This window comes from Zootoca vivipara, chromosome 3 (assembly GCF_965207765.1).
Source record: "Zootoca vivipara chromosome 3, rZooViv2.hap1.1, whole genome shotgun sequence".
NCBI lineage: Eukaryota > Metazoa > Chordata > Lepidosauria > Squamata > Lacertidae > Zootoca > Zootoca vivipara.
Window position 1 is genome coordinate 118,978,474 of NC_142586.1, and position 68,500 is coordinate 119,046,973.

The window sequence follows — 68,500 nt, forward strand, 5'->3', positions numbered from 1 at the left end:
ACTGATATATCCTAACTTTTATCCCATACAGGGGAGGGGGGGCTGCCCTCCCACCTCTCACCTGGGAGCAGCCCTTTCTTCCCCCAGCCTCCCCCCCCTTGGGAAATCTCCCCTTCCCTGCCTCTCATACGGGGTCTTTCACCAGCTTTCCATCATCTCCGCCTGTATGCAATTCTTACCAAAATACATTGATAGCATTAAAAAGAAGTAATAAAATAACAGGAAGAAATGGAAAATGAAAGTGATAGATACCGTGTTTCCCACATTTTAAGACACCGTCTTATATTTATTTTACTCAAGAAAATAAACCTATGGCTTATTTTCGGGGGGGTGTCTTTTTTTTTTACTACTGTAAGTACCTCCAACCCAAAGCCAAACAATGGCAACAACACGAGGTCTTGGGCGCTTTATCCGGCACCAGCAGAGAGGAAAGAGACGCAGCGATTTCCCCTCTTGCCTGGGTCAGCACTTACCCTTATTATTTATCTGTGCAGACCTAACCTTAAGACCCAAAGGGCGGAGTGCCGGGGGGGGGGGGAGAGAGAGAGAGACCTGCTCTTCCTTGGTCTCTGTTCCGCCTTGGTCTCTTCAGCAAAGCGATTCACATATACACCCGCCACCATCATGACACGTACGTTAGCTCACCCCCACCCATTCTTCCTTTCACCGGAGAGAGACCAGGGAGGGGCTGCGAGCAGAACTCAGGGAGACCTGGAACCCCCCCGCCAACACCCAACAGCACCGATAAAACAGCGCTCCGCTCCGCCGCAGCATCGCGTTCACACGCCCCAGACGACTCGCCTCCCGCGAGCGCTCCGCTTCCCCCGCTGCCCGAGTTCTGGCGGAGACGGCGGGGCTTAGCAAAGAGGAAAGGCTTTTCTCCCGCCCTGCTTTCTCCCTCCTTGGCTCCCCTCCTTCCCTTTCAGGCGCGCCGACCCAGACACGAGAAACCCACTCACACGAGCCGCCCGCAGCAATGAGCTGAGCCAGGCGGCGAGCGGAGCAGCACCCGCCTCCTCCTCCTGGCGCCGTTAACGCCGCCACTGCCACCGTTGCCGCTGCCATTTTCCTGACGGGAAGGGGTCTATGGGAACCAGGCCAGGGCAAACCAACACGCAAGTGTCGAGCTCTTTTGCCCGGCTCTGCCCTTTACTTCCCGCTGCCTCCCACCGCCGCTCTGCCTTGGGTCATGCGGCCCCAGAACGTTTCGGCGGCGCAGCTTCTGCCGCCGCTTGTCACCCGCCGCTGCTCTGCTTCGGGCCATGCGGCCCCACAACATTCCGGCGGCGCGGAAGGGGCCAGCAGGGTTCCCGACGCAGAGGGGTTTCCCCGTCCGGGCGCTCTGCCCGAGTGGAAAAAAGTTCTGGGAAGAGTGGGGAGGCTCCCAGCGCGGCTCGCCTGGCGACGTGCTCAATTCATGCACCCCCTCCCACCTGGCTTCAAGCCTCTCGAGGCTCTAAAGGAAAGCAAGAAGGTACATCTTATTTTCGGGGAATGTCTTATATTTCGCGAATGCATAAAAACCCTGCCATGGCTTACTTTATGACTACATGTTATTGTTGTTGTTTAGTCGTTTAGTCGTGTCCGACTCTTCGTGACCCCATGGACCATAGCACACCAGGCACTCCTGTCTTGCACTGCCTCCCGCAGTTTGGTCAAACTCATGTTCGTAGCTTCGAGAACACTGTCCAACCATCTTGTCCTCTGTCGTCCCCTTCTCCTAGTGCCCTCAATCTTTCCCAACATCAGGGTCTTTTCCAAGGATTCTCCTCTTCTCATGAGGTGGCCAAAGTATTGGAGCCTCAGCTTCAGGATCTGTCCTTCCAGTGAGCACCCAGGGCTGATTTCCTTAAGAATGGATAGGTTTGATCTTCTTGCAGTCCATGGGACTCTCAAGAGTCTCCTCCAGCACCAGAATTCAAAAGCATCAATTCTTCGGCGATCAGCCTTCTTTATGGTCCAGCTCTCACTTCCGTACATCACTACTGGGAAAACCATAGCTTTAACTATACGGACTACGTATTAAAAAAGGGGAAACACGGTAAGAGCAAAGGAATAAGAACAATAGCAGAATAAAGCAAGAGAGAGAGATGAATAAAAGTGACTTCCAACTCTCCGCCTGTCAGTTGTAAGTGATAATCCCGAGGGGCATCCACTTCTTCTTCTCACTGCTAGCTGAGTTTCCCCAATGTTCGATCCAGGCATCTCAATGACCATTCCTTATCCTTTTCACCCAAGAGCTCCAAGAGTGCTTCTCCCAACTTCAGTGGGTGGGGGCAGCCTTTGGGGAAGCCACTCCGTGCCATGTGGCATCTGGCCACAGCTCCGCAAAGGCTGGCCCTGCTTCAGGTCCCAGAGCAGGGGCTTCTGCGCACAGGAACCATGAAGGCCACCTCCCTCCCTCCCCCCACCCCACCCCACCCATTTTCTATGTGGCTTGGAGATAAAACGGCTGACCCAACTTGGAGGCAGGGCGGTTCACCGAGGCGCAAGAAGTTCTTGTAGGCAAAAAGTACACCAAACTGGATTACAGGAATTCAAAAGGACTCTTCCTTGGGTCTCAAACTGAATTACAACCTTAGCCTTTTACAAGCACCAAGTTAGAGAAGTGGGATGACTGTCTCTATGTTAGAGTAAACTAGAACAGTGTTTCTCAACCAGTGTGCCTCCAGATGTTTTGGGACTACAACTCCCATCATTCCTGACCACTGGTCTTGCTAGCTAGGGATGATGGGAGTTGTAGTCCCAAAACATATGGAGGCACACTGGTTGAGAAACACTGGACTAGAAGCACTGGGCAGGGGGGGGGGGCTTTCAAGGGGAAGACCAGCTGTGCTGCCCTGGTACCTTAAGAATCAACACACACTTGCCGTTTGTGTCAATGCACACCCCTCTTGGTATTCTTGGCTTGAGTTCCATGCAGGTTTTCAAGCAGATCACAGAGAGGGTCTCTCTTCCTCCTTCCTGGTCCTTTCCCACCTGACTTGCTTCTTAGAAGCTCCCAAAGCAGTGGTCCAAGAGCCTCGTCTGGGTGGTCTGTCTGCAAAAATACAATTAAAAACCATACAGCACCTAGCACAACACATTGCAATGGGTACAACAGGCAGAAGAATTAACTCTGGCTCACCAAGGCTGTTGGCCCACCCTCAGCTCCGTGTGGTGTCCAGCCTGTTGCTCAGGCATAGTAGGTTCTGCCACTGCTGTGTGAGTTGGGACGGTGATCAAGTGGATCAGGCATGGTCCAGATGTAGAAATGGGACCGGGGGGGGGGAGGGTTCCTTCCACACAACAGATATTTAATGTATTTTGCAAAAGAAAAAAACTATACCGCCAATTGATAGAGAAAATACCAAAATGATTATTGGTACCCCGGTTCAGTTGCCTGGGACGGCCAATCAATCCGGATGCCCGTCAGATCAATTAAATGGTGTTCATTAGCATTGCGGTGCCAGCAACACAACGTAGCTAATGGCCTCCAATGCTTACAAAGCATTTCTCTGCTTCTACTGGCTTGGCCGACTTCCTCGGTGCACAGCTAGCTCTCTCAAGATCATAGAATCCTAGAGTTGGAAGAGACCACAAGGGCCATCCAGTCCAACCCCCTGCCAAGCAGGAAACACCATCAAAGCATTCTTGACAAATGCCTGTCAAGCCTCTGCTTAAAGACCTCCAAAGAAGGAGACTCCACCACACTCCTTGGTAGCAAATTCCACTGTCAAACAGCTCTTACTGTCAGGAAGTTCTTCCTAATGTTTAGGTGGAATGTTCTTTCTTGAAGTTTGAATCCATTGCTCCGTGTCCGCTTCTCTTCTCGATATACTTTGGCCATTTGGTTTTTTCCCATAACAGAACACTTAAGAAAGTATAGCACAGCATAAAATCAATAAAATTCATAAAACCTCTACAAAATACACCACAAATCACTAGATCAGCACAAGATGAAGAGAGGTAGATCACCCTTCAGGGAAAGGCTGGCTGGAGCTAAGGCCAGAAGCCTGTGGGGCTGGGTAGAGAGCTTGGTTTTAAATGAGAGCCAAGAACGGGCACCCCCAAACTGTGGCCCTCCAGATGTTTTGGCCTACAACTCCCATGATCCCTAGCTAACAGGACCAGTGGTCAGGGATGATGGGAATTGTAGTCCAAAACATCTGGAGGGCCGAAGTTTGGGGATGCCTGGCCAAGAGAGACAGAGGTCACAAGGGATACCTGGTGAAATGGAGCGGACACGGAAAGCTGACTTGGGCTCACCTACACTTTATCAATATTGCCTTCACTGGCTGGCAGGGGCCTCTCCCAGGCCACCTTCAGGTGTGACCCTTCCGTAAACCAGAGGGAAATGGTTATCTCTTGAGACAAGGAAGGACAGGGAAGGGGCAGGCTGGAGTCCATCAAGCTATAAATCCCCAAAGGGGTGGAATCAAGGTGGGTGGTGAGAACTGTTCCACCTCTACCGTCAAAGGCAGCAATCATTCTGAATACCGGTACCAGTTGCTGGAAGCCACAGCTTTGTAGCAGGAGACCATCTAGGGAGGCGTTTGGTGTTAAAGGAGGATAAGGAGATTGCGAAGGAATGGAATGAATGAATAGAATCAAAGAATTGAAGAGTTGGAAGGGATCCCGAGGGTCATCTAGTCCAGCCCCCTGCCATCCAACCTCTGCTTTGAAACCTCCAAGGAAGGAAAGCACACCACCTCCCGAGGAAGTCCATTGCAATGTCACACACCTCTTACTGCCAGAAAATTCTTCCTGGCGTTTAGCTGGAATCTCTTGGTTTGAGTCCTACCCTCCAGAGCAGGAGAAAACAAGCTTGTTCCCTCTTCCATGTGACAGCCTTTGGACATATTTGAAGATGGCTCTCATATCTCCTCTTTTCCAGGTTAAACATAACCCAGTTCCATCAACCGTTCCTCATACGGCTTGGTTTCCAGACCCTTGATCATCTTGGTCACCCTCCTCTGCACCCCTTCCAGCTTGCCAACCTCTTCCTTAAATTGTGGTGCCCAGAGATGGACACAAGACTCCAGTGGCCTGACCAAGGCAGAATAGAGTGGGACTATTCCGTCCCTTGATCTGGACACTAGACTTCGGTGGATGCAGCTTAGAATAGCATTAGGGTTTTTTGTGCTGCTGCATCACACTCTGGACTCATATCCAGCTTGCGGTTCACCAAGACCCCTCTATCCTTTTCACCTGTACTACTAGTAAGCCTGGTGTCCCCCCCAAACTATATTTGTGCATCTGGTTCTTCCTGCCTAAGTGCAGAATGTGACATTTGTCCCTGTTTAAAATCATATTTTTTTTCCTTTGGGCCCAGTTCATTCTGTTAAGATCATTTTGAATTCTGATTCTGTCTTCTGTGGCATCAGCTGCCCCTCCCAGTTTTGAGTCACCTGCACATTTGAGGAGGGTCTCCTCGATTCCTTCATCCAAGGAACTGCCTTTCTCAACAGGAAGAGAGTCCGAGGGGGAGAAAGTGACCAAGGGGCCCAGAACTCTCAGTGTGCAGCACCAGCTTTGGTGTGTCGGACCAGGGCCTGGTCGAGACCCAGGTTCAAGTCCTGCGGAAACTCGCCTGTTTTCCATTTCTTTTTTATTAAGTTTTGTATGTATACATCCATATAGATTTTCCATCCATAATTCAGACTAAGTCTAAGAATAAACGAATACATAAGAGAAAACAAAATTACATAGCCACTAAATATCTTTCCAACCACCCATACCCCACACTTAATCTGTTTAATTATCAAACCTTTAAAATTATAATCTTTTGATTTGACTGCCGTCTACCACCTCAATTTGAGTCATTTTTTCCTTCCTTTAACTGCTTTCTTTAATTGTTTTCCATTTCTTGCTACAGTATTAACTTGTTTGGTTAGAATAACTGTTTGCCTTTTGCAAAACTTAAACAAAGCATAATAAAGGTTTTATTTGAGAACGATTTTTCTAGGTAATTTTTATAACACTCCCATTCCTTAGTGAACTTTCGGCTTGTTCTATTCCTAATTGTTCCTGTCCTTTTAGCCAGCTCAATGTATTCAAATAACTTTACTTGCCATTCCTCCTTTTGCCACTTCCATTTTCTAGCAATGAGCATTCTTGTCAGATGGGCGGGGTATAAATAATAAATTATGATTGTTGTTATTATTATTGTTGCTATTGCTGTTGTTATTATTGCTGCTGTAGTGGCATATAAGAATATTCTCCTTTTATTGCTCGGAATTTTGTTGTTTAGTCGTTTAGTCGTGTCCGACTCTTCGTGACCCCATGGACCAGAGCACGCCAGGCACTCCTGTCTTCCACTGCCTCCCGCAGTTTGGTCAAACTCATGTTCGTAGCTTCGAGAACACTGTCCAACCATCTCATCCTCTGCCGTCCCCTTCTCCTTGTGCCCTCCATCTTTCCCAACATCAGGGTCTTTTCCAAGGATTCTTCTCTTCTCATGAGGTGGCCAACGTATTGGAGCCTCAGCTTCACGATCTGTCCTTCCAGGGAGCACTCAGGGCTGATTTCCTTCAGGATGGATAGGTTTGATCTTCTTGCAGTCCATGGGACTCTCAAGAGTCTCCTCCAGCACCATAATTCAAAAGCATCAATTCTTCGGCGATCAGCCTTCTTGATGGTCCAGCTCTCACTTCCATACATCACTACTGGGAAAACCATAGCTTTAACTATACGGACCTTTGTCGGCAAGGTGATGTCTCTGCTTTTTAAGATGCTGTCTAGGTTTGTCATTGCTTTTCTCCCAAGAAGCAGGCGTCTTTTAATTTCGTGACTGCTGTCACCATCTAGAGTGATCATGGAACCCAAGAAAGTAAAATCTCTCACTGCCTCCATTTCTTCCCCTTCTATTTGCCAGGAGGTGATGGGACCAGTGGCCATGATCTTGGTTTTTTTGATGTTGAGCTTCAGACCACATTTTGCGCTCTCCTCTTTCACCCTCATTAAAAGGTTCTTAATTATCGCTCGGAATACCTGCTGCTAATAAAGGAAACTCACTTGGCCCGCTCACGGTGTCTCAGCCTTAGCCTACCTCGCAGGGTTGCTGCGGAGATCCGATGGAGAGGAGGAGAAGCAGGGCGCCCCCTGGCGGGGAGAAAAGCTGCGACATGGAGGCAAGGAAACGGAAAAGAGACGCGGGCAGAGCGCCCCTAGCGGCGAAGGACATAACCCCGCGGCCGGGCCAGGAGGCCTGCGGTGTCACGTGGGCGCAGGAGGCGGGCTCGGCAGGGGACGTGGCAGAGCGTGCGGGCGCGAGGCGGGCGCCTCCGCGGCCAATCGGCGCCTCGGGGAGCCGCGCGGCCCCTCCTCCTCGCGCCTGCGCGCCGGCCGCTGCTCCCGCGGGCCGCTCGGTGTGAGGCGGCTGAGGTGGTTGGGCGGGATGGCGGCGGCGGCGGCGGCGCTGGGGCGCTGGGAGGTGGTGGGGAAGCCCGGCCGGAGGGGCGCCGCGGGAGGCGGCGGCGGCGGCAGAGGGGGCCCTTCGGGGCGGAAGGCGCTGGGGGCCGCGGCGGCCGGTGAGTAGTCGTCGAGCCTCCCTGGCCCGCGGCAGTCTACCCCGGGGCGGGGGGCGGGGCGGGGCGGCTGCGCGTTCGGCCTGTGACGGCTTTCTCTGCTCTGGGCCCGCAGCTCCCTCGACCGCGCCGGAGACCCTCCTGGTCCTGGAGAAGGCGGCGGCGGCGGCGGTTGGGCGGCGGCGGCAGCAGCAGAGCAAGGATGAGGTTCCGCCTCCTCCGCTGTCCAGGAAGGCCCCAGGCGGCGGCAAGAGCGCTAAGAAGGCTCCGGCCGGCGGGGACCCGGCGCCCAAGCAGGGCCGCTTCCGCAGCCTGGAGGACGCGCTCAAGGCGGTGAGTGGCTCGCGGGAACGGGGGGATCTGCGGGCGCTGCTGCCTGCCTGCCCGGGATGACAGCTGCGGAGAAGCCCCGGGGGACCCGAGGGGGGGGCAGGACAAGCTGCACCGGGTGGGCGATGGGCACCCAGCCCCCTTCCTGAACCTCTTCTCTGCCCAAGGCGAGGTCTGCCCAGGGCAGCCATAGGCAAACTCGGCCCTCCAAATGTTTTGGGACTACAACTCCCATCATCCCTAGCTAGCAGGACCAGTGGTCAGGGATGATGGGAATTGTAGTCCCAAAACAGCTGGAGGGCCGAGTTTGCCTATGCCTGGACTAGGGCGAGGCAGGCGGAGATGCTCCCGTCCTCCTCCGCCTCAGAGCTCTCCGCTCCATCCAGCCGGGCCAGCGGGGCTGTCCTGTGCCAGGGCTTCTTGATTTGTGTCAGCTAAAAGTATCCAGAATTGCTATACAGTACTGCCCGTGGGTTTGCCCCCTGAGGTGAATATTTCACCTAGCTAGAGAAAGGAACTTTAGAAGAGACCACAAGTTGTCAATACGTGCATAAAAGTCTCCTCCCCGTCCCATGTATCTAGGACTGTTCTTTGAACCGTTTCCATGAAGGGTCTGTGCCTTTTGCCAGCCTTTGCATTGATGCTGGTGTCTCTCTAATGCACAGCCTTTAGCTTCAGAATAAAGAGTAATACAGTGGTACCTCGGTTTACAAACAGTCCCGTTTACGAACGCTGCAGACCCGGAAGTGTTTACATCCGGGTTCCGCGGCGTCGGATGCACAGACGCAATCTGCGCAGCGTGCGCAGAACTGCTCTATCGGCGCTTCGTGCACACACAAAAGCGTGCCTTCGGGGAGCGAATGCCTCCATTTACGAACACCTCCATGGAATGGATTGCGTTCGTCTAAAAAGGCAACTCCTGTATTTTTTTATTTTGGAGGCGGGCGTCCTAAACTTTGCCTTCCTTAATATATGAGACTGATATGAAATAAGCAGCACAAAGACGGCACGCAAAAAGCTACCACACTATTCCACATTCTAAATCTAATGTTAATGATCCAAAGATAGAGAGAAAAATGTACAAATACTCTTACAGAAGCCACAAACAGGCAACACATACAAATTTTGTCCAAAAGGAAATTTCAGTCTTTAAGCCAGGCTCCTGTAGATATCAACGATATGCTTAAGCCAAGAAAGAACTTGAGGTTGAATGTATATATACTAAAACTTTAAGGGAGAATTTTCTGAAGAAAGAAATTTAACGTATCTTAAGCCAAGACGAGATGTAACATGTGAATTTGTATGTGTACAAATATATCAAAACCCTGAGAGAGAATTTACTGATGAAGCCCGAAACTCTTCATGAGCGAAACAGGTGACAAACGCCGGCACCCTGTCTAACTCTTGTGCGCAATACCGTTGACACGTCGTTTGATCAACTTTACCTTCGTTGATATCTTCAGGAGCCTGGCTTAAGGAATTCTAAAGACTGACATTTCCTTTTGGACAAAATTTGTATGCATTGCCTGTTTGTGGCTTCTGTAACAGTTTTTGTACATTTTTCTCTCTATTTTTGGATCATTAACATTAGATTTAGAACGTGAAATAGTGTGGTAGCTTTTTGTGTGCCATCTTTGTGCTGCTTATTTCATATCGGTCTCTTACGAGAATTGGCAGCATAGGTTCATTTTCTCATTCCTTAGTATATGAGCTGGAAATGTGTTGCCTTCTTTCTGTGTCTTTTCCTAGAATTTGGAAGGTGAAGTACAGAAAATGCATCTTTTGTTCATGTAGACTAGGGACCAGCTTTAAGCTGCAGAAGGAAGGAAGGAAGGAAGCTGTGCTCTAGGGACTCAGAGTCCTTCTGAACATTTAATAGGCTCTCCACTTGGCACATGGATGGGATGCTGGAGAAAGAGCCTTTGGCTGATCAGTCGTGACCTCTAAAGGAGAGGCAGGGTCCAGTCATTTGACTGACCCATGAAGGAACCATGGGTCTCCTGCATGCTGAAAGTTTAATCCTTGACACCTCAGGCTAAATGATCAGGTGCTCTGTGATGTCAAACATCTTTCTCTGCCCAAGACCCTGGAGAGCGTCTGCCAAAGAGGGTGGGTAGTCCTGGGCCAGATGGACAGACAGGATAAGACAGTTTCCTCTTTCCCTTGGGGGCCAGTGGAGTTAAGGTGGGACTCCTTGGCTGAGGGGCTGTGATGGATCCCCCACCTCACTGCTTTAACCTCAGAGGCTCTCCCTGTGCTTCTCCACAAACAGGAGGAAAAAAAAAAAACCTCCAGAGTCCAAATTGGACTTGTCTCCAGAGTACCTCAGGCTCTGCGTTCGAAACCTATGGCCACCAGTGGGGTCTCCCTCCCTGGGATCCCTACTGCTACAGTGTGCCTCTCCCTTAGGCAACTATGTGGCTCCTTCGGCTTCGCTAACCAGCCCTTTGTATGACAGGAGAAACAGCAAACAGTTTCCTCTTCCCCAGGAAAGCTTTGCTCTCCCCTCTTTGTCACACCTCTGTAGGTACTGAGACACTGCCGAGTCAGTGAACGTTTAAGCACATTTAACTTTATTATCTAACTTATAAACATGAGTTTCTTTGGTTCTTAAAAGCACATATCTTCTTTTTATTTAACACAGTTTTCTTCATACAGCTCCTGCATCCCACTTTAACACTCTACTCTCTACCAACTCCCTAACTCCCAACTGCCAACTGCCTATCCACCTCTCCCTCGCTCGCACACCCCTCTCTCTCAAATTAACTCCCTCCCATTCCTTTTAAAACCCTGGCAGTCCCGCCTCTCAGGAATGGAATGTGTCATTTATCCAGGAGGTTGGGGTTTAACTCTCTGCACCCTGGAGTTCTTTTGCCCACCAGGCCAATCCGTCACAGGCAGCCACTTCCGTTTGCGGAATAGGTTCACTTAGAGGGCGGTTCCAGAAACAGCCCAAATGCGCCCTGCTAAAGTGGGGAGTGGCGGATCGTCCCTTTGCAGCAGCTCAGCTAACTCTTCCCCTCCCCCAGCTGGATTTGTCAGAACTCCAGAAGGAGCTGGACAAAAGCTTGAGCATGTTCCCAGAGAATCCGTCTGTGTGGGTCAAAGACCTGGCTGGGTATCTGAACTACAAGCTGCAAGCCCCAAAGAGCGACCCCACCCTCAGCCAGCACCCTCACGGTAAGTGTGGCCTTGGAAAGGGCCTTTCTATCAGTTGAGAGAGAGAGAGAGAGAGGCCATCTTGCTCGCTTGAACACTCAGAGCACCTGTCCTGCTGGGGGCTTGATTTGGGGCCTTGGCAGCTGCTTGCACAACATTCAGACTTTCTAGATCAGTGATCACAAGAGAAACGTGAGTGAGCTCCTGTCGGCAAGATTTTGAATTCTGCAATTAGAAAACTTCAAGCTTGTAAATTGGGTGGGAAATTGCCGCCATTTGAATGCTGCGTTGATTTGTATGGTTTTGCTAGGAATCTTGTTCTTCAGAATTTGGAAAGTTGTTCTCTGTTTTTGGAGGACTGCAGAAACACAAGTAATACCTGACATTTTTGTGCAGCTGTGACACCAGCGGCAGAGTTTTCTGAGCCAAGGAGAGGGTTGTATGGGTTGTAAACCCTGGAATTCTAAACCAGAGTCTCAATTCTTCATATACCTGAAAAGACACTGGTGGTTTCTTTCTTACTCCTTTTAAAAGAAGATAAAATTCTCAGGGTTGCTGATGATGTCTCCTGCACTCTGTCACACAGAGGAATGTGGGCTTGGCTGCCTGGTTTGGCCTGGGCAGAGAGAGGCGAGGTCTCCTCCCAGCCATTCCCTCTGAGCTTGTGCTTAGAGAAGCAAGTCTCATAACCACGGCATGATCAGTTTCTGCTCGAAATGCCTTTCTGAACCTTTTCTGACCCAAGGGAGGGTGAGAAGCAGCTCCTCTCTTTCCTGCCAGTATGCCAAGGAGCTGGAACCCAAGCAAGGGTGTTATGGGCAGAGCCTGCTGCTTTTGCTTGGGAAGGGTGTCAGGTGCCGAATGCTCCCGGTGTGGCTTCACAATGCTGCCTTTGTCTTCAGCGTTTCCCAGTGACGTTTGGCAGCAGGGCAGAGGCCACAAGATCCAGATGCTCTTTCCAACTCCACAGGGACGTGGATGTTGGGAGTTAATGAGAAGAGGCTGGCTTTGGCAGTTGGGCAGCATCCTGGGCTGGGGTCTGGCAGACTTTGGTGGTTGCTTATTTCCTTTTCTTATACTCGTCCTCCTGATCAGAATGCATCTCTGCTCCAAAACCCAGGAGCCCTTGGCAGACTCATCAATATTTGAATTGGGGTCAGCTTTAGAGCTCTGGCAGGTTGGCTTCAGCATTGCCTCCCACCTTCGCTTCTGGCATTGCGCTGGTGAAGAAGCAGCTGTGCCTTGTTTGGTTCTCGCAGGGCAGGCCAGTCACCTCTGCACATTTCCCTCCACGTTCTCCTTGTGTTGCCAAGGTAGAATTCTGAACTGGGGCTCCCCAAGAGTCTGCTGAAGCTGCAGTTTTGGACTCCTCTGCTGTTTAGGGATGTGGCTTCCCACCTGTGCTTTACCCATGGGAAAGTTGTTGCAGCAGTGAGGGCTAACGAACTCTAGCCCTTCCTTCACACTGCCCCCTTACTTTTGGCTGCAGACTATCCCTACTGCCTTGTGAACAAAGAGCTGAGGAGCACCATCAAGTCCTTGCTGTCGAAATCGGCGGGTGTCCTGGAGCTTTTCTTTGACCACTGTATTTACACAATGTTGCAAGAGCTGGACAAGACTCCTGGTGAGTGTGAAGTGCAGCCCAGTAAACCAGCCGTTGGGTCAAAGGTTCTGCCACATATGCTCCCTTGAGGACAGAGAGCAGTTGAGCCAAAGTACGGTCATACCTCTTGTTGCGTTGGCTTCACATTGCAGCTTTTCGGGTTGCGAACGCGGCAAACCCGGAAGTGTATACTTCCAGGTTTTGCCGCATGCGCAGAAGTGTTCTTCTGCACGCTTCACACATGCACATAAACGTTCTGTGTGCAGAGGCACAGCTCTAGTTGCGGACTTTTCGGGGTGCGAACGGCACCCCGGAACGGATTGTGTCCGCAACTAGAGGTAGTACTGCACTTGTACGCAGGGCCCTGGTGGGTGCTGCATGTAGCTCAAGGCAGTTTATGTGCTGGAAGTGGCGCTAAAAGTGACCAGGGCTGCCCACTGAGGTTGTGAACAAACCCGATTTCACACCCACCTAATACTTAATGCTGTTATCCTAAAGGGTGCAGCAAGGAGGTGAAAAGCCTCTGGTGAAGCTGTGACTTAGTGCAAGTAGATAAATAGGGACCGCTCCGGCGGGAAGGTAAACGGAGTTTCCGTGCGCTGCTCTGGTTCCCCAGAAGCAGCTTTGTCATGCTGGCCACATGACCCGGAAGCTGTCTGCGGACAAACGCCGGCTCCCTTGGCCTATAGAGCGAGATGAGCGTCGCAACCCCAGAGTCGGACACGACTGGACCTGATGGTCAGGGGCCCCTTTACCTATTAAAAGATGGGGAGCGGCAGGGCAGGGGCGTGTGGGGTGGAGACCTGAGGGGACCCCAAGGGGGAAAGAGGTTCCAGCTGCGATACCTACATTGTAGGGGGTTGGACAAGATGACTTGTGGGGTCCCAGCCCTGCAGTTCCGTGGGCCAGCGAGAGCAGCCAGAGGTTGGGTGAGAGAGGCAGCAAATTAAAGTCAGAGCAAGGGGAAAGGGAGGACAAGGGGGGGGGGGACCAGTGAAGGAACAAAGGTTTGGCTGCATTAGTGAACAAGCATGGTGCTGGCTGTGTTCTTATGGGGGACTTCAAGAGGGGATTGGGCCATTTCTTGGAAGAGGATTGGGGGCCACAGCAAGGACTGTTGGCTCTAAAGCTGTTGCTTCTGCCACTCTGTATTGTATTGAGTAAAGTGGGACACCAGGGGGACACGCATGTTCCTCTCCTCCCGCTCTGATCCCACAGCAGCCGCATAGATTTGCCAGGAGCCCAGTGTGTGATGGGGCCTGCGGCGCGCAAGGGCTCTGGGCCCCAGCTGAAACGCCCTGCCTGAAGGGCCCTCACAGTCTTCCTCGCCATCCTTGTCTTTCAGGGGACTCCCTGCATGGCTACAGGATTTGCATTCAGGCCATGCTGATGGACAGGCCTAAAGTCGCCACCATGGACTTGTGTAAGGTGGGTAGCTGCAGTTGCCCCGTCCAACCTGGAGAGGCAGCCCTCTGTCCCTCTCCAAGGTACCAGTGTTTCCCAAAGTCCCTGGTATAATTTTACTGAGACAGGTAGTAAAAGTGAAGGCTATCACCTGCGGAATAGGAAAGCATACTTTGGCCCTGCATGCACATGAAACAGGGCCCCTCCCTCCCCCCCAACCCCCCTTTCCCTGTGCTGGGAGTCCCAGCTTCAGTCCCTCACATCTCACATCCCAGAGAAGTCAGGAGCTGATGTTCTGTGCTAGAGGGCTCCAGCTGCTTGCAAAGGAGCATTGCCGCTTTGGCACCCTTTCCCACTGGGCTCTGTGCCGAGGGTTGCGCTTTAATCCTGCAGTCTTTCCCTTTCCCACTTCAGTATCTTGAGCTGCTGAGCTCCCATCAAAGCCGTCCGGCCAAATGTCTCACCATCATGTGGGCCTTGGGTCAAGCTGGACTTGCTGATCTTAAAGAAGGACTTAAAGGTGAGGACGGCAGCAACTTCGTTTTTTGTTTGAAAAAGTGTATATGACGATAAACACTTTTCAATATTTTTGGGAGATTTAATAAAAACGATATGGGGGGGAAAGGGCTGATCAGGAGCTAGAAGGAGCTGCTCCAGCCCGCTGAACGGTGATGCCCTTTTCTCACCCTGCTCTAGGCCCTCTGGCGGTGTGGCTCAAGCGCATGTTGCATGGCCTGAAGGCACATGGAGCAGCTGCCTTTCTGAAGCTCAGCGGCCCCTTGTGTGCTGCCCTGAGCGCTATCCTAGAACGAAGGCAAGGGCAGAAATGTAATGGTGTTGCTCTTCCAACTCTTTTCTCCACAGTGTGGCTCGGCATTATGTTCCCTGTTCTGGGAATCAAATCTCTCTCCCCGTATGCCATTGCCTACCTGGATCGGCTGCTGATGTGAGTTGCAATGTCCTTGTTTGTTTGTTTGTTTGTTTACTCAGCAGGGTTCCAAGTTGTCCCCCATGCTATTCGACATCTCTCTGAAGCCTCTGGGAGCTGTCGTCAGGAGATTTGGAGCAAAGTGTCCTCAATATGCAGATAACACTCAGCTCTATCTCTCGGTTCCATCAGAATCAGGAGAGGCAGTTAAGGAGTCAGACCAATGCTTGGAGGTTCAGATAGGTTGGGTGTGGGCCAATAAACTGAAGCTGAATCCAAAAAGGCAGCGGTGTTGCATGCCCTGGGTTCTCATGTTTGCACTCCTCTGGAAGGAGCAGCCTGCGGTGCTCCTGGGTTCAACAGCAAGAGGACGTCAGCCAGGGATGGTGGGCACAACCAGGGCAGGTTTGGTTTTCCTGCAGTATAGCCCTTCGAGGTAGGCCTGTAGAGGCCCTTGTTCCAGCATGGGGAGCGGAGGTGGAGTTTGTAATGAAGTGGGAGTGGCTTTCCCCCCCAGCTGACAGGCGTTGCTTTTTCTTTGGCAGGATGCATCCCAACTTGACCAAAGGCTTTGGTATGATAGGACCCAAAGACTTCTTCCCTCTCATGGACTTTGCCTTCATGCCCAACAACTCTCTATCCCCCAGGTATGGCACCTAAAGGGAGACTGGCACACAGTGCATGTATGGGAAGAGTTAGAGCCCCGTCCCATTACTGGGGAGACTGAGGGGGGTGTTGGGCCTACTTTGGAGTGTCTAGGCCCCCTCCCCCAGCAGAAGGGCATCTTCCTTCCTTCCTTCCTGGGCATGCATTTATTTATTTTTACTTGAAATTGCTTTGAGATGTTTCCTAGGAAGCAATTCTTACATGAAGTAAATAACATGGAGATAAAGAAAAGCCTTTCTGTAGACTGCCTCACATCTGAGCAAGTTTCCTTTCCTCACCTTGGTAGTTTAGGCAGCATTTTAAAAACCTCGCTGTTAGCATAGAATTCAACTGGTGTTATGGTTAGAGTTCAATTCTGATATTTTAATAGCTTTCAAATCGACACTTCTAGTTTACACAACAGGTTACCGAACTGTTTCAAGCCAAATCTAAAATAAAATGTTGGGCTCAGGCCCCCAACAGTAACTGTGCAAGCTGTGCATGTCTTCCAGAGGATGCAAATGTATTCCCTGTATAGTTTAGGACAGTATTAACAGATACAACCATTTATATAAAATCCAGGCAAGACTATGTGTGCACATGTAAAAAATACAGCAGTTCATATGCAGCAAGCATTCTTTCTCCCCAGCCTGCAGGAGCAGCTGCGCCAGTTGTATCCCCGCCTGAAAGTCCTGGCCTTTGGGGCTAAGCCTGAGACCACCCTGCACACCTACTTCCCTTCCTTCCTCTCCAGAGCCCTGCCCAGCTGCCCCCTTGATATGCAGAAAGAGGTGAGGAGGGGGGCAGAAGGGGGGGGGCTTCCTCGAGCATCTAGTGGGGCTGCCACCTTTAGACAACAACTGAGCTAGACTGAGCAGTTTAAAACCTCTGGATCAAAAGGTGCCCCCGGTTTGTTGAGTCAGAGGATCTATTTTGTGTCTCAATTTCCTCCAGTGCAGTTCTTCTGATAAACTGGGCATGTCTCTCTCCCTCTCTATGAAATAGAAGGGGATGTCTGCTGGACCCTCCTTGGGAGGCTCAGCCCCAGGTCTTTCCTGGCTCGTCTCTCTTCCATTTCCCTTTCTCTCCCCCTTGCAAAAGAACGGGATGGAAGGAGGGAGTGTGGGTCGGAATCCGGGTAGACTGCAAAGGTGCAGGACCCTCCCTCAGCCCCCGAGAGACTAGAATGCAAGCAAACTAGTTCTGTTTGCAACTAATGTGGCAACCTTGAATTTCCAATCTCTTCTGGAGGAATTAAATGCCCTATTAAGGATCTAAAAACAAGGAAAACCTGTTTTAGCTTCGGAACCATGGCTATTGTTTAGGTGCCAATTTTTGCAAATATAATTCATCCATGCGGTTGACTGCAGCTGCTTTTAGCAGGGCCACAGTATCATTGAATTCATGCCTAGGGCAGTTCAAGGCAGGTGCATTGCTGACTCTGGCTGATGAGTGGCTCTTTCCCTCTCCAAATGATGCTTTCAGATAGACACACACACACACACACACACACTGTGGCACCCAACCCCACTGCTTTGAACTAACGTCTCCTTTCTCTCTGTCTGGAACCATTAGATGGGTAAGAATCTCTTTGGGCCTCCTAATGCAGTACTGAGAGCCAGAATAGGAAGGAGAGCTCACCCAAAAGGTGGCATGAAGGCAGTTCCAGAAAGAGGGGAGGCCCCACCTGGGATCAATAAGGGGCATAGCTGCCAAGTTATCCCTTTTTTAAAGGGATTTTCCCTTATGCTGAATAGGCTTCCTCGCGAGAAAAGGGAAAACTTGGCAGCTATGATAAGGGGGGGCACCAGGAATGTCATAGATGTCATGCTATCTTGAAGTCTTCAGTCCTGTGGCTGCTGCTGCTGCTGCTGTTTGGCCGCTAGACTCCTGGGACCAATTCTGCTTTCGTCCTGTGCAGCTGCTCAACTGCCTGGCCGAGGGCCTCCGCCTGGATCCCCTCAGCTTCAATGTCTGGAGGCAGCTGTACATCAAACACCTCCCACAGTCAAGGTGAGACTTGGCAGGCCCGCTTCCCCACCGCGTGCCCTGCTGGACGGTTTGGAAGCCTGCAGGATACCAATCCTGCCTACAATCGTGGTGGTGGAACGTCCACTTGAACTTTTTGGAAAAGGCTGTGCTTCAAGCCCTCGTGGTTGCTCAAACGACGCAAAGTCCCAGAGCCTGGGAGTGGAGGAGCCTTCCCTGTTTCGCAGGGAGAGCAGGGGGCTGTCTCTTTGGGAAGGTGCATGCAACAGGTTAGGCTCTGCAGAGACCCTCCGGCTGATGTCTTTGCTTTGTTTCCCCAGCCTGCTCCTGAATCACTTTCTGCAGACCTGGGACAGCACTTCCAAAAAGGTTTGTGGCTCCTGCTCTTTGGACTGCCTCTTGCTTGAAGCAGTAGTTTGTACGGGTGAATTAATGGCCTGCCTGTCTGACCCAGACCAGAGCAGGCCAGGGCTAGGTAGCAGTCCATCCCCAAAGGCTGCTCCATGGCTAAGGTTCAGTCGTGCCAGCTCATCACAGCTTGTGCTTCCTGCTAGCTCTGCTTGCTTCTGAGGTTTGCTGTCCCCCAGGAGCTGCATGGACAGGATGAGTTTAAACTCTGAAAAGGGATGCTGCTGCTCACATTCTCCATAGTTTGGAGCATCTGGTTCAGAGCAGGGCCTGGGTGGAGGTGCCCATCTGGCTTGAGGGGGGCTCAAGCAGGGTGGGTGTGCTTTAAATCCATTCGAACCACGATTTAAATCACTAGTCAGTAAGACTTGATTTAAATCATATTTTTTTCTTGCTGGTGTAATCTTAATATTTACAACCAGATGAAGGTTTCATTTTTGGAATAATAACTTTTCAGAGTAGTTTTTAAAATTCTATCTAAAATTACTGATTTGGTTATACTATTAGAAATACATAGACAGATAATTACAAAATTATTGTGAGGTTTAATAAGTTAACTGTTTATATTTAGACAACTTTTCTGCTGTGCTTTATTGGAAGGAGGAAAATAAACATTTCCTTAATAACAATTTAAACAATTTACTTAACTAAAACAATAACATTATAGCATATGTATCCATGTTTGTTAACTGATGTGGTTAAACAATTTAAAAAATAAAAAAAACTTATTTAGCACACACGAAAAACTTAAAACAAATCCTTATTTCCTGATGTATAACCTTTGGATTAAAATGTAACTTAAATAGAAAACTATCTTTAAAAAGTTTTTTCCTCCAAAAGCATTTTATTTTAAAAATCCGATTTAAATTTAAAAATATATGCTTTTTTAAAAAAAATCATTGCTTTTTATCCACCCTGGGCTCAAGGGTGGGGTGCAGAGAGGCAAGACCCTTGATGGGTGAGGGGAGTGGGGAGGGCAGCGGAGCATCTGGCTGCCTGGCCCTTCAGCACCCCCCAGCCCCATTCCTGCTGCTTCTGTAGGGTTGCAACCACCCCAATGTGGCCTTGTGGCTTTGTGAGAGTGTTCATGGGCCGTCTCTCTTCCAGGTGCGGAAATCTTTACAGGAAACAGTTCATTCGTTCAAAGTCACAAACGAGGAACTGACCATGAAAGGACCAAACAGCGAACAGGATGTTGCTGCTTGCAGAGCTGCATGCAAGGTATTATTATTTATTCAATTTGTATACCTCCCTTCATCTGTAGATCTCAGAGCAGTTCACACATAAAATTATAGTGTAAAGACACAAAATACACAATAAAAACAGGAACAAAAACAAACCCCAAATCCCCCCTCCCACAACACATTTCAAAGGGTGTCGGGTGTTAGTCAGCCAAAGGCCTGGTTAGAAAGGAATGTTTTTCCTGGTGTATAATGAAGGCACCAGCTGAACATCCCTGGGGGGAGCATTCCACAAATGGGAAGCCACTGCAGAAAAGGCCCTTTCTTGTGTTGCTGCCCTCTGGACCTTCCTTGAAGAAATTACCCAAAGAAGGGCCTCACAGGATGATCTCAGGGTCCGGTTCATATGGAGAGAGTCGATTGGCGATCACACAGGGCCCCCAGTCGTTTCACAGACTGTTGACCCTGTGCCCCCACTGTTCCGCTGCCACCAACCAGGATCTCCCTGGTAAATCACTGAGTCACAGTCATGATTTTAAGTTAAACAAAGAAACAAGTAAAATAAGAAAATTCCTTCAGTAGCACCTTAAAGACCAACTAAGTTTATATTTTGGTATGAGCTTTCGTGTGCATGCACACTTCTTCAGATGCCGTATCTGAAGAAGTGTGCATGCACACGAAAGCTCATACCAAAATATAAACTTAGTTGGTCTTTAAGGTGCTACTGAAGGAATTTTCTTATTTTGCTTCGACTCAGACCAACACGGCTACCTACCTGTAAAAAGAAACAAGTGTTTATTTTAAATACCAACAAGCTTCAGGTATTAGTTACACTGTTACACGTTACTTTCGATCTCAACTCTGTCGTAATTTCACTCTCACCACTCTGCCTCACCACCACCAAGTCCCACACACCAACCACCACCAACTACGTACCAACCACCCTTCCCATCTGCCAACTCTAAACTCCCAACTCTAAAGTGGCTTCCACTGCCTCTAGGCTGGGATTTTAAAACCCCTAAGCTCCGCCTCCAGCTTCTAATTGGTCAGCCTATTAACCCTTTCCCCACTCCTGCACATTTGTAGTTCCCCAGGAATGGGCAATGAGGTATTGCTGTCCTGAGCCATTTAAGACTTTATACGTCAAAACCAGCACTTTGAATTGACAGCCAGTGCAGTTGGACCAGGATTGGTGCAATATGCTCCAACCGTCTTGCCCCGGTGAGCAACCAGGCTGTCCAATTCTGCACTAGCTGAAGGCTCCGAACTGTCTTCAGAGGCAGCCCTACGTATAACGCATTGCAGTAATCTAACGTGGAGGTTGCCAGGGCATAGACAACAGAAGTTAGGTTGTCCCTGTCCGGATGGGGGCGCAGCTGGGCCACCGATGGAAGGCACTCTGGATCACTGAGGCCATCCAGCGACAGCAAAGGATCCAGAATAATCTCCATCCTTGGGGGTGGGTGGGTCGGGGACCAGGTGGGCTAGCCATCTGCATCCTAGAGATTCTGCTACCTGTTTCCTCTCTCTGCGTTTCCCCTTCAGAACCTGCTGCTGAAGATGAAAGCCAGTGGCCTTCCTTGGGCTCGGCTGCTGCTGGTCGCCTTGGTATTCACTGCGGGGTTCCTAATGCATGACATCAGGACTCACGGCTCCTTTGAAGGTGAGGCCCTGCCCCTGGAGGAAAGGGAGGCACATGCCCCCGCTGCGTCAGCAGCCCACTCAGGGGAGCATCTGTTGCATAGCTGTCAAGTTCTCCCTTTTCTCGCGAGGAAGCCTAGTCAGCATAGGGGAATTTCCCCTTTTAAAAAGGGAGAACTGGACTGATCTGTTGTGTTTTCCAGCTTCTGCCTCGGCTCAGGTGCTCCGCTCTTCCGGCATCCTCTCCGCATCCCAGCAAGCCTGGAGCAGAGTTTCCCACTTCTCTGCGGAAGGGTACAGGTCAGTGGCTCGCGTTGGCTCTGTCAGCGGGGAGGCCCCCTGGGAGGCCCCCTCCCTTCAAGGGGGACCAACGCAGACGAGCGCTCTCCCTCTGGGCGGCCCTTGGGAGGGAGCCGGTTGCCAAGGTCTCACCCGGCTGCCGCCCCTTGTTCCTTACAGCTGGCTGGAAGCAAACATGCCTCTCTACTACTCTCGTGTGGCCACCGTGCTGGGACCCAACCTGGAGCTGGTGTGGGCAAAGACAAAGGAAGCAGCCGCCTACATCTCTGGGAAGTGCTCTGCTCAGCTCACCTGGCTCAGTGACAACCTCCCCAGGTTCATCGAATGGGTAAGGGTGGGGCTGGGCCCCTGCTTGCTCGCTGGAGGCAGGGAAGGTGAGATGTGTTGGGGTGTCAAAGGAGAGAGGCGGGCATCAGCAGAGAGGGGCTGTTGAAGGTGGCGGTGAGATGCAGGCCCTGACGGTGGACTTCCCAAAAGGGAAGCTTGACTAGATGCCCCCACTCTTAAGGGGGTCAGCGGCAGACCAGGCAAGGCGGAGTTCTGTGCAGAGAATGTGCCAGGCAGCCGGGCTGTGAACTGTCAAGCGATGTCTTTGTTTTGGTCTGGTTTTAACCCCTCTAGGCCATCAACCATTTATCGGCCAAGCTGGAGGGTGGGAAAGCCAGTTCACTGCCAGGTACCCTCTGCACTGGCCCATTCACCTGGGTCAACAGGCCCCGGTTCTGTGCATGTGGGCAGTGCCGCTGAGGAAATACAGCGGCACAGGTATCCGCCACTCCAATGTGCAGCAAGAACGGGCAGAAGCCGTGAGGAGGCGGCGGCAGTGGCAGCCGAAGGCCCTTGACCTGAGCTTCCGGGGAATTGGCCCTTTGCAGAGGAGCCAAATGTTGCTCCCTGCCTGCCTTTCTCTTCCCCACCCCAGCCCTGGGTCCTATTTTCCTGTAAGTTCCTTAAGGGGATCTGGACCTGTGCTTAGGGTTCCCCATCGGCTGATGGCCACCCTGTTCTCTTTGGCATATGAATCAAAAGGAACTGTGGCCTGTCAGTAATCGAGGATCTGGGCCCTGCCCACCCTCTAGCTAGGAGTGTTCCAGTTTCTCGGGTGTGTCTGGCCAGCCACAGATTCTCTGCCTAGCAAGGGCAGGATTGGCACTTGAGCCTGGCTGAGCCACCTCGTCTTCCCTGCCAGCTCCAGACCCGGGTTCCAGATTCCCTGCTGCACGGGGCGGAATACCTCAAGGAGCTGCTGCTCTTCCTCATGCGGAACTACTTCCTGCCTGCTGTGGACTATCTTGCTGGGTCCCTGGAGGGGGCCTGGAAACTCTGGGTGGATTCCTGCAAGTGAGTATGGTCTGCGCACAGAATCCTTGGTGCCACACAAAGCAGACAGCAGGGGCTGTTTGACCGCAGAAGAGAAGTAGGAATAGAAGAACACAGAATGGGGAGGGGGAACCTACTTCAGGTTCCTTTGGGGGGGGAGGCATGTCCCAAAGTAACCCAGGAGGCCTAGAGCATGCATGCTCACCTTCTGCTCTCTCCTCTAGTGGCGAAGGGTCCTGGGAGTGCTTGCGGAAACACATGACCAGCCTCAGCCATGCCTCTTGGACGTACCTGCAAGACACCACCGTGGCCATCAGAGACTGGGCCCTGGCCATGGTCTCTGGGCACTAGTCGAGGCCCAGGGCTCAGGAGCTGGGCGTGAGCTTTGGGTCCCCGCTCTCCCGTTGCTGCTGGCAGCAGGATGTGCCAACTCACTGTTCCGCCTGCAGACCACAAAGTGAGGGGCAGCCTCCACCTTTGACTTGCCGCTGAAGCCCAGGTCTGCCCAGCAGGCCAGGAGCCTCCCAGCTCCCCACCCACCGTGTGGTCATTCTTTGTCTCCACTCCAGCCTTGCTGAAAAAGCCAGTCGTCTGCTGTCCGTTTGATGGGCTGAACCAGGCGGGAGGCAGCGGTGCACACCCAGGAAGCGGCCCCTCTGCCCGTTGGGGGACGAGCCCTTTCTGTATCCTACATTCAGTGCTGTTACCCCCAATAAATAGGTTGCTGGGGCAGTGGCCCCCTTCCCTATCCCTCTGTGCATGGAGCACCTGCTGCTGCCGCTGCCCTCAGCCTTTTCTCTGCAGCTCCTTCAACTGCCCCTGGCAGCTCAAGCCAATCTCAAGGGCTGGTGCCTGCCTGGGACCCTGCCTTGCCAGCCTCCCACCCATCGCCCTGTGGCCTGAGCAGAGGCTCTGGGGGCATTTCCCCGAGCTGTTAAGCTGCCTCCTTCTCTCAGGTGATTGTGAGTCTTTGCCTTCCCCCAAAGAGCTGCCTTTGCCTTATTGTGGACCCAGGAGGGGAGAGAGCTCATATTATGCAGCAGGGAGCACTCATGACTGCAGGGCCCAGAGAGGAGGGTAGAGAGGGCTGGTCAGCTAGGCTGGTAGGTCCTCTTGCAAGTTCCATAAAGAACAACTGTGCCGCCTCCTGGCTCGAAGGAAAACTAGCCTAGTTGGGGGGGTCTGTCTTTCACCTTCTGTAATGCCCACTCCTTGGTCTCTTCCCAGGGCCTATGTGTGGCCTTGAAGTCTGTGTTGTGACCCTGTTCCCAGCATGCCCTGAACACCTTGAGTTGCCCTCCTCTCTCCCAGCCAGGCATAAGGATGAGCCCTTATTTGGGAGGGTACGGATCTGGCTGCTTTGCCCCAATTACATTTCTCTCCTTGGTGCAGCCAGACTTCCAAAGGTGACGGGACCCTGCCATGACAATGGTGTGGGGCTTTTGTCATGTGCAATAAAGGAAATATCTTTGGTTACATGCTGTGCCTTGATGATTTCTCTTTGCTGTGAGACCTCTTTTGCTGGGGTTGGCCCCAATTATTATTACACATATTTATAAGTTGCTTTTTAGGGCAAAGCCTAGCATTGGGAGGAAAAATGACTGAGCAGCATGGCCAGTGGTTGGGGCGATGGGAGATCCAGTCTAATGACTGGTGGGGGGGGGGTGGGAGTTCTCTGTTTCATGTCCCTGTGGAATTGAGTCTATAGAGAAGCAGGAAGAAAACCATAATCCATGCAGCCTGAAAACAAGCTGCCTCCCTCTCATCTATCCAATGCTGGTCCAAAGGAAGCTGATGATGCAGAAGCAAGAGAAGGGGAGCAGATGTTTGTTTGATAGGCTTTTCCTCTAAATTCTCTCCAAGATGTACAGAGCCCTTTCTCTCTTATCTCTGCCAGCTCAGGTGGTCTTATCTCTCCATCCATGGCTTCATTCCACTCCTCCGACATCACAGCTCCATCATTTGACTGTTTCATTCCTCTAAACACCTGTGTGAAAGGCTTCTCTATTTCACCATCTGTTGCCTCCCACTCTTTAGCATTCCATAGAATCATAGAGTTGGATGGGACCACAAGGGTCATCCAGTCCAACCCCCTGCCAAGCAGGAAACACCATCAAAGCATCCTTGACATGCCTGTCAAGCCTCTGCTTAAAGACCTCCAAAGAAGGAGACTCCACCACACTCCTTGGTAGCAAATTCCACTGCCGAACAGCTCTTACTGTCAGGAAGTTCTTCCTAATGTTTAGGTGGAATATTCTTTCTTGTAGTTTGAATCCATTGCTCCGTGTCCGCTTCTCTGGAGCAGCAGAAAACAACCTTTCACCCTCCTCTATATGACATCCTTTTATATATTTGAACATGACTATCATATCACCCCTTAACCTTCTCTTCTCCAGGCGAAACATACCCAGCTCCCCAAGCCATTCCTCATAAGGCATCGTTTCCAGGCCTTTGACCATTTTGGTTGCCCTCCTCTGGACACGTTCCAGCTTGTCAGTATCCTTGAACTGTGGTGCCCAGAACTGGACACAGTACTCCAGGTGAGGTCTGACCAGAGCTGAATACAATGGTACGATTACTTCCCTTGATCTCTAGATGCTATACTCCTATTGATGCAGCCCAGAATTGCATTGGCTTTTTTAGCTGCTGCATCACACTGTTGACTCATGTCAAGTTTGTGGTATACCAGAACTCCTAGATCCTTTTCACATGTACTGCTCTCAAGCCAGATGTCTCCCATCCTGTATTTGTGCCTTTCATTCCCCCCCCCCAAGTGTAGTACTTTACATTTCTCCCTGTTAAAATTCATCTTGTTTGCTTTGGCCCAGTTGAAGTGTGATCCTGTCCTCTGGGGTATTAGCCAACCCTCCCAATTTGGTGTCATCTGCAAACTTGCTCAGGATGCCCTCAAGCCCATCATCCAAGTCATTGATAAAGATGTTGTATAAGACTGGGCCCAAGACAGAACCCTGTGGCACCCCACTAGTCATTGATGAGCACCCTTTGGGTTCGGTCAGTCAGCCAGTTACAAATCCACTGAATGGTAGCACTGTGTAGCCCGCATTTTACCAGCTTCTTTACTAGAATATCATGAGGCACCTTGTCAAAGGCCTTGCTGAAATAAAGGGCTATATCCACAGCGTTCCCTTCATCTGGATACTTCATGAAGGATACTGACAAGCTGGAATGTGTCCAGAAGAGGGCAACCAAAATGGTCAAAGGCCTGGAAACAATGCCTTATGAGGAATGGCTTAGGTGGAGTGTGGTGGAGTCTCCTTCTTTGGAAGTCGTTAAGCAGAGGCTTGACAGGCATATGTCAAGAATGCTTTGCTGGTGTTTCCTGCTCAGCAGGGGGTTGGACTGGATGGCCCTTGTGGTCTCTTCCAACTCTATGATTCTATGATTTCCTTGTTCTTCCTTTTGCTACGGACATACCCATAAAAGCCCTTTTTGTTGCTTTTAACCTCTCTAGCAAGCCTGAGTTCATTCTGTGCTTTAGCTTTTCTGACTTTGTCTCTACACGGGCTGGCTATTTGTTGAATTCCTCTCTGGTGGTTTCCCCCTTTTTCCATTTTTTGTACATATCCCTTTTAAATCTTAACTCAAAAGTTCTTTAGATAGCCACCCTGGCTTCTTTAGGCACCTTCCATGTTTCATCCTTGTTCTGGCATTCCTTCACCCGTATTGTGCTACTGGTCTTTATCAACAATTAAGTCTTCCCCTTAAGATCCTCACAGCTTTATGTTTTATCAAACCACATTTCTTTTCTACAGAGGAAATGTGACATAGAAAAATTATGTTCCGTTCAAAGGCAACACACTTGTTTGGAAAACAGAAGGAAAAAATATTCTTGGCATTCAGAACTTCCTTGATTGCTTAAAATTTTAATGGTTGAAAAAATTAGAACATGCCATTTTGTTGGTACATCCCAGACGTAAAATTCAACCAGCAGACACAGAAACCTCTGTGATACTGTAAATTATAACCGTCTCTAAAATAGCTAGAGGAAGCCTTTTGCAGACCCAACCCACAATAGAGCTTCTCAGTCTCCCGTTGTAGAAAATGGCCTTCAGAGTTTGATCCCGTGCTCATTCTTCTCTCCAGAGCAAATGTAAAAGCCAAGATTTATACCTCAAGTATGATCCGTTTGCCTGTAAATCTCTCCACTGACAAACTGCTAATGGAATTTAAAAAATCCTTCAGTAGCACCTTAAAGACCAACTAAGTTTTTATTTTGGTATGAGCTTTCGTGTGCATGCACACTGAAGACATTCAATTGGCAGCCTGAAGCAACCTTTCCTGAGGCCGCGGCTCCTCCCGGGCTGGACTGAGACACCACGTGCTTCCCCAGCGCTTTATACCCTCGGCAGGCCCCTTAGCCCCGCCCTCCCCGCACTGTCACGTGTCCCAGAACGCGGGCAGTCTCCCCGCTCCAACGACGGCACCTCCCACCGCGCGGTTCCCATGGCGACCAAGCAGCTCCCCGGAAGGCGGCGCGGCCAGCCAATGGCGCGTCGCGTTGCTATGGAGAGGGCGGGCGGGCCAATGGCGCGCCGGGGTGATGGTGGGCGCGAGCTGCGGCCAATCCGCGGCGGCCTTTTTGTTGCCTGGGCAGCGGGGCGAGGGAAAGGGCTGGCCTGGCCCGGGGCCCCTGGCGGCGGCGGCGGCGGTGGAGGCAGAGGCAGAGGCTGAGGCAGGTGGGTTGGAGGGAAGCAGCGGGGCGGGCCAGGGCCGCATGCAAATGAGGGTCGTGACGGGGAGTTTCTGGCTCGGTGGCCCCGCCCCTTCGCTCTCCCCCCCGTGGGAGGAGGAGGAGGAGGCAGCAGACCCCAGCCCACCTCTGGATGAGGCCCTCCAGCTCGCCCGACCTACGGTGCCCCCCCACTCCCACCCCGTGAAGGCGCCAGGCCCCCTCCGTGACGTCGCTCCCTCGGGGGGGGGAGGAAGACAGGTAGACTGCCCCTGGGCAGGGAGGCTCCGCTTTCGACTGGGCTTCCCAGGACCTGCCGCCTGCCCGCTCGCCCGCCCAGAGAAAGCTCCCCGCCGCCTTCCCCCAGCCTCGTTGGGGGGGGCAGTTATGATGTCAAGGGGAGAGGGAGCCCCTTCCTCCCCCCCGCCTAGTTCCACGCCCCTTTTGCCGGCTCTGCTCATCCTCCACCCACAGGGGGCGGGGGGGGGCAGCAATAAAAGCTCCAAGCGGCGCAGCCTTTCCTCGCGGGAGAGTTTCTTCATCCCGCCGATCCATTTCCGTTGCCCTTTTCTGAAACTTTTCCAGCCCCGCAATGTTCTGCTTAAAAGGCACAGCGACCCGAACAGTGCATCGTGTTCACTGTGTCCTTTTGGCAGGCACCGTGGCCTTGTCATAGCTGCCAGGTTATCCCTTTTTTTAAGGGATTTTCCCTTATGCTGAATAGGCTTCCTCCCGAGAAAAGGGAAAACTTGGCAGCTATGGGCCTTGTGATACTGGCAGGTTTGTTTCCAGCCTCCTCCTATAGGAATCCTGATTATCCTTTTTTCACGGTTGCTGCAAACCAGGCTGATGTTTTCATTTTGTTGTCCCAGGGCAACTTAAGCCTGTTCCCTGATTAGCTGCTGCAAATTCTGGCACTTTCAGTATATATGCAGTCAAGGGGTTTTGCCCTGAGGTGCATCATAGAATCATAGATTGTAGAGTTGCAAAGGACCCTGATAATTATCTAGTCCAGGCACCCCCAAACTCGGCCCTCCAGATGTTTTGGGACTACAATTCCCATCATCCATGACCACTGGTCCTGTTAGCTAGGGATGCCTGATCTAGTCCAACCCCCTCAGTTTCATAGTTCCTTGCATTGAGCTGGATTTGCTGTTTTGCGGCCCACCTAGCCGGTGTCGAAAGATCCTTCTGGAGCTCTGCAGCCTGCTTTGGTTTTTACCACCTTGAAAAGGTGTGTGCCATCCACAAACTTTCCTACCTCACTGCTCACTCATAACTCTGGGTTGAGAGAGAACACCTCATGCCTGGGGTGCTGCCGGCCAAGCAGCCAGACCTGTGCCATTCCAGGGTCTCCTCCTCGGAAACACCAGCTGAGCCTTCTGGCTGGGCAGCCGCCTTGTCTTCCTGTTGGCAGGCAGGGTGCCCTTTGGAGGACCTGATTTCCTTCCTAAGCTGAGCCTGATGCTCTCTGTCAATGCTGGAGCGGGCCAGAATGTAAGAGGAGCAGGTGGCTCTAATGGTGATGCTGGTGATGATGGCACAATGGGCCTCTTGCAAGAAGTCTTTCTATTGACATGCCATTTTCATTCTGGCCCACTCCTAGAGACCAGTGGGGAGGGAGAGGGGAAAGAGGGTGATGGAGGGTGCCCAGCCGCTCAAATAGCCCCCAACATCAAAGAGTCGGACTTGTTTCCCTGGGTGATGTCCTGTATCTAGGTGCTGCTGGACAAAGAGGTTGCTTTGGTAAGCCTGCTCCCCACAGCAGGTAAATGACCAAGGGTATACGTTTATGCTTTTGTATTCTGGAGTGTGTAGTGGTTTCTCTCCCCCACCCCCCAGTGCAGCTGCAACAAATCCTTTTGGGGGGAAATTCAACACCTCCCTTGTTGTGCCTAGGAAGGCCTTCAAGGGAATTGTCTTTTGCTTTTGCAGTACTTGGAGTGTGCCAGAAAAAACATCTCAGGGTGGTGGGAGAAGGAAAGAGAAGAGAAGATGGATTTCGTGATTGGCAAGGCCAGAAATAGACTCGTGGGGTTTTTCCCTTGAGACTGTGGGCTTCCTCTCCTGGCAGCCTTCTTCCACTAGCAGGATAAGGAAGCTGGATCAAAGAAGTGAGGAATTGTGTGTACAAAATACAGCTCTTCCCTTCTGCCCTGTAGGAAATCCTCAGAACCACCTGTTGCAAAGAGGAGAATGAGCCCACTCTGCTGCCGGCGAGGTTACGATGGAGGTGCGCTGTGGTGGCCTCTTGTTCAGCTCCAAGTTTGACTCGGGGAACTTGGCTCATGTGGAGAAGGTGGAGCACCTGGATGGGGATGGGGACGGGCCCGGGAATGGCGGCAGCGGCGGCAGCAGCACCTCGGCCACCTCAATGGTGTTTGGCACCTCCCTCCCTATTGCTGACTACGAGTTCAATGTGTGGACCAAGCCGGATTGCGGAGACACAGAATACGAGAATGCAAACAGGTAAAGGAGGTCTTGCTAGGCACCAGGCATGGGGCTGTCAGGTAACGTCTTTCTCACCCAGGTCTTTACACCAGCAAAGGCCTTGTGGCTGGCTCCTTCCTGTGTGAGGCATGGCAGCTTGTCCCCTGGGCCAGGCTTTGCAAAAGGGCACCCGGGATGGAGTGTTGGGAGGTTGCACAGCAAATGAGACACCTGGATTCCATGTCCACCTGGCCTCTCAGGTCAGAGGTGGAGAGGACCTTGGGCTGATGTGGGGGGGGGGGTCAGGACCCCTGCCAGAGCCTTCCCTGACTACTCCTGGTCGCCTTCACTCCCCAGATCCTGGTTTTACTTTAGCGTGAGGGGCGGAGCCCCAGGCAAGCTGATCAAGATCCACATTGTGAACATGAACAAGCAGACCAAGCTGTACTCGCAGGGGATGGCCCCCTTGGTCAAGACGGTGCCCGTCCGGCCTCGTTGGGAGCGCATCCGTGAGCGGCCCGCCTTCGAGGTATCTCTTGGGCATGACCCTTGGGGAAGGACGTTGGACTGGTGTGGGCACGGCCTCTGAAAGCAGTGCGTCACAGGGAAGGGCTTGGCTTTCTCTTGTGGGGACGTGAACCTCTGTGAGGCAAGACCAGCTTTGGGCTGCAGATGGCTGGAGAAGGAGGGGAGCAAGGCGGTTTCCAGGCTCCAGTCAGTGGAGTTCTAACATTTTGGCTCCCCTGCCTGAAGTCTCCTTCCACCGTCCTTCCAAAGGACCAGAAAGTCATTTCCTTGCCTGCTTCCCCCTTGCCAAGAGTCAATTGCCTGCTAGGTTTGATTTCAGGCTGTTCTGCTCAGTCACATAGATGTGCTTGTGTTTATTTCTGTGGGAAAAAGCACGTGAGCTGCCCAGAAAGATGAGCTAGACTCCAGAGTCTGTATGCAGCCCTGGCATACACCGTCCTCCTAGCAAGAGTCCTGGATGTTAGCCAGGATCATTCCAATCTCTGCCTCCTCTTGCCCTGGCCCCTTGAACGGGCTCTGAGCAGCGAAATGACCCTCTCCCCACAACAGGCTTGTGTTATGACCCTGCCACAAAAGTGTAGGGCAGAGTGCTGAAGGTCAGGGGACCCGGCAGGTGGGCTGTGAACATGGTGTCCATTGCCAGGTATCTGATTCAGGTCGTGGCAGAGAGAATAGACTCTTCAGCCTGGCCCTGAACCACAGCAGGCTGTGTGTGTTGATGGATGTCTGTCATGCTCCAGCCACAAGGATTATTATTATTATTTATTATTTATACCCCGCCCATCTGGCTGGGTTTCCCCCACCACTCTGGGCGGCTTCCAACAAAGATCAAAATACATTAAAATATCACAGATTAAAAACTTCCCTAAACAGGGCTGCCTTTAGGTGTATTCTGAGAGCCAGTGTGGTTTAGTGGTTAAGAGCGGTAGACTCGTAATCTGGGGAACCGGGTTCGCGTCTCTGCTTCTCCACATGCAGCTGCTGGGTGACCTTGGGCTAGTCACACTTCTTTGAAGTCTCTCAGCCCCACCCACCTCACAGGGTGTCTGTTGTGGGGGGGGGAGGGGAAAGGAGAATGTTAGCCGCTTTGAGACTCCTTCGGGTAGTGATAAAGCGGGATATCAAATCCAAACTCTTCCTCCTCTTCTTCTTCTAAATGTCAGGTAGTTGTTTATCTCCTTGACCTCCGATGGGAGGGTGTTCTACAAGGCGGGCGCCACTACCGAAAAGGCCCTCTGCCTGGTTCCCTGTAGCTTCTCGCAGTGAGGGAACCGCCAGAAGGCCCTTGGTGCTGGACCTCAGTGTCTGGGCTGAACAATGGGGGTGGAGATGCTCCTTCAGGTATACAGGATCGAGGTCGTTTAGGGCTTTAAAGGTCATCACCAACTTCATTACCTCTTCCTTTTCCCCGTACAGATGGTGGAGACCCAGTTTGTCCTCTCTTTCGTGCACCGCTTCCTGGACTGCCGAGGTGCCACCACCTTCTTTGCCTTCTGCTACCCCTTCTCATACACAGAGTGCCAGGAAATGTTGGCACAGCTGGATGCCCACTTTGCAGAGTGCCGGCACCTCCCTGCTAGCAGGTGAGCCTGGCCTCTGACCCATGGCTGCCATCCTCCTCTCTGCCCCCCAACCCCCTCCCGCTTGGTCACTCCAGTCGGCTCCTGTGAAGTTGGCTGGGCCAAAACTCCTTAGGTGGGGAAGAGTTTGGGGTGTTGCCAGGGAGGTTATTGGGGCGCCATGAGACAGGGCACTTTAATAATAAAATAAAATAATAATAATAATTATAATAATAATAATAATAATAATAATTTTTTATTTATACCCCGCCCTCCCCAGTCAGAGCCAGGCTCAGGGCGGCTCACACCAATAAAATTACAATGAAACATAAAAAGCAATTAATTAAAATACAGATTAAAACACAGTATTAAAATTTAAAATGCAGCCTCATTTTGAGTAGTCAAATTCAAGCCATGAGGGAGGAAAAACGCAGGGGTCAGACTAAGTCCAACCCAAAGGCCAGGCGGAACAGCTCTGTCTTGCAGGCCCTGTGGAAAGATGACAAATCCCGCAGGGCCCTGGTCTCCTGGGAAAGAGCGTTCCATCAAGTTGGGGCCAATACTGAAAATGCCCTGGCCCTAGTAGAGGCCAATCTAGCCACCTTATGGCTCGGGATCTCCAGAATATTGTTGTTTGTGGACCTTAAGGTCCTCCACGGGGCATACCAGGAGAGGCGGTCCCGTAGGTACGAGGGTCCCAAGCCGCATAGGGCTTTAAAGGTCAAAACCAGCACCTTAAACCTGATCCTGTACTCCACCGGGAGCCAGTGGCTGCTTGGGGACTTTCCCAGGTCCTCGGTTGGACTGTGGGTCTCTCCCAGGGTTCTGTGTCATGTCAAAGATCCTAGCGGGGACTTTCTGTCTGTCTCCCTTTTGGTGCGGACTCTGGCACTGCCTGGAACATTTGGTTCCTTTCCCGCCGTCCCCAGGAGCTCCCTTTGGCCCTTTCCTTCCTAGCTTCCTGCCCCCCCCCCTGCTCCTGAAAGCGCTCAGGGGGCAGAGCGGCTTTTGCACAAATGCCGCCTTATTTTTGCTGGTTTCTGCTGTGTTGCCTTTCCCCCAGGTGGCTGTTGTTTGAAGATGTGTTTTGTTGTATGTGCTTATCAGGCACCCCCAAACTTCGGCCCTCCAGATGTTTTGGACTACAGTTCCCATCATCCCTGACCACTGGTCCTGTTAGCTAGGGCTCATGGGAGTTGTAGGCCAAAACATCTGGAGGGCCGCAGTTTGGGGAAGCCTAGTTTAGTTGTTCTATGTTGTTCAGGATGCTCTCTTTAATGAGAGAGGGGGGCTCTGAATGCTTTCCACGAAAGTGGAGCCTGCAGGAGCCCTCCTGGGCTGAGGCTGGGCAGGTCTCTTATCGGACAGCTGCTTTCCTTTGGCCTCTGTTGCCACCTCCTGCGATGGCAGCACTTGCGGGCAGAAGAATAGCCCTCCAGGGAAAGGGCCTCTCCAGTCCAGAAATGGCTAGCCAGAGCCTCCTTGGCAGCCTGCATGCAGGGCATGAATGGAACAGCCATTGCTGGGTGGTGTGAGGGACACGGCTGGTCTGCTTCCAAACCAGGGAAGGGGGTGGGGGTGGGATGGTCAGGAGAAGGCGGGAAGACCCTCCCTTGCCCATCTAAACTCATGTCCAACATTGTAGCACAGTTAGTCGGAAGGCAGGTGCAGACTCTAGGAAGGCTGAGGGGAAGCAGCGACCCACCGCCCACAGAGCGAGGAAATGCCCTAAAGGAGGACGTGCAAAGGGGAGGAAGGAGGCCCCGCTTCGGGGGACACCGTAAGTGCTTGCTTTGGTTCCCTCGCAAGGTCCAGGTGGCCCCACTGACGGAGGAGCGGGGCCCCGGGCGCAAAGTCAGGCTGCCTTCTGCCTTGAGGTCCCTCTGGACAAGAGCCTGGCTTTGCAGGGGGAGGGAGGAGGAGAGGACAGAAAGCCCCTCTGGCCACCTCTCTCGCAACAGGGCTGCGGGAATGAGCACAAGGGAGGGTCGGGCAACAAAGATCCTTGGGATCTTGGAGTGGGAATCCGATCATGGGTGGGGAAAGAAGAGGCTTCCTTGCATGCTGGGCAGGCGAAGGGGAATCTGGGGAAGAAACTTTCGGGGGGGGGGAAAGAGACTTTAAAAGAGAATCTTCCTTCTGGCCTTGCGGGGCATTGCTGGCTGGGAGAAAAGCAGGCTGCTCTCTTCTCTACCTGCAGCTCCCTGGACTCCATCTACTACCACCGGGAGCTGCTGTGCTACTCCCTGGACAAGCTGCGGGTGGACCTGCTCACCATCAGCTCCTTCCACGGCCTGCGGGAGGAGAGGGAGGCCCGCCTGGAGAAGCTCTTCCCGGACAAGCACACCCCCCGGCCCCACACCTTCACGGGGAAGAGAGTGAGTTGGCTGCTGCCGCCCCACTTGGGCAGGATGCCCTGCCATTGCTGCTGCCCATGTGGGGAGCATGAGGCTTGGGCAGCGCGGCCTGCCCTTGTTTCTGGATAGCTGTGGACACAAGCAGAAGCCCTTTTGGCCCACATTGCCTCAGACAGGCACCTCAACACCCTCCTTCCTGGTTTGCCTCTTGAGCATCTTCCTCGACGTCTATGCTTTTCTCTGCAACCGCTGCCCCCAGTTTTACCCACCCGCCCTTTCTGATTTCTGCCTCCTTCCTGCTCTGCGTTGGCTCATCGTGCCTCAGCGTCTTTGTCTCCTAGGTCTTTGTTCCTTCCCTGTTTTCTCTCTGTCTTCCTGGCCACCCACATGTGCTTCCTTCTCCTGCCATCCTCCTGACCTGTGCCATCCCCAGCTCTGCTCTTCTTAAACAGAGCATAGAAACCCCCTTTTCAAGCTGCCTCTCCCAAGTTCAGATCTGTCAGTCTCCCCCTTTCCTTTGGGTGAGGCTGCAGGCGGGAGTGAGCTCCTTCTAACTGATGCATGGGGATAACTAGTTCCAAAGTGGTGTGGGAATAAATGACCACACAAGCGGATGGGTGGGCAGGAGGCCTGTTGTGGTAGCTTTGAGAGGAGCAAGAGTCCAGTTTGGGAAAGGAGCAGATCATCCTCTCTCTCTCTCTCTCTCTCTCTCTCTCTCTCTCTCTCTCTCTCTCTCTCTCTCTGCCCCCAATGTCCCAGCAGGTGTTCTTCCTAAGCAGCAGGGTGCACCCGGGAGAGACACCCTCCAGCTTCGTCTTCAACGGGTTCCTGGAGTTCATCCTCCGTGAAGAGGACCCTCGGGCCCAGATGCTGCGTCGCATGTTTGTCTTCAAGCTCATCCCCATGCTGAACCCGGACGGAGTGGTGCGGGGCCATTACCGGTGAGTCCCTTGCCAAGCAGGGGCTTGGTTTCTGGAGGGCAAAGCCAGCATAAACACAGAGGGGTGGCCAGCCCCAACTCAAGTCCCAGGCTGGTGGGACAGATCCCTCTACAAAACCTCTGTCGCTGCAGACTTATGCTAGGTGAAGGCTGGGCGAAGGCAACTGGCCAGTTCAGTTGGCCTGGAGAGAGACATTCTTTGGTTGGGGGGGGGTCCTCTCCCACCCCCCAACCCATCTCAAGGGAGCTTTGGCCCAGAGGTGGCGGCTGGTGCTTCTCTCTTCCTGCCTGAGACACCCCAGCGACTGCACCCAGTACCCAGGAGAAAGGCGTCTTTGCCCAGCGTGGCTGACCCCTCTGGCTGCTTCTCTTCCCCACAGGACAGATTCTCGTGGTGTGAACCTCAACCGCCAGTATCTGAACCCTGACGTTGACCTGCACCCGGCCGTCTACGGGGCCAAGGCCGTCATGCTCTATCACCACGTCCACAACCGCGTTCAGCCGGGCTTGCCCGACTGGCGGGCCTGCGTCCCTCCCCTCGGCACCAAGGCTGCCAACCAGCGCTCCACCCGCAACGGCCCTCCCGGCGAGGAGGCCCCCCTCTCTGAGCTGGAGAAGGCCAACAACCTTCGCAACTGTCCCAGGGATGCTGGCGTCCCCTCGCCTCAGGACCATGAGGCCTCAGAGGCACCAGGGAGCAAAGACCAGGATGTCTGGATCCTCTCGGAAGATCTGCCTCCCGCGCTCTGTGAGGAGGAAGCCGAGGTCCGCTCTCCTCCCGCCCCAGAAGCCATCCCACCGCAGCAGAGTGGCCTGGCCTACTACGTCGACCTGCACGGGCACGCCTCCAAGAGAGGCTGCTTCATGTACGGGAACAACATCTTCGAAGAGGCTCACCAGGTGAGGAGGAAGAGGAGATCAGCCGGAGGTCCGTGAGTCAACAGTGCGCAAGAAGGGAATGGGGGGAGGGACGCACAGTCCCAGGCTTGAGGTGTTTGAAGATCCCCCTTCCTAGTCCAGCCAAGGCTCTAGTGCAGGCATCCCCAAACTTCGGCCCTCCAGACGTTTTGGACTACAATTCCCATCTTCCCCAAGCACTGGTCCTGTTAGCTAGGGATCATGGGAGTTGTAGGCCAAAACATCTGGAGGGCCGCAGTTTGGGGGTGCCTGCTCTAGTGCCTCTGAAAGAGCAGCAGCTACTGCTGTTGTGCTTTTTTCTCTGATGACTAGGCACAATCTGGGAGGGCCATTGGAGACTTCCTCCTCTTCTTGGGTGTTTGGTCTGCTGAGCCTCAGCCTTTGCCCCTCCTGGCCTCTATCATTTGCTGCCTGGGATTCCAACTCCATCAGCTGCATTGTGCATGCTCCCTTCTGCGCATGCCCAGCCAGCTATTCTGTTGGCCCTGTGGCAGGAGGTTGAGCTGGGCTGGAGAGGGGCAGCTGTCCGCTGGGGGTGGCTGCTGAGTCGCACTGTGGACTCTGCTGGTGTCAGTTTCATGGGGTGAGCTCAGCTCGCTATGCCTGAGCGTAGGGGAGAAACGGCAGCCCCAACCTCCCTGGTTGATCTTGCAGGTTGAAAACATGCTCTTCCCCAAGCTCATCGCCATGAACTCGGCTCACTTTGATTTCTCGGGCTGCAACTTCTCCGAGAAGAACATGTACGCCAAGGACAAGCGGGATGGGCAGTCGAAGGAGGGCAGCGGGCGCGTGGCCATCTACAAGGCCTTGGGCATCATTCACAGGTGAGCAGAGGACACAGCCTCACCGACAGACCAGCCACTTATGCCTTCTGCTCTGCACCCACCTTCAAACAGCTTCAGAACATGAAAGATTCTGCCTCCGTAAAGAGAGACCCCTTCTAGATCAGCTCAGAGCTGATTTGGACCATGGAATAAATACGGCCGGGAGCACCAGTCCCCACCTCCTTTTAGAGCCGCTTAGAGGAACCTGGCAGAATAGGCAGCCGGGGAGAGTTGGGTGGCCAAAGTAGGTATGTATCCATAGTGGCAGTGCTGGCTGAGGGCAGGAGTGATGGATGAGGCCCATTTCATTGTGGATCAGAGTCCGCGTTTGGGCAGAGGTAGCGTGTGTTGGTTTGTTGTTGTTGTTTAGCCGTTTAGTCGTATCTGACTCTTCGTGACCCCATGGACCAGAGCACGCCAGGCACTCCTGTCTTGCACTGCCTCCCGCAGTTTGGTCAAACTCATGTTCGTAGCTTCGAGAACACTGTCCAACCATCTTGTCCTCTGCCGTCCCCTTCTCCTAGTGCCCTCAATCTTCCCCAACATCAGGGCCTTTTCCAAGGATTCTTCTCTTCTCATGAGGTGGCCAAAGTATTGGAGCCTCAGCTTCACGATCTGTCCTTCCAGTGAGCACTCAGGGCTGATTTCCTTCAGAATGGATAGGTTTGATCTTCTTGCAGTCCATGGGACTCTCAAGAGTCTCCTCCAGCACCATAATTCAAAAGCATCCATTCTTTGGCGATCAGCCTTCTTCATGGTCCAGCTCTCACTTCCATACATCACTACTGGGAAAACCATAGCTTTAACTAGACGGACCTTTGTTGGCAAGGTGATGTCTCTGCTTTTTAAGATGCTGTGTGTTGGTTAGGGTGGTTCTATTCCGATCCGTCTTTCTGGCCTGGGGGCAGCAGGGCTCCTCCTCCTCTTTCTCCTCCTCCTTGGACAAAAGTTAGCCCTCTTCCTCTCCACCGTTAAGGCTGGATACTTGGTGGTGGGGGATGAGTGTTCAGACCCCTGGGCTCTCACTTGTGGGGTGCCTCAGGGTTCTGTCCTCTCCCCCATGCTTTTCAACATCTACATGCAGCCGCTGGGAGAGATCATCAGGGGGTTTGGGCTGGGTGTTCATCAGTATGCGGATGATACCCAGCTCTACCTCTCTTTCAAATCAGAACCAGTGAAGGCAGTGAAGGTCCTGTGTGAGTGCTTGGAGGCGGTTGGAGGATGGATGGCGGCTAACAGATTGAGGTTCAATCCTGACAAGACAGAAGTACTGTTTGTGGGGGACAGGAGGCGGGCAGGTGTGGAGGACTCCCTGGTCCTGAATGGGGTAACTGTGCCCCTGAAGGACCAGTCATTTTGGACTCAAAGTTGTCCATGGAGGCACAGGTCAATTCTGTGTCCAGGGCAGCGGTCTATCAGCCCCATCTGGTACGCAGGATGAGACCCTCCCTGCCCGCAGACTGTCTCGCCAGAGTGGTGCATGCTCTGGTTATCTCCCGCTTGGATTACTGCAATGCGCTCTACATGGGGCTACCTTTGAAGGTGACCCGGAAACTGCAACTAACCCAGAATGCGGCAGCTAGACTGGTGTTTGGGAGCGGCCGCCGAGACCACATAAGACCGGTCCTGAGAGATCTACATTGGCTCCCAGTACGTTTCCAAGCACAATTCAAAGTGTTGGTGCTGACCTTTAAAGCCCTAAATGGCCTCGGTCCTGTATACCTGAAGGAGCGTCTCCACCTCCATCATTCTGCCCAGACACTGAGGTCCAGCGCCGAGGGCCTTCTGGCGGTTCCCTTGTTGCGAGAAGCCAAGTTACAGGGAACCAGGCAGAGGGCCTTCTCGGTAGTGGTGCCCGTCCTGTGGACTGCCCTCCCATCAGATGTCAAAAACAACAACCAGATTTTTAGAAGACATCTGAAGGCAGCCCTGTTTAGGGAGGCTTTTAATGTTTAATAGATTGTATTTTATTTTTCTGTTGGAAGCTGCCCAGAGTGGCGGGGGAAACCCAACCAGATGGGCGGGGTATAAATGATTTATTATTATTATTATTATTATTATTATTATTATTATTGGTTCCTAAACACTGCCAGGTGGAAGCGTCTTTTATCCTACCAAGCTGCTTCTGGGTGTGGGATCAGTTTTTTAAAAAAAGGGGGGGGAGCCTGTGGTGAGCATGTCAGTGGAGCTGGGTGTGCACAGGAACACGTTTTATTGATAACATTCACAAGAATTGAATTGCTGTCTTTTAAAGTGTCAAAGTGTGTGTTTTTGTGACACACGTAGAGACGTTTGCAGGAGGCAACCTATCACCCCCTCTGTTCCTTCTAGCTACACGCTGGAGTGCAATTACAACACAGGACGATCCGTCAACACAGTTCCAGCCGCTTGTCACGATAACGGGCGGGCAACCCCCCCTCCTCTGCCAGCATTCCCCTCCAAATACACAGTGGAGCTCTTTGAGCAGGTATCAGCCTCCCCCACCCCCTTTATTAGATGAGCTTTGTGCGAGTGTCAGTGGGTGCATAATTCCAGGGACTTGCCCCTGAGCCAAAAGGGGCCTCCTTGAGTGGTTTTGGCCAGGCAAAAGGAGGCTGCCTTGGCCACTGCAGCAGCAGCAGCAGCAGCGAGTCTTCCTCTCTTAGCTGTGTTGACTGCGAGAGCCGTGAATTTGCCTGGAGTGTCACAGGGCTCAGGGCTTCCTGGTGTCTCTCTGTGCCCAGGTGGGAAGGGCGTTGGCCATCGCAGCGCTGGACATGGCCGAATGCAACCCCTGGCCCCGGATCGTCCTTTCCGAACACAGCTGCCTTAGCAACCTTCGTGCCTGGATGATGAAGCATGTGCGCAGCATGAGGGGCGTGACCGGCTGCTCCCGGAGGAAGGGGGCCAAGACTCCTCCCAAGGGGACCAAGTATGGAGGCTGGGGAGAGGCTGGTGGGGCGATGCCAGGGCTCCCAGGGTCCCTCCCAACAGGCCTTCCTGCTCTAGTCAGGATGCAGGACCTTGACTTATGTCCCACAAGCCCCTGGGGCCCGTTGCTCTTCTGCTCCTGCTGCTGCCACCAAAACCTCTTCCTCCTGGTCCCATCGAAGGCTCAGGAGAAGAACCAGGGCTGACCTTTTGCCAATCCCTCTCCCCAGAGGATTATTGCACAGTAATACCTCGGGTTACGAACACAATCCGTTCCGGGTCGCAGTTCGTAACCCGAAAAGCTCGTAACCCGAACGCGACCCGAACCGCCATTTTGCGCATGTGCAAAGCGCTATTTTTGCGATTTTCGCGCTTTGCGCGTGCGCAAACCGCGCACGCCACTTCTGCGCACGCGCGGGGGCGAAAATACTTCCGTGTTTGCGCAGTTCGTAACCCGAATTGTTCGCAACCTGAGGTGGTCGTAAACCGAGGTACGACTGTAGAATCATAGGATTGTAGAGTAGGAGGGGATCCCAAGGCCCATCTAGTCCAACCCCCTGCAGTACAGGAATTACTGATAAATCTCATTTTTGGGTGGCCCACTCAGTCACCTTCAGGCCCGAGGACCGGTTGTAAGACTTGAAACAGCAGTTTCCAAATGGGATGGGCATGTCTTAGTATGGAGGGGGCAGCCTTGGTCTGAAGATTGCAGTGGATCCCAGTCAGATTTTCCAGAAAGAAGTTTCCTTTTCCCTAGCCGTGGTTGGCTTCAGCAGGGGTCAAAGTTACCCTTTTGGGGTCAATGTTACCCTTTTGGAATCAGCGTGGGATAAATGCCCCCAACCACAGTGACGGCTGGCAATATGCAACTGCGTGGATTTAAATATCGGAGGGGGGAGGGAGAGAATGTGCATTTGTGCCCATTGCCCACGTACTTCTTTCTAGCAGGATAGAGGGACTGAGAGGCTGGGTTAAAGGGTAGGTCTTGAGGAGGGGTGGTGTCTTGTTGCAAGACAGAGGAAACGATGGGGGCCTGGGGAGGGGAACCTCACCCGTGCCCCTATTCAGACACGTTGAGAAACGAAACCTGGTGCGTCAGAGGCTACCTCTTCCTGGGCCACCTCGCAGGGCGGGTGCGCTGGGTTTCTGCCCCTGCGGTGACGCCCTCCCTTTGGCCTTCCCTCCCAGCGGGGTCTCTGCCTCCAACTCCGAGAACTCCCTCTGTCGGGGCCGCAGCTTCATCAACGGGAGCAGCAGCCAGCAGGCGGCGTCCCCGCAGGTCAAGACCTCGCCCAGCTTCACCTTCAGCTGCCCCCACCCTGACGGCCCCCTGGGCATGGGCCAGGGGCCTCAGAAAGGTGCCTCGAGGGTGCTGGCGCTCGTGCGAGGTAAGCTCTGCGGAGGATCCGTGCTGGGCGCAATCCGGAGGATCTGGGAGTGGCTGCGCTGGCAGAAGTGACAGCCTTGCAAGAACCTCGCCTTTTCTCTTTCTTTCTTTCTTTCTTTCTTTCTGTCTCTCTCCCTCCCTCTTTCTCGTGAAATAAAAGTGTTCCACAATAGATGCCAGTCATCCTGTGAGAGCTGGCCCCCAGCCAACCCGAGCCCCCCGCCCTGCTCTCTGAACCGAGGGGAACCCCAGGCTTCAGGGGACCTGTGGGGGTCTTATGTAGAGCGCTGGGCAGAGGCCTGTGCTGCTGCTGCTGCTGCTGCTAGTGGTGCCACTCCTGAGGAAGCGGCAGGTGAGCTGGTCCTGCAGGGAAGGAGGGAGCTCTCCAGCAGCAGGGCGCCTGCTAGGGAGGGGGGGGGGTGTCCTCTTGCCAGCCACCATGTGGCAGTGGGCCACGTTCCTCTCCTACGCTTCCTGCATGAGGCGAAGCCGTTTGCCTTGGGCTCCCTGCCATTGCGCCACTGCCAGCCTCGCCTGCAGCTCCACCTGCACAAACACCCCCTTGCCCTCCCGGCTAGGCTACTGCTGCGTCCTTGCTGCTGCATTGTGGCACTGCAGGTGCCACGGCAGGTGAGGGTGCAGCTGCCAGCAGCATTGTGGGTGCAATGGCAGGGGCGGGGGGGGCGGATCTGCAGGGGGGCAGTGGTGTTGAGCATCTTGCCCACCAAAACATGCTGGGCCACCCCTGGCCTTTGGGATCCTTTCTAGCCCTGTGAGGCAGATATGGATTGAGGCAAAGATGAGATCCTGAGCCTCTCCCTGCCAAGGGCCAACCATTCTCCATCACCAGCTCGGCTGCCCCCAAGGTGACCCAGCCGGCTTTCCCCATGGAGTACCTGCCTCCCTGCCTCCTCCCTCCCACAGCCAAAGAGTTCAGCCGGGGGTTGGTTGGGCTGATAGAGCACCATCCGGCAAGAAGAAGAGAATGGTGGGCTGAGAAAGGAGGAAGGACCTGGGCAAAGCACAGGCAGGCAGCTGAGTGTGGCTTCAGCAGCCCTAGCACTGCTGCAGAGATGCCTCTCTCTCTTTCCTCCTCCTCCTCCTCCTCCTCCTCTTGCTCCTGAAGGAAGGATGAGGGCACTGAAAGAGCCTGGATAGAGAGAGAGATAAAATGCAGTCGCTGAATGCATGAAAGGATTGTGGGATTTGTGACCCCACCCCACCCCACGGAAAGCTTCCGGTTTTGGAGTGTATTAGGAGGAGAGGGGCTGCTGTTCCCTGCCTCCCCCCACAAGATGGGCTTCTCCCTGGGCTGAGGTCAGTTGCCCTCCAAAGGCCACATCGCCCCAGCCAAGCCGTTGCCTCTCCCCGCTGCTGCGCCCCGTTCTGGGTGGTAGGTGGCGCCCGACAGCCCTCCAGAATTGGATGCCACTGTGCAGGTGGGCTCCCTTGGGGCAGCAGATAGGTGGCACAGATCTGCCCCCCTCCCCAAGTGAACGGAACAGCCGCGCTCTCAAGAATTGGCCTTTGTTGGAGACAAGAGAATGGATTTCCCCACCCCCGGCTTCTTCTGGGCAAAATGTGTTCAAGCCCTGTGGAGGAGAGGTGCATGATGGGGCCACCCCTCACCCCCTCGCAGAACTAGGTTTTGCCTTGTCCTTTCTCCCTGCTCAGAGTCGCGTGTCCAGGAGAAGCGCCGTCACCAGCACCAGTCCTTGCTGCGAGCAGCAGTGAGCAACATCCAGGCGCCCCCACCTCTCTCTTCTCCCACCAGGACGGCCTCTCACCTCCAGCTGCCGACCGGCCTCAGCTCCTGCCCCCTCCCTGCCCCCCTCAACATGACCGGTGCGTAGTCCTTCCTTCAACCTGCTCCCCAACCCCCACCCAGCTTGACTAAAGGCCGCCTTGGCAACACAAGTGTGAGCCGGTTGGCTGCTGGAGCAAGCCCAGGGCAGAGGCTGGCGTGTCAGTCAAACTCTCAGGTGCCACCAATGGGAGCTGCATGGCAGCTGGCAACTTGGCCTGAGTCAGGGGAGAGGGGGAAGCAGCAGAAGCAGGGAACCTCTCGCCTTCCTTTCTCTTACCAAAAGTCCCCAGTCAGTCGGGAGGTGGTGATAAAGGAATTAGAGACCCACGGTGTATCTTTCTGATCTCAAGAGTTTCAAAGGTGTAGAAGCGAATTCTTGCTACACCGGGGGCTGCCTCCCAGTTCCTGCTCTCTTTCCCAGCACAGCCCGTCTCGGCTGCGTCCTGCTTGGGCGGCCCGGCAGGAGCAGAGCTTAACCCTTGGTGCCCCTTCTCTCCTTAGCTTGTTTACCCTGCCTGGGGAAGAGAAGGAAAGGCAGGCAGGAGAGCTGCCTTCAAAGAGCCTTGCAAAGATGATGCCTCTTCTCTGTTGCTCCAGGGGGCAAGACCAGGATCTGCAGGGTCTTCCTGGGAAGCAGATTTGAGCAGAGGGTCCCCACCCGAGGGGCACCATCACGTTCTTAGTCATTTCTTGTCAAGTGCGCACCCTGCGTTTCACCTCCTCTGGGTCTCGTGCTGCTTTCAAAGTATTAAAATGTATAATTTCTTCCGTGTCTCTTTCCAGTTGTAACCCTTTAAATATGACATGGTTTGGCAGTAAGTAAGAGATGGTTGAAGCTGCTTCTGCCTGGGACCCTATTAAGGATTCTGGCCAGAACTTTGCACTGCTGCCCAGGGCTCCCTCCCAGGAACATGGTGTTGTGAGCAGCCTCCCCCAGAGGCTGAAAGGGGTGGAACATGACGCCTGAACCAAGTGACTGAGAAAGCCCAGCCTTGCAACTGTATTCCGTGTTAAGAGTGTAAAACTCAAGCCTTTCTTTTTTTATATCATTTAAAAGGGGTGACCAGCAGTGCAGTCAGATAATGTAAAACTTCAGACTCAACGGTTTTAGAAGAGGCAGCACGTGTGACCCTCCAAATAGTCTCAGATTCCCAGCCTGGCATGATGGGAACTGCAGACCAGCATCCTCTGGAGGGCCCCAGATTAGCCATACAGACCAGTGTTTCTTATTCCCTTGCAAACTGAGAGCCTTTTCTCAGGCTGGGGCAAAGGAGCAGAGATGGAGGCTCACGGCGCAGTTTTGGCATTGGGGGTGGGAGCTGCTCAGGAAAAGCCAGCAGAAGATAGCAGTGGGGAGCCAGCAGCAGTTCCTGCCCCTGCATGGGGGGGCGGGGGGGGCAGGTAGGCAAGCAAGCCGGCTGTTTGACCCACTTTCTCCGCTGACGCCTGGAATTGTTCCAGGTGGAGAAAGGGAGGTGGCAGGCTCTCCTAAGAACAGCCTGCTGGATCAGGCCAGTGGCCCATCTAGTCCAGCATCCTATTCTCACAGTGGCCAACTTGCCCTGAGCGGGGTTCGAGCACAAGAGCCCTCTCCCCTCCCGTGGCTTCCAGCAAGTGGTACCCAGAAGCATTGCTGCCTCTCTGGAGCTTGGCATTCGGCCTGAGCACTTTTGCTTTTGGCTTGGCTGATTACTCTGAAGATTTGCCGACCTATAACAAGGGGAGTTCTCCATAATTTTCAGGGCTTTGGTTGAGGGTACAACCAGTCCTAGAGCCTCATGATATGTTCTCAGGGGATCACCCCCCCCCTCCCTGACAAACCTTGGAGCTTATGTTGCTGCCGCTTGGAGGCTGGGCAAGCAGAGGACAGTGGAAACTGGTCCCTCCTGCCAAGGAGGGCTACCATGGACTGGCTAGTGGCCTCTCTCCTTCTGCTGTAGGGCAGCACAACCCTTTGCCAGCCAGTCCTTGTAACCAGGGACACCTCTTGTTGCCTCCAAGGATGTTCATCTCCCTCCCTGCCTCTCTTGTTGGTCACGCAGGCCCTGGCTGCGACGGACTGCAGGAGGCAGAACACCCCAGTGAGGAGCTGAAACCGCCTCCGCCTTGTGGCCTGGCCTTGCTGCAGGTAAAGGGCAGTGGTTAAACAGCCGGGGGTGGGGCTGGACTCTGCTCCTAGCTTGCACCCTGAGCCAGAGGTTATGGGCAGCAGTCCTCTTTCTCTCTCTCTGGCAACCAGAAAGCAACAGGCGGCATGGGCCTTGGTTTACTTCCCTCTGCTCCACTGCCCCCTCACCCACTGCTCATGGCAGCTCAAGCAAGCCAGGCAGCCTCTGACTTCTCTTTCTTTGGACAGAATATTTCAAGGCGGCTGAACAGCGAGCAGCTCTCAGAGACACCCAGGTAATGGCTGCAAGACAGCAAACAGTGAAAGCACCAGGGGGTGGGGGGTGGGGGAGAGTGCTTGAAGTGGAACAGGCATGAGATCAGGAGAACAGAGCCTGCCTTGGCCGTCCCCAGGAACCGAGGCAGACCTTTGGGCTGCTGCTCAGCATTTCCGAATTCTCTTGCCTGAGTGGCTTGGCTGTCGAGCCCACTGCTAGCCTTGTGCTCTTCCCACAGGCTGGAAATAGTGATGCCTCGGCCGAGCCGGATCCCCATCCGCAGGAGACCGGCTGGACAGCCCCAGCATCTGCTCAGCCTGAATGGCTGCAGTGACGACTCCTCCCTCAAGGTGTGGAAATACACCCCTTCACAGCTGCCAGCTCAGAGTTCCCTGCCAGGTAGGTTCCTCTGCTAAAGTGGCGGGGGGCGGGGAAGGAGATTCCCTATGCCCAGGCCTGCTGGACTTCCAGAGATGGCAGGAGGCTTCAGCTCCCTCATTTCCTGGCTCAGACAGCAGCATAAAACAAGCCTGCTGCTGGTCCAGTGGCAACCAGAGGCCTGTGGGAAGCCTCCAGGTTTACAGAGTACGTCCTTCTCCCTGCAAAGCACCTAGTATGCGAGGTTGGTCTCCTTGTCCTCCATGAATCCCTACACACCCAACCAGTCACTGTCTTCTACAGGAGGGGACACCAGCAGAGATACTATTGCACCAGGAGGTCCAATCCGTGGTGTCAGAATTGGGCCTTCAGTAGCAGCATGAGGCACATTTTCTTCCTTTTCTAACACAAGCCTTTCAAGTGGAGGGTTTTACCCCAGCTGGTATCTGTTTCAGAACTGAATGGATTTATATATGCATTGCTTTAAACTATTATTCTCTGTGTAAGCTTTTTTTAATATATGAAAGTGTTTTAGCTGTACACACACACACACACACACACACACACACACACACACACAATTGTTCTGTTTGCTTTTACTGCATAGTAAACCGCTTTGGGATGCCTTGTAGAGAAGGAACCCATAAATGAAATAATTTATCTAGTAGTCTCCTTTTAAAGCCACCTGCAATATTGGTGAACATCACATTTTGTAGAAGTGAAGTTAATAGTTTTAATGTTAATAGTTTTAATTACCGGTACATCCTGTGGGGAAGCCTTTCCTATTTGTTTCTCTCTCAACCTGCTCTCCTGCAGTAGATTCATGGCATTCCACATTCAAAGGTTCTAGTATTAGGAGTCTGGCGGCGGGGGGGGGCACTTTCCCCACATCATCCATTATTCTGTAAGCCTCTAACTCTGGCAAAGGCAAACTCGGCCTTCCAGATCATGGGTAGGCAACCTAAGGCCCATGGGCCGGATGCGGCCCAATCGCCTCCTAAATCCAGCCCACGAACGGTCCGGGAATCAGCATGTTTTTTCATGAGTAGAATGTGTCCTTTTATTTAAAATGCATCTCTGGGTTATTTGTGGGGCATAGGAATTTATTCATTTTTTATTTTGTTTTAAATATAGTCTGGGCCCCCACAAGGTCTGAGGGACAGTGGACTGCCCCCCTGCTCCAGATGTTTTGGGACTATAATTCCCATCATCCCTGACCACTGGTCCTGTTAACTAGGGATGATGGGAGTTGTAGTCCCAAAACATCTGGAGGTCCAAGTTTGCCTATTCCTGCTCTAACATGTCCCTCCTTAGAATGGGGTTGCAAGTTCCCAGAGCTGATGAGGCTTTTAACTTGCTCTAAACTTTCTATGGTATTACTGTATGGTTTTGTTTTACATTGTTGTAAATCGCTGCAGTATATTTCTGTGATACAGAGGTGTGTGTGTGTGTGTGTGTGTGTGTGTGTGTGTGTGTATATGATAAACCAGGCATCTCCAAACTGCGGCCCTCCAGATGTTTTGGCCTACAACTCCCATGATCCCTAGCTAACAGGACCAGTGGTCGGGGAAGATGGGAATTGTAGTCCAAAACATCTGGAGGGCCGAAGTTTGGGGATGCCTGTGATAAACCAAGTGATATCCAGCATCATCTAGTCTAAGCCGTCCCTGATTCAGGAGTGCCACCATGACAGCATTCCTGGCAGGCTCCCCCCCCCCCGCAGCCTTTTTCGCCTATCGAACAGCTAATTCCTGTTAGACTAACCTCCTGCGAAGCCTCCCTCCCATGTGTCTGCCTTTTCCCATCTTGGAGTTGTTCCTGCCGCTGATCGCCTGCTCTCCTTGCAGAGTTTCCGCTGGAAGTGCCCGAGCTGACAGTCACGAGTCAGAGGAAAGAGCCGCTTTTTCTGTGCAACCCTCCCAACGCCTTGCTGGACGAGGTATGGCTCCCCTGCAGCCGCTGCCCTCCCCTAGAGCCCCCGCCCTGTAGGCCGAAGAGGAAGAAGAAGCCGCCGAAGCACACCCACCGCAGCATAGGCAGCGGCCACCCTCCCCCTTGAAGCAGCTCGGGGGGCAGCCTCGCCCCAACGGTGACACCGCTCGCCTCCCCCCCTGAGCTAGATCTCTCTGTTGCAGCACATCCCGGGGCAAGCAGATTCCCCGCAGCTCACCTACCACAAGATCCTGTCTTTCTGCACAGAGGCCTGATCCGCCAGGGGGGCCGGAGCAGCTGCGGCCAACCCGTTCCAGCGCCTCCGCAGCCGCCCCACAGCACGCCAGCGACACGACGATGACGACAACGCTTCCCCCCATGGTGTGCCAGAGACCACCCAAGGCACCCTCCTCGCTGGCGTCCGGCGAGCGCTCGCCCCGGCCTCCCCCCAGCCCTCCGCCCCGCCCCTGCCCCTTCAAGCCCAAGCTGCTCTTTGGGACGCGGCAGCCGATGGTCCTGGCCCTGAGCCGCCTCCCCGCCTACCAGGGCCCCTCGCCGCTCTCTCCTGGCGGCGGCCAGCTGCACAAGGCACCGCCCAGGGCCTAGCTCTGCTCCCCGGGGATCCATCTCCTCTGCCCTGCAGACCAGCTGGCCCCGCTCCGCCAGCCTCGCCCCCCACCCACCAGGCCCTTTCTGCAGCAGCTGTGTACATAGTTGGTTACTGGCTCGGAAGCTATTTTTTGACATGAGATTGGTCTTGTGAACACGTTTCTATTAATAAATTTCGTTTGACAAAATGGAAAAAAAAACAAAACCCAGCGGCGGGCGTCATTGCCAGCATCTGCAGGGGCCGCGCGGACCCGGAAGAAGAGCGTCAGGGGGGGCGTCGGGTGGGGGGCGTCGCTCCAGCCATGGCTTCCTGCTTGGCGGCGGCGGCTTCTTCTGGGGGTGGGACAGAGAAACGGGGAGAGGTGAGCCGGGGGGGGGACCTTTTCCGACGAGGCCTCCCCCGCCCCCTCCGCCTCCCCCCCAACGGTACCTGTCCTGGCGCTGCTGCTGCTGCTCCTCCGCCCGCTGCCCTCCCCTCGCGGGGCGTCATCACTCCTGCTTCTTGGGGTTGTTGACGGCCACGTAGTGGTAGAGGACGACCAGCAGGAAGAGCGAGACGCCCAGCATGTTGGCGAAGATGGCCAGCTGCACGTCCGTCACCATCCTAGGCGGGGGGGGGGGAAGAGAGGGAGAGGGTCAGGTGAGGCAGGGAGGGGAGGGGGCCGGCGGGGGGGGCGGAGGCCGAGTCTCCTCACCTGGCGGATCCCGATTCCTCCCTCGATCCCTCGCGCTCGGCCCGGCGATCGCGGAGACACGTCTTCCCAGCTCCAGCCGCGGCGCCTTGTGGGAAACGGGCCGGACTTCCGGCGACGCTCTGCCCCCTCGCCTGACTCCAGATGACTTGGGACTACGATTCCCATCATCCTTGACCGCTGGTCCTGTTAGCAGAGGGATGATGGGAGTTGTAGTCCCAAAACGTCCCATGCGCTCGCTCTCCGCTCTGGCCCTCGGCTACTCTGTGCTCCACCTCTCTCTCCTCCTCCTCTCCCTGCGGGCAGAGCCTGGCCGCGCTCTTCGTTTCCCCGCCGCTCGGCGAAGGGGGCTCGGCTCGGCTCTGGGGCGCCCCCTGGCGGCCACGGGAGGAGGAGGAGGCGAGGGAAGGGAACGGGGCTCCCCGCCGCGCGCCCTTCTCGGCCCCGAGTCCCCCTTCAGGCGCGCTCCAGCCCGCCCTCTCTCAGCAGCCCATCGCCTTCCTGCACGGGAAGCCCGCTCCGCAGATTCACACGTTACGCTCAGTCCGCGAGTCAGGCGTGCAGCGGCGGCGCCCCGTGCAAGGCGCTGCCCTGGCAGGAGAAGAGCGCGGGGCTTGGAAGGAGAAGCGCTCGAAGGAGGAGAGCCCAAGGCAGCGCCTCTTGCAAGGAATGGCTGCGGCCGGGCAACGGCCTTCTGCACGCAGGGCTGCCGCTCCTCCCTCGCCTCGTTCTCCTTCTCTCCCTACTGGACCTTGGGGTGCCCCACCCCCCGCCTGCCTTGAGGTTTGGCAGGCAGGAGCTTCCGAATCCCACATCAGAGGATCCCCACCGACTCGACCCTAGGGCACCTCCCTCCCCTTCGGAGGCTGGGATGCCTGCATTGCGAGGGGTGGACTAGATGGCCCTTGGGATCCCTTCCAACTTTACAAGTCTGTTATTCCAGGACCAGCAAGGGCATTTTTTGCCTAAGACGCGTGTGGGTGTCCCGGGGGGGGGGGGTGAGGAGAGGAGCCCCATGGGGTCTCCCTCCATCCTGTCGCCTCTCACTTGCGTTTTCTCCAGGTTGCTAAGCCAGGGCTGCAACCTTTGGCTGTAGTTGCACAATGCAGGCTCCTCTGAGGCAGTGGACTCAGTGGGGAAGCAGCCCAAAGCCACCCCATTACCTGCCTGGTCACACTGGAGATGCCACTTCCCCCCAAAGCTTGCTAGGTCCAGCCAGTGGCCGCCAACCCTACAGGCAGCTCAGCCTCTTCGGGCACCCAGCCTGAGACCCGTCCTGTCCATGGAGTTGTAAGTTTTCATGTGCTTATTCTTCATCTCAGGAATGTGGGTTCGAGTCCCACATTGGGCAAAATATTCCTGCATTGCAGGGGTTGGACTAGATGACCCTTGTGGTTCCTTCCAAGTCAACAGTTCTATGATTCTGTTATCAATGACTCTAATGACATGAGTCAAATGACAACCTTGACATGAGTCAGTGTGATGCAGCAGCTTAAAAAGCCAATGCAATTCTGGGCTGCATCAATAGGAGTATAGCATCTAGATCAGTGTTTCCCAACCTTGTGCCTCCAGATGTTTTGGGACTACAACTCCCATCATCCCTAGCTAGCAAGACCAGTGGTCAGGAATTATGGGAATTGTAGTCCGAAAACAGCTGGAGGCACAAGGTTGGGAAACACTGATCTAGATCAGGCACCCCCAAACTTAGGCCCTCCAGATGTTTTGGACTACAATTTCCATCTTCCCTGACCACTGGTCCTGTTAGCTAGGGATCATGGGAGTTGTAGGCCAAAACATCTGGAGGGCCGCAGTTTGGGGGTGCCTGATCTAAATCAAGGGAAGTAATAGTACCACTGTATTCTGCTCTGGTCAGACCTCACCTGGAGTACTGTGTCCAGTTCTGGGCACCACAGTTCAAGAAGGATACTGACAAGCTGGAACGTGTCCAGAGGAGGGCAACCAAAATGGTCAAAGGCCTGGAAATGATGCCTTATGAGGAACGGCTTAGGGAGCTGGGTATGTTTAGCCTGGAGAAGAGAAGGTTAAGGGGTGATATGATAGCCATGTTCAGATATATCAAAGGATGTCTCATAAAGTAGGGAGAAAGGTTGTTTTCTGCTGCTCCAGAGAAGCGGACACGGAGCAATGGATTCCAACTACAAGAAAGAAGATTCCACCTAAACATTAGGAAGAACTTCCTGACAGTAAGAGCTGTTTGGCAGTGGGATTTGCTGCCAAGGAGTGTGGTGGAGTCTCCTTCTTTGGAGGTCTTTAAGCAGAGGCTTGACAGGCATATGTCAGGAATGCTTTGATGGTGTTTCCTGCTTGGCAGGGGGTTGGACTGGATGGCCCTTGTGGTCTCTTCCAACTCTGTGATTCTATAACGACAACTTTGTAAGTACAGGTAGGTAGCCGTGTTGGTCTGAGTCGAAACAAAATTAAAAAATTCCTTCAGTAGCACCTTAAAGACCAGCCTTACACCCCCACCCTCTGAATATACATAAGGGTCTGGTTACTTCTGTTTCAGAGTATCTGAAGAAGTGTGCGTGCACACGAAAGCTCATACCAAAATAAAAACTTAGTTGGTCTTTAAGGTGCTACTGAAGGAATTTTTTAACTTTGTAAGTGTTCTTCTCCATAGCCTTCACTTCGGCTTGGCTTCCTTTGCACGGTTGCCCTGCAGATGTCAGCAACGTGCTAAAAAAGGTCTTTGCACAGGGCTCCCCCCCCCCCACTGCTCCTCTCCCAGGGAGGAAGAGGCTCTGCTCAGGGACAGACTTGGCTCCCTCCTCCTCTCAAAACTCCTACAGTTCTGATCCTGCTCTGGCTCCTTAGCAGTTGTTATTTACATAACAAAAAGCTTAACTGCTTTGGCCCTTAATTGAGTCTGGACCCCTAAATGGGGGCCTAGCTCCATCCTGTCTCAAGCACCCTTTGATTATTTCATTCTTCCATCCATCACTTTTTACAGAAATAAGTGTGTTGGCTTGAAGCAAATTAAAAGGGCAACAAAGGAGTCAAAACAGTCACATCATATGGAATAGTAAAAGTCCTCTTCGTTCTCCGCCCTGATACAGGAAAATGTTTCCCTAAAAGCCCCAAGCAGAAGATCAAATCTCATCAAAGAGAGAATAAGAATGTCTTTGCCTGAAAGCACTGAGGGGGAAGAGCATCCCACAGCAATGGATTCAAACTACAAGAAAGAAAGATTCCACCTAAACATTAGGAAGAACTTCCTGACAGTAAGAGCTGTTCGGCAGTGGAATTTGCTACCAAGGAGTGTGGTGGAGTCTCCTTCTTTGGAGGTCTTTAAGCAGAGGCTTGACAGGCATATGTCAAGAATGCTTTAATGGTGTTTTCTGCTTGGCAGGGGGTTGGACTGGATGGCCCTAGTGGTCTCTTCCAACTCGGGGGGGGGGGGACAGTCTGAGGAGACACAGACCTTGAGATCCTGGGGTCCTGAACATTATAAGGCTTTCTACCAATGGGGAGGATGGGATGGGCGTCTGCCAAGTCGCTTTGAGTCATTTTGAAACCCGCCTTTCTCTGGTGTTGGGCTGCACCTTTGCAGCCAGTCCTGGCTTGGGTGGAAGCTGGACCAGAGAGGCAGTGTGGTGCAGCAGTTAGTGACCAGGACTAACTGGGAGAGACCAGGGTTCAAATCCCCACTGGGCCAGGAAGCTCGCCGGTGACTTGGGGGCCAGCCTCTCAGTCTAACCTAACCTACCTCACAAGGTTGTTGTGGAGCTTAAATGAGGAGGGGCAGAACGGAACAGGTGACCTTGAGTTCCTTGGAGAAAGGAGGTGGGGATGTACCGTAAATGCAATAATTGAAGAAGCTCCAGAACGGCTCCTTTGCAGCTGTATCTGGAATTCGAGATCTGACTGATTCAAGTCTAACTTGCCCAGAGGGATGGGAGAGTTCTGGATCTGGTCCTTGGGCTGGATTCAGGTCCCTCCTTCACAGCACCAAGCCATGGCTCTGAGTTGTACCAGACCCCGACTAGCACTCATTGCTGTTATCTGCTGGGCCTGCCTGGTCCCAGGGACTCCCACCCACCCCCTCCCTCACTGCCAGAGAAGGCCTATCCTTGCTGATCTTTATCTAGGAAGGTTTCTGATGTGCTGGAAACCACTTAGAGATTTAAACCACTTAAAGCAACAAAAGCAGCATATCAACTCTGAATAAATACCCCCTGGCTAATACCCCAGAGGACAGGATCACACTTCAAAATGACCTTAACAGATTAGACAACTGGGCCAAAGCAAACAAGATGAATTTTAACAAGGAGAAATGTAAGGTACTACACTTGGGCAAAAAAAATGAAAGGCACAAATACAGGATGGGTGACACCTGGCTTGAGAGCAGTACATGTGAAAAGGACCTAGAAGTCTTGGTAGACCACAAACTTGACATGAGTCAGCAGTGTGATGCAGCAGCTAAAAAAGCCAATGCAATTCTGGGCTGCATCAATAGGAGTATAGCATCTAGATCAAGGGAAGTAATAGTACTGTACCATGTATTCTGCTCTGGTCAGACCTCACCTGGAGTACTGTGTCCAGTTCTGGACACCACAGTTCAAGAAGGATACTGACAAGCTGGAACGTGTCCAGAAGAGGGCAACCAAAATGGTCAAAGGCCTGGAAACGATGCCTTATGAGGAACGGCTTAGGGAGCTGGGTATGTTTAGCCTGGAGAAGAGAAGGTTAAGGGGTGATATGATAGCCATGCTCAAATATATAAAAGCATGTCATATAGAGGAGGGAGGGAGATTGTTTTCTGCTGCTCCAGAGAAGCGGACACGGAGCAATGGATTCAAACTACAAGAAAGAAGATTCCACCTAAACATTAGGAAGAACTTCCTGACAGTAAGAGCTGTTTGACAGTGGAATTTGCTACCAAGGAGTGTGGTGGAGTCTCCTTCTTTGGAGGTCTTTAAGCAGAGGCTTGACAGGCATATGTCAAGAATGCTTTGATGGTGTTTCCTGCTTGGCAGGGGGTTGGACTGGATGGCCCTTGTGGTCTCTTCCAACTCTACGATTCTATGATTAAATAGATGCAGGGCAGCCCCCAATTTTGACCACGTCAGCTGCATCCGACTGGCTGGCAGGAAATCTCCACAGCTCAGGAACTTCTCCTTGACCTCCCCGTCAAATCTGATGTGACAGCAGGAAGGCGGCTCAAGGCACCAGGCTCCTCTCTTCCAGGTCCTGAGACTCCAGAGCGGAAACCCTCCTGGTGTGCTTTGCTACAGCCTAAAGTGGGGACAAAGCGGCCTTTGGGAAGAGAGCGGCCTGCAGAGCAAGAGCACATGTGGGGGGGGGGACTTGGTGGAGGCTCCGTCCCAGATTGGCTGTGTTTGATGTCATAGAATGTTTGCAGGCCTTTTATCTGGCGATGGAAGTCGGCTGCGGCAGTGGCAGCAAAGGCCTGGGAGCACTTCAGCGCCTGGGAGGGAAACGGCAGGCCTGGTGTGCTGGGGGAGGCCCTCATCCCAGGGAAAGGAAGAAGAGCAGGAGCCAAGTGGGGAGATGGAGAAAGTGGGCAGGCAAGGGAAGAGCCCAGCGACAAGGCAGTGGGAGGAGAGGAAAGAACTTCCTGACAGTAAGAGCTGTTCGACAGTGGAATTTGCTACCAAGGAGTGTGGTGGAGTCTCCTTCTTTGGAGGTCTTTAAGCAGAGGCTTGACAGGCATATGTCAAGAATGCTTTGATGGTGTTTCCTGCTTGGCAGGGGGTTGGACTGGATGGCCCTTGTGGTCTCTTCCAACTCTACGATTCTATGATTCTAGGACACATGAAAGAAAGCTCAGTGCATAGTTAAACTATGGAACTCCCTCCCACAGGAGGCAGGAATGGCCACCAACTTGGTATCCTCAATTTTGTCTTGCTCTCCGTAAGAGGCGATGTTATAGACATTACACATGGCAGGTAGGAAGTGGAGAGAGGTGTTGTTTTTCCCCTCGAAACAAAATAAAAAAATTCCTTCCAGTAGCACTTTCAAGACCAACTAAGTTTGTCATTGGTATGAGCTTTCGTGTGCTTTTCGAGTTTCCCCCCTCGTTACTCTAGAACTCATGGACATCTAAGGAAACTGAATATTGGGAGATTAAGGGCAGCAAGAATTTGCTGCAATTCCAGCACGACAAGGGATAGACTAGATGAGCCCTGGGGTCCCTTCCAACTCTACAGTTCTATGATTTGGCAATGCCATCTGGATTCTCTGCTGGGAGGTTGTGTGTGAGAGAGAGAGAGAGGGAACAAATGATGACAATTCCAGAGAAAAGGGTTTTCGTGGAATCGGCTCTTCTTTCCCTGGAGGTTTTCAGAACTTCTGGCCCAAGCAAACCCAGTGGGAGTTCAAAAGCAACTGGTAAGCATTGATGATGCAACCTTTGTGTTCGGGTCGCATCCAGTGGTTTTGTTTTCAGTGGTCAGTGTCTTTGGCCCTTCTGGGGAAATGATTGGTTCTCGGAGGAATCCTGAGCACAAACCTTCTCTCAGGCAACTTAGTGAAGCGGACAGAGCAAAGATGCTGGTAGAACGATCCCTGGGACAGGAGAACCCAAGGATGCAACCCCAAAAGGAAAGGCATGGGTCTCAGTTTCTAGGGACAGAGACCCCTAGAGAATACACCCCCCCCCGTGCTAGCTCCTGTGGGATAAGAAGAACCAGGAGAGGCCTGGATGGAGGAGGAGCCCCTTGTCTGGCCAGACCAGGCTGAACATGTGACCAAGATGTGACCAAATCTGGTGTGCAGATCAAGGGAAGTTACAGTCCCACACTGTTCTGCCCACCTGCAGCCCTGTGTCTGGTTCTGGGCATCCCAGGTTAAGGAGGATATGGACAAGCTGGAAGGTGTGCAGAGGAGGGAGACTGTTATGGAAATCACGGGGCGGGGGGCGGGGCACATCTTTATTATAAATATTATGCATAAAATGTATCCTTTCGACAGCTCAGGGAATAAAACCAACTCCAGTTTTCCCCATTCCAACACTATTTTGCCCTTGAAAAGGGACTCCAGGAAGTGCCCATAGGCACTTTGCTGAGCTGATTTTTGGCCAAGCCTAATCCCATCGGCGGTTCGAATCCCTGCAATGGGGTGAGCTCCCGTTGCTCGGTCCCAGCTCCTGCCCACCTAGTACATCAAAGTGCAAGCAGATAAATAGGGACCGCTCCAGTGGTAAGGTAAACGGCGTTTCCGTGCGCTGCTCTGGTTCACCAGAAGCACCTTTGTCATGCTGGCCACATGACCCGGAAGCTGTCTGCGGACAAACGCCGGCTCCCTCGGCCTATAAAGCGAGATGAGCGCCGCAACCCCAGAGTCGGACACGACTGGACCTGAGGGTCAGGGGCGCCTTTACCTTTAATCCCATAATCAGACCCACCCAGGTGGCAGATGATACAAAGCCAGGACCTTATTGTTCTTTTTCTGTGGATACTCAAGAAGTTCCTCCCGGTACTTATCACACATTTACCTTTGCCCTTTACCCTTATGTTAATCTTGTTTACCAGTATGTTAATATTGTATGCACCTCCCCTTTTCTGACGTTTAGCTATGTAACAGTGATGTAGGAATGACGCTTTTGAAATGCATTATGGGATTCAGGTGGGAAGTTTTAAAAGTTCTTGTAACCCTGTTCTCAGGGTTCAGTCTTGGCTTGAACCTGCTGCGCAGTAATAAACTTTGCTGTTTTGCTCCGGGTGGTGGCTGGACTCCTTCCTTTACGTCCGCAGTGAACCGCAGGCCCTTGCCTGACCAGCTAGGTGGCTGAGTAGCCTCACACCTAGATTTTTTTCCGTAACAGAGACCAAGATGATCAAGGATCTGGAAACCAAACCTTATTAAGAATGGTTGAAGGAGCTGGGGGTGTTCAGCCTGGGAAACAAGGGACTGAGCGGAGATATGAGAGCCATCTTCAAATCTCTCAAGGGCTGTCACATGGAAGAGGGAAGAAGCTTCTTTTCTCCTGCTCTGGACGGTAGGACTGGAACCCATGGCTTCAAGTTTCAAGAAGGGAGATTCTGACCAAACATCAGGAAGAGCATTCTGACGGCAAGAGCCGTTCGACTGTGGAATGGACCCCCATGGGAGGTGGTGGACTCTCCTTCCTTGGAGGTTTTCAAGCAGAAGTTGGATGGCCGCCTGTCATGGATGCTTTAGTGGAGATTCTTGCATTGCAGAGGGTTGGACTAGATGACCCTTGGGGGTTCCAACTCTGCGATTCTCTTTCTGGGACCCTGCAGAGCACAAGCAGCGGGGGAAGCCCCCTCCTCTTCCTTTCCCAGCCCCCCCTGCATTCCCTGTGCTTCTGCTGACTCAACTCTGCTCATCCAGTCCTCTTTCCCCTTCCAGGAGGTTCCTGTCACTTTCTCCTTCCTCCAGCAGCAGCTGGGAGAGATCAGCAAAGATGGATTGGGAAGAAGGGGGGGAGAAGGGGGTCTGGGAAAGGAGTGAGGGGGGCTGTCCTGCTGGAGAACTGTTGGTGGGGGGGAGGGAAAAGGGGGAGGAACAGCAGGACCAGACTCCAGTCCCCACAGTCTACTGCCGGCCTTTGCTGCTGCTGTGGCCTCCCCACCCCCTTCAGCCCCCCTGCCTGCCCACCCCTACAATTATTTTTTGCTTCTGGGTTAGTAGCTGTAGAGATAATAGTTGCACCTTTCCAGGAGTGGGTTCAGCCAGCTCCAGGGACCCTGGAGGACAAGAGGCAGGAGGAAGGGGCTGCGAGAGGGAGAAAAGCTTGCTGGACCAGGCCAGAGGGGGGCCCATCAACTCCAGCATCCTGTTCTCAGAGACCAGCCAGAGGAAAACAGAGCGCAGCAGCAGCGCCTCCCCTCCCCACTTGGGATTCCCAGCTACTGGCATCCAGCAGTGTGGAGGACAGGGATGGAGGGATGGAGAGACTCCCCTAGGAAGAAAGATGGCAGCGTTAGGGACTCTTCGCAAGAGAAGTTTATAAAATGAAAGAAAGCCCTTTACGTAGCGCAGAGTTAAACTGTGGAACTCCCTCCCACAGGAGGCAGTGATGGCCACCAACTGGGATGGCTTCAAAAGAGGGTGAGACAAATTCACGGAGGAGGAGGAGAGGGCTAATGAGGGCAGCAATGCTTCTGAATCCCAGGCACTGGAAACCGCAGGAGAGGAGAGGGCTCTTGCACTGGAATCCTGCTTGTGGTAGCCAGGATTCGCCCCTCGGAAATGGCGAGGTCCAGATGGAATTCTGGGCGCTGTAGTTGACCCCTCGCAAAGCTGCAATTTCCATCAGCCCTTAACAAACTACGTGGCCCAGAATTCTTTTGGTGGAACCTTGTGCTTTAAAGGGGGAGGGGGGTAGGTTAGGCAGAGAAGCTGCGACTGGCCCACAGTCACCCGGTGAGTGGAAATTCAAACCCTGGTCTCCCAAGTCCTGGTCTGACCTACAAACCACTGCACCGAGCAGGCCCTGGCTGGATCAGCGGCAGGGAACTGGGTGCAGGCGGCTGCTGGATCCGAAACCGCAGCTCGCAGCCTGGCTGGAACAGCAACGGCTGGCTTGCAAAAATGCGCAGCTGGGAGCTGCCAGCATGTCACGAAAAGTGTGGGAAGCTTCGGAGTTGTCCAGGGGCTCGTCTGCCAAGCAGGATGTTGCACAGAGCAGAGGAGGAGGGAAAACGAAGAGCAGAAGCTTAGAAAAACCAGGCTGGGCTTGCAGCCCCGGGAGTTCAGGCTCCGCTCCAAGATGGCCCTCCCAGGTGCTGCGAGAATCAGGTTACACCTCGAAGATGCGGCAGATAAGGAGCCACCAGGCGCCCTTCTTCTCCCTTTTGCAACTTGAAGTTTACATTTAAAAGCTCTCTTATTAAGGGATGTGTTGGCAAGGCATCTGGAACATGCTCGCAAGAGAATTAAAAGAAAAAAAGAATAAAGCAAAATTTAAGCGGACAGAAAAGCCGCGTTTGGGGAAAAAAGCGTTCCCAAGAAGATCTGTATGTAAACAGGTGGCTCTTTCTGAATTCTTCAACACTCCGTGCGCAAAGGAGCGAACAGCTGAACGCGGCAGGCTGCCAAATCTCCCTGCTGGTGTTCAAAGGCAGCTCCTAGCAGATGAGGCTTCTAGCCTGGGAAGCATCTAAGGAAACCGGTGTGGCTGCTGCATAAGGGGAAATCACAAAGGAGGAGGAGGATACAGGAGTAGCCAAGAGTTGCAAGGGGAAGGTCAGGCTGGCTAAAGCTCAGAATGAGCTCAGGCTTGCAAGAGAGGTTAAAAACAGTGTCCCCCCCACCCCCTAGAAAAATAGGTGCCGATATTCATCATGAAGTCGTTACAGAGTGTCACACTTTTAAACCAAAAAATAAAGAGGTGCCGGTACTTCGTACCCTTGAGTACCTCCTGAAAAACAGCACTGATTAAAAATAATAATAAAATATTTCTTTGGCAAGAGGAAAAACAGGCAAAGAATGCTCGTTAATGGTTCCTCGTAATCCTGGGAAAAGTGACAAATGGGGTGCCGCAGGGTCCTGTCCTGGACCCGTCGTTGTTCTATGTCCTTATAAATGACTTGGATGAAGGAATTGAGGGGGTGCTCATCAAATCTGCGGGTGACACCAAACTGGGAGGGACAGCTGATGTCACAGAAGACAGAACCAGAATTCAAAATGACCTTAACAGATTGGAGAACTGGGCCCAAGCTAACAGAATGAATTTCAGGAAGGACAAATGCAATGTTCTGCACTTAAGACTGTGCACAAATATAAGATGGGGGACACCTGGCTTGCCAGCAGTACAAGTGAAAAAAGGATCTAGGGTAAGGTTACCAGAATTTTTTTCAATGGATCCGGGGACACTTTTCAACTTCAATGGATTTTGCATGGGGACCGATTTGTAAATCTGGGGACGTCTGGTAACCTTAATCTAGGGGTCTTAGTAGACCGCAAGCATAACACAAGTCGACAGTGTGATGCTGCAACAACTAAAAACCAACTGCTATTTTAAGTTGATGGGCTCCCAGGGAAGGCCGCTACCAAAACAGGAGGCAGGATTTGATGGGCTATCTTTGGCCTGACTCTGTTTCAGGGCTTCCCCCTTTCCTCTCTCGGAGTTGGGGATGCTGTGGGTGTTGATGGTGCAGGCTGATATTCCAGAGGGCACCTGCTCTGTGCTTCTGCTGGCTCTGTGTCCCTGCCCTTCCAGGAATCATCCTGGCAGAGGGAGGGAGGGAGGCATCCGGGCAGCCTGTCCAGTGTCACCACTGGCGAGGAAGCACCTGGGGGAAGAACCCTGTCTGCATCTGTGCTGTGGGGCAGGCTGGCTCCCTGCTGCTGCCCTTTCCCCTTTGCTTCCTTCCCTGGGAGGTGGGCAGGGAGGGGGGAGCCAGCGGGGGGGGAGAACTCCGCTTGGGAGAGTGGCAGGGTGGGCAGAGAGGCCATCGAAACCCCCAAAACAACAACCCAGAGGAGGACAGGAGACTCACCCACTTCTCTCTCCCCAACCCAGCTTCTGCACCAAGGAGACTGGAGGAGGGCAAATGTTGTCCCTATTTTCAAAAGGGGGGAAAGAGAGGACCCAAACAATTACCGCCCAGTCAGCCTGACATCAATACCAGGAAAGATTCTAGAGCAGATCATTAAGCAAACGGTCTGTGAGCACCTAGAAAGAAACTCTGTGATCACTAAAAGTCAGCATGGGTTTCTGAAAAATAAGTCATGTCAGACTAATCTGATCTCATTTTTTGACAGAATTACAAGCCTGGTAGATGAAGGGAACGCTGTGGATGTAGCCTATCTTGATTTCAGCAAGGCCTTTGACAAGGTGCCCCATGATATTCTTGTAAAGAAGCTGGTAAAATGCGGGCTAGACAATGCTACCATTCAGTGGATTTGTAACTGGCTGACTGACCGAACCCAAAGGGTGCTCATCAATGGCTCCTCCTCATCCTGGAGAGAAGTGACTAGTGGGGTGCCACAGGGGTCTGTCTTGGGCCCAGTCTTATTCAACATCTTTATCAATGACTTGGATGATGGGCTTGAGGGCATCCTGAGCAAGTTTGCAGATGACACCAAATTGGGAGGGGTGGCTAATACCCCAGAGGACAGGATCACACTTCAACTGGGCCAAAGCAAACAAGATGAATTTTAACAGGGAGAAATGTAAAGTACTACACTTGGGCAAAAAAAATGAAAGGCACAAATACAGGATGGGTGACACCTGGCTTGAGAGCAGTACATGTGAAAAGGATCTAGGAGTCCTGGTAGACCACAAACTTGACATGAGTCAGCAGTGTGATGCAGCAGCTAAAAAAGCCAATGCAATTCTGGGCTGCATCAATAGGAGTATAGCATCTAGATCTAGGGAAGTAATAGTACCACTGTATTCTGCTCTGGTCAGACCTCACCTGGAGTACTGTGTCCAGTTCTGGGCACCACAGTTCAAGAAGGATATTGACAAGCTGGAACGTGTCCAGAGGAGGGCAACCAAAATGGTCAAAGGCCTGGAAACGATGCCTTATGAGGAACGGCTTAGGGAGCTGGGTATGTTTAGCCTGGAGAAGAGAAGGTTAAGGGGTGATATGATAGCCATGTTCAAATATATGAAAGGATGTCATATGGAGGAGGGAGAAAGGTTGTTTTCTGCTGCTCCAGAGAAGCGGACACGGAGCAATGGATTCAAACTTCAAGAAAGAAGATTCCACCTAAACATTAGGAAGAACTTCCTGACAGTAAGAGCTGTTTGGCAGTGGAATTTGCTACCAAGGAGTGTGGTGGAGTCTCCTTCTTTGGAGGTCTTTAAGCAGAGGCTTGACAGGCATATGTCAAGAATGCTTTGATGGTGTTTCCTGCTTGGCAAGGGGTTGGACTGGATGGCCCTTGTGGTCTCTTCCAACTCTATGATTCTATGAGAGGATGGCAGAACTGTCCCCCGCCAACTGAGACACCTACAGAGCTGAGGTGTCCCCACAGGCTGCCCCCACCCCCTGGGACGCTCCCCGGCTGCAGGTGTGCCAGAACCCAGGCCTGAGCATGGCAGATGCCTTTGAACCTGGCAGAAATGCTGCCCTGATGCCCAGTTCCTGATGCTTTTTGCTTCACGTCTCCCCCAAGGGGACTTTTGTCCAGGAAGGCAGCCTATAAATGCTTAAAATATAAATAAGCAGATGGTTTGATTATTTAAAATACTGTTTACTTCAGAGTCCTCAGAGTAACTCACAAAGTAAAAATAAAATAAAATAAATCAAGACGCATTACAATAATAAAATGACCAGGAACTATAAAACCAGAGAGCAAGAAACAGCAACTAAAGAGAACAGCAGACATTGCAAGGGAAGAGAGCTGGGGCAGCCAAACTGCAAAGCAGGCACTCAGAGGCTTCCTGAGTGGGAACCAAAGGAGAATAAAGATGGGGCCTTGCAGATCTCTCTGCGTGGGACAAGAAGCTCCTTGCGCCCCATCCTCAGAAGAAGGACTTCTGAAGTAGACTTTGAAAAGCAGGAACATTTATCTGAACAGCCTGGGCAGCTGGTTAACTTTTGATTCACCTGCCACCAGAATGCTGATTTGAAGGATTTGTTTACTGATTTATTAATTTTTAAATGATGTTTTAGAGCAGCGGTCAGCAAACTTTTTCAGCAGGGGGCCGGTCCACTGTCCCTCAGACCTTGTGGGGGGCCGGACTATATTTTGGGGGGAAATATGAAGCAATTCCTATGCCCCACAAATAACCCAGAGATGCATTTTAAATAAAAGGACAATTCTACTCATGTAAAAACACCAGGCAGGCCCCACAAATAACCCAGAGATGCATTTTCAATAAAAGGACAAATTCTACTCATGTAAAAACATGCTGATTCCCAGACTGTCCGTGGGCCGGATTTAGAAGGCGATTGGGCCGCTTCTGGCCCCCGGGCCTTAGTTTGGAGACCCTGTTTTAGAGTGTACACTGCCTTGATGTGGTGCTAGAGATACTTTTATAAATACTTTTATAATTAAAGGAATAGTTGGATTCAAACTTCAAGAAAGAAGATTCCACCTAAACATTAGGAAGAACTTCCTGACAGTAAGAGCTGTTTGGCAGTGGAATTTGCTACCAAGGAGTGTGGTGGAGTCTCCTTCTTTGGAGGTCTTTAAGCAGAGGCTTGACAGGCATATGTCAAGAATGCTTTGATGGTGTTTCCTGCTTGGCAGGGGGTTGGACTGGATGGCCCTTGTGGTCTCTTCCAACTCTATGATTCTATGATTCTAGTTAAGGCAGGCAGCCCTTCAGAGTCAGGCCTTCACGTTGCGATTAGGGTAAAAGTCTGTCAATTGCGTTGGAGAAGACGCCATTGGACAGACTTCCTTCTGAGCTCATCCATTGGGTGTTCTGCTCACATACAGAACTTAGCAGCTTTTATAGAGATGGTAGAGCTATCACAGCCTAGGTAATCAGAAACCACAATATAAACTTGCTTTGCAGGGGGGAAACCCAGGAAAACAGCATTGCCGGCCAAACCCCTCATAGAATCATAGAGTTGGAAGGGACCCCCAGAGTCATCTAGTCCAACCCCCTGCAATGCAGGAATCTCAGCTAGCACATCCAGGAGAGATGGGTGCTTTCTTTAAACGTTCTTTCAACAAACCAGCAAGCCCTCAAATACTCCACACTTCCTTCACCTTTTCTCCCGCCTTCCTGCCTACTCCTTAAGGGACACAGAGGCAGGCTCAGCCTCATTGCAGACCAAGGTCCTTGCAGATTTGGCTCAGTCTGGTACCGGTACTTGAGCCTCCTGTCAGAAGAGAATATGGACGCTGCCCGCCCGGCCCCATGACTTTGAATGGTCAAAGGCCTGGAAACGATGCCTTATGAGGAACGGCTTAGGGAGCTGGGTATGTTTAGCCTGGAGAAGAGAAGGTTAAGGGGTGATATGATAGCCATGTTCAAATATATGAAAGGATGTCATATGGAGGAGGGAGAAAGATTGTTTTCTGCTGCTCCAGAGAAGCGGACACGGAGCAATGGATTCAAATTTCAAGAAAGAAGATTCCACCTAAACATTAGGAAGAACTTCCTGACAGTAAGAGCTGTTCAGCAGTGGAATTTGCTACCAAGGAGTGTGGTGGAGTCTCCTTCTTTGGAGGTCTTTAAGCAGAGGCTTGACAGCCATATGTCAAGAATGCTTTGATAGTGTTTCCTGCTTGGCAGGGGGTTGGACTGGATGGCCCTTGTGGTCTCTTCCAACTCTATGATTCTATGATTCTATCACCACTGAAAGGGACTCAGGGGAGGTCCTTTCGCCTGGGCTGAAGTCCTCCGCACCCCAGACACACGTCCGCTACAAGATCAGCTCCTTTTGGGTCCCAGGCCGGCCCCTGAGCCTGAAGGGGTGGGGAAGAGCCCCTGTCCGGTCCCCGCGGATGGCGGGCTCTCCTGTCTCCAGGGCGCGGGGCGCGCGGGCGAGGGATGCTCTACCTCTCCCAGCAGAGCCCCCCCCCCGGTCCAGGCCCCTCTGGGTTTCGGCCAGGAAAGTGCCATTGGGCTGAATTGTGGTGGGGAGTGGCCGCCCCCTCTCCCCCCCCCCAACAACCGCCTTCCAGATGCTTTTCCCATAAAAGGCAAAAGAGCCTCGACTGGGAAGGAGCCGCCAGAGCTAATGGGAGCCAGTCGGGGAGGGGCTGGGCTGGGCTGGGGGGCGAGGACCAGAAGCCTCCGCTTGCGAGGAAATCCTGGGGTGAAGGAGGGAGCCGGGGAGCCGGACAGGCAGCGCCTCCGTCCTAAGCCTCCCAGACCCCTCAGAGAAGAGGGGAGCTCCCCCCCCCCGCGCTCTGCCTGGGGTGTCGGACCCAGGCAGGCAGGCGCAGGCATCCCGGTCCGGCAGCCGCTGTGAGGCACCCGCGCTTCCTCCTGCCGCCACTAGGAGGTGCTGCAGGGCTGGGAGGGAGGGAAAAGGCAGGAGCAGCTGGAGAGAGGGGTATTTAGAGAGGGGGGTACAGTTGCCCTCGGCGCCCCAGCCCCAAAAAGAGAGTGTGTCCTTCGATGAGCAGCTTCCTAAACGTCCCCGGGGTGGCTGCTTTCGGGATGAGGGCGCGTGCAAAGAGGACCCCCCCCCAACACACACACATTCAGCAGTCTCCACTCTCCACGTGGGTGGAAATGGCACGCACCCCAATTCCTAGTCTCTGGGGAGGGGTGGGCAGGGCTGCCTCCATTTCCAGGCTCAAAACAAGTTATTTAGAGGCAGCTAAAAATAGCCGGAGGGGGGAGGGCAGGGTCCTATTTCTGTCGGGGGAGATGATGATCTACCTGCCAGCGCGTGCTGGGTGGGGGGAGGGGGAGGGGGAGGGGGGAGCCCCCTCCCCGGTTTGTTTGCCTTAGAAAAGTCGGGGGCCGGGAGGGGAGGGGAGACACCAACAGCATCCTGGCGGGTGTAACCGGAGCCGCTTCCCCGGCCAAAACGCAGCGCGGAGGTTTTCTTTGGCTCCAGAAGCTCAAAAAGATGGGGGGGGGCGGGGGGCGTCGGGAGAAATACCCCCTCCCGTGTCAGGGCCGCCTTGCGATGCCCCACCACCACCACTAACACTCAGAAACCTCTTCCAGCGCCTCCCCCCCTACATCCAGTGTGGGACTCGGATGGCCTGTTTGGGACCCCCCACCCCTGTGTGTGTGTCCCCCCCCCCGCTCCCTCCCTAGGGCTGCTTCTGGCAGGAGGCGGGAGACACAACGCAGACTGCAAGCGAGGCAGGCGAGAGGAAGGCGAGAAGCGAAGGCATCAGCCAGGCTCCCGGCTTCAGGAGGAAGCTTGTGGCTAAGAGGGGGTGGGGTGGGGTGTTTGGGGAGGCTAGAGGGGCCTGGTGTGTGTGTTCAGGGGGCCGGGCAAGTACCCAGGTGACGGGGAAGACCCCCACCCCGACCCTCAGAGAAGGAAATGTCAGACCAGATGGGCCTGCTATAAGGCTTGGCGAATATGGGTTCCCCACCTTTTGCGATCATATAAATGTAGAGTTGGAAGGGATCCCTGAGGGTCATCTAGTCCAACCCCCTGCACTTCAGGAATCACAAGTGATGATGCTTTAGCAGAAGAGAGGCTTCCAGCCTGTTGGAAGTTTTAGTCTGAACCATCACCAGACAGCTAAGGTGGAGCCAGCTTGTTTTCTGCTGCTGCTGCTCCAGAGGGTAGGACTCGAACCAAGGGATTTAAATGACAAGAAATGAGATTCTGATTAAACACCAGGCAAAGATCTTCGTCTGCAAGAGCAGCTCGACAGTGAAACACATGACATCGGAATGGGATGGATTCTCCAAAATGTGGGAATGTTCAGGGTGGCAGGAGAGGATATATTCTTTATTAACATCCTTCCTAACTTGCACTAGCAAGTTCCTTTACTTAGCATAGTTACATTCCCCTTTTTACTTGCAGCACAGATAGCTGGTTGCAGACTCGTGTGAGCTCCTCGCTACAGTATTATACAATTCAGTCTGTTTCAGATTGAATTATACATTCCCGGTAAGTTGCCTTGAATTCCTCTTAAAAGAATAAGGACTTTCCACAATCTTATTCAAAGTCAATAAAAGAAGTTTACTTACATCAGTTCACAGCTGGATTCCTGAAGGCAGACTTAGTTACAAATATGTACATGTGGATCCACCCCATATGGGGGAATAATCCCAGTGCTTCTGTCAGCTGAGAGCTAGCAAAGGAGTCAAATGAAGCTGGAATTCAAAAATTCAAAATGAATTCAAAAATGAAGAAGGAATTCAAAAAAGAGAAGGGGTGTGTGTGGTGCTTGACTCATCCTTTTGTTACCTGGACAGGTTAGGTCACTCCCACTTTCTATCACATGCAAAAGCAAGGATGCTCCAGCCAGGAGGAACAGGAAGTTTCAACTGGCTGGACCAAACATTCCCTCGCATGTCTTCTCTAGCGTTACAACAAATGTTGCACTTGCCTGCCTCTCATGGATCACATCCCACACAACAGAAGTCTAGTGTCCAGATCAAGGGAAGTCATGTTGCTATTGTTTAGTTGTTTTGTTGTGTCCGACTCTTCGTGACCCCATAGACCAGAAGTCATAGCCCCTTTCTCTTCTGCCTTGGTCAGACCCCCCACCTAGAGTCCTGTGTCCAGTTCTGGACACCAAAATTTAATGTTGACAAGCTGGAAGGTGTGCAGAGGAGGGCAACCAAGATGAACAAGGGTCTGGAAACTAAGCCCTGTGAGATGCGGTTGAAGGAGCTGGGTATATTTAGCCTGGAAAAGAGGAGACTGAGAGGATATGTGAGAGCCAAATATCTCAAAGGCTGTCACATAGAAGAGAAAACAATCTTGTTTTCTCCTGCTCTGGAGGGAAGGACTTGAACCAACGGTTTCAAATTACGAGAAAGGAGATTTCGACTAAACACCAGAAAGAAATTCCTGACCGAAAAAGCTGTTCTGCAGTGGATCAGACTCCCAGGAGCGGTGGTGGACTCTCCTTCCTTGGAGCTTGTTAAACAGAGGCGGGATGACCATCTATCATGCTTCAGCTGAGATTCCTGCATGGCAGGGGGTTGGACTAGATGACCCTTGGGGATCCCTTCCAACTCCATGATTCTACGATTCTATATGGAAAGCACCAGGCTGCCCTCTCTGCTCTTTAGGTAGGAGGAAGGAGGGACGATGTTGTCGACTCCCCTGCCATTGCTATCCAGGGTCTCTCCCCACAATATTTAGTAGGCGTTTTGTGGGCCTGATTATGCGGAATTCCCTCCTGACTGAGCTCAGAGGGGCCTCTCCCTGCCGAACACCTCTAGTACTTGCTGGAGAGTTTTTACATTACAGTGGTACCTCGGTTTATGAACACAATTGGTTCCGGAAGTCTGTTCATAAACTGAAGCGTTCATAAAGTGAAGCGAATTTTCCCATTGAAAGTAATGGAAAGTGGATTAATCCGTTCCAGACGGGTCCGCGGATACTCAACCTGAAGCGTACTTAACCCGAAGCATGGGTGTAATTGGTTCCGGAAGTCTGTTCATAAACTGAAGCGTTCATAAACTGAAGCGAACTTTCCCATTGAAAGTAATGGAAAGTAATTTAATCCGTTCCAGATGGGTCCGCGGCGTTCGTAAACTGAAAATTCGTAAACCGAGGTGTTCGTAAACCGAGGTTCCACTGTACTATTATTGCAGCAGGCACTTTAAGGAAGCTTTTAAGATGCCATGGTCCATTTCAACTGACTTCCCTGTATCAATTTTGCAACCTCATGGTGGGAAACTAAAATGTTATAGAAATGGTTGGCGCAAACCAACTCCCACCTTGTCTCTGCTCTCCCCCCCCCCCCCCCGGCCCGGCTGCTTGCCTGTTTGCGGAGGGCAAGCTTTGCTTTGTTGTTGACTCAGGCGCTCCACCCAGATCCACCCATGTTATGCTGATCCAGGATCTGATCCCCCTCCTGTCAATCAGCCACACCCCAGGGATTATGCGGCAGTAAGTGCAGTCTCCATGCAGACAGGCCAAGTGACCCCAGGAGCTCAGGGGGCTGTACAGTAATAAGCCCCAGGCTCAGGGCATGGCCTTCCTTAATCCCCCCCCTCCTCATCCCTCCCATGCTATCATAATGGAGGGAGGACTAGGGCTCCCTTTAGATTTGGCAGCTTGGACCACAAGGTTGAAAGTGGAGAGACACAGAGGGAGGGGGGAAAGGGAAAAGGCAACACACTTTGCTGCTCTATTTATATATTTAAAACTGCTCTGTTTTTATTCATTTAAGTACTGGATGACCAGCAAGCAAATAGTTTAAAAAGGCAAGTTTTT

General features: G+C 52.8%; 3 protein-coding genes across 22 annotated transcripts; 2 read left to right on the top strand and 1 right to left on the bottom strand.

Moving 5' to 3' along the window:
* Window positions 1-7,338: 7,338 nt before the first annotated feature.
* On the top strand, window positions 7,339-23,892 carry TMEM214 (transmembrane protein 214). The gene is made up of 17 exons (XM_035110278.3): window positions 7,339-7,511; window positions 7,624-7,841; window positions 10,868-11,018; window positions 12,487-12,621; window positions 13,946-14,028; window positions 14,419-14,524; window positions 14,869-14,950; window positions 15,478-15,579; window positions 16,227-16,368; window positions 17,499-17,590; window positions 17,887-17,935; window positions 19,082-19,195; window positions 20,701-20,818; window positions 21,000-21,096; window positions 21,256-21,424; window positions 22,286-22,437; window positions 22,641-23,892. Exons 1-17 carry the CDS (start codon window positions 7,379-7,381, stop codon window positions 22,765-22,767), a joined length of 2,070 nt encoding a protein of 689 aa, XP_034966169.3. The 5' UTR covers window positions 7,339-7,378; the 3' UTR covers window positions 22,768-23,892.
* A 3,090-nt stretch (window positions 23,893-26,982) lies between these two features.
* AGBL5 (AGBL carboxypeptidase 5) lies at window positions 26,983-48,274 on the top strand. 19 transcript variants are annotated; one of them, XM_088667023.1, is made up of 19 exons: window positions 26,996-27,113; window positions 29,269-29,575; window positions 29,894-30,065; window positions 31,481-31,647; window positions 33,269-33,403; window positions 33,824-34,001; window positions 34,743-34,921; window positions 35,301-35,820; window positions 36,493-36,662; window positions 38,994-39,129; window positions 39,386-39,573; window positions 40,761-40,960; window positions 41,120-41,311; window positions 42,634-42,804; window positions 44,809-44,894; window positions 45,123-45,169; window positions 45,389-45,549; window positions 47,376-47,467; window positions 47,664-48,274. In XM_088667023.1, exons 2-19 carry the CDS (start codon window positions 29,334-29,336, stop codon window positions 47,733-47,735), a joined length of 3,108 nt encoding a protein of 1,035 aa, XP_088523149.1. In that variant the 5' UTR covers window positions 26,996-27,113; window positions 29,269-29,333; the 3' UTR covers window positions 47,736-48,274. The 19 variants fall into 19 exon arrangements, with proteins under 19 accessions (XP_088523151.1, XP_088523150.1, XP_088523149.1 ...); XM_088667025.1 differs by lacking the exon at window positions 33,269-33,403 and having other exon boundaries at window positions 26,983-27,113; XM_088667026.1 differs by lacking the exon at window positions 41,120-41,311 and having other exon boundaries at window positions 27,024-27,113.
* Window positions 48,212-48,839, bottom strand: OST4 (oligosaccharyltransferase complex subunit 4, non-catalytic). Of its 2 annotated transcripts, none has more exons than XM_035110767.3 (3): window positions 48,765-48,839; window positions 48,500-48,673; window positions 48,212-48,399 (listed from the first exon to the last, which is right to left on the bottom strand). In XM_035110767.3, exon 2 carries the CDS (start codon window positions 48,670-48,672, stop codon window positions 48,559-48,561), a length of 114 nt encoding a protein of 37 aa, XP_034966658.1. In that variant the 5' UTR covers window position 48,673; window positions 48,765-48,839; the 3' UTR covers window positions 48,212-48,399; window positions 48,500-48,558. The 2 variants fall into 2 exon arrangements, with proteins under 2 accessions (XP_034966658.1, XP_034966657.1); XM_035110766.3 differs by having other exon boundaries at window positions 48,212-48,402.
* Between the last annotated feature and the right edge of the window lie 19,661 nt (window positions 48,840-68,500).

Bases quoted from the DNA above. Each gene is read 5' to 3' on its own strand.
- TMEM214 (XM_035110278.3), top strand. From the start codon at position 7,379: ATGGCGGCGGCGGCGGCGGCGCTGGGGCGCTGGGAGGTGGTGGGGAAG. The intron at 12,622-13,945 runs GTGAGTGTGAAG...CTTGTCTTTCAG, and splicing joins AGAGCTGGACAAGACTCCTG to GGGACTCCCTGCATGGCTAC. The intron at 16,369-17,498 runs GTGAGGAGGGGG...CGTCCTGTGCAG, and splicing joins CCCTTGATATGCAGAAAGAG to CTGCTCAACTGCCTGGCCGA.
- OST4 (XM_035110767.3), bottom strand. From the start codon at position 48,672: ATGGTGACGGACGTGCAGCTGGCCATCTTCGCCAACATGCTGGGCGTC.
- AGBL5 (XM_088667021.1), top strand. From the start codon at position 29,334: ATGGAGGTGCGCTGTGGTGGCCTCTTGTTCAGCTCCAAGTTTGACTCG. The intron at 30,066-31,480 runs GTATCTCTTGGG...TTCCCCGTACAG, and splicing joins GTGAGCGGCCCGCCTTCGAG to ATGGTGGAGACCCAGTTTGT. The intron at 35,821-36,492 runs GTGAGGAGGAAG...TTGATCTTGCAG, and splicing joins TCTTCGAAGAGGCTCACCAG to GTTGAAAACATGCTCTTCCC.